We start from the raw sequence: 72,089 nt of genomic DNA, 5'->3' as shown, positions 1-72,089 counted from the left end.
CTTTTCATCCAGAGCACCTTGGCTTCCTATGTAATTAGGATGACAGATTCAAGGTACAAAGATCATGTTCCCTTAAAGTAAGAGGACTCAATACAGATGGAAACTCAAAAGAAAGAGTATCACAACGGAAATACCCCAATTTTGTCTTTTGCATTTTGAGGATGTTTCTTTGAATATTCAAGTGCAGCTGAGGCCAAAATTGGCTTGGGCAGAGCAGTTACACAGCACACATATTTTTACTCTAGTACCTAGCTTTATTGTTCTCATGATAAAAATTCTCAAAAAATACTCTTGACCTACAATACGAAATATTATATTTATAGCAATTGAAGAAGCAAGATTATTTTCTTTTTGCTTAGAAAAAGTCTGTGGGACTACAATTTTTCATAAACATCCAGATTGAAAAATAATACATAAATTTATTTGAAATTCGGCCCTGATGATTTATTCCATGTTCAGTTATTTTTTTTTACTTACTCCTGCTCTACCCTTTTCAGAAGTATCAGTTACCATGGCATTTGGCTGTAGAAATGGAAGAAGGCATTGATGGGCTGCAATAACCAGATTCCATGGGTAGCAAGAGCCTGTAGAGGTTTAAGAAACGTATAACCATCTTACACAGCACTTCTGAATTTAGACTAACATATCTAATTATGCTGCTATTTTAGCTCTTTGATGGGCAGAGCTTGGTCTTGTTACATACGAGACTACATAGCAAGCAGTTATTTCTTAGTGTTTTTCCTGCTGAAAAGGACTGTACTTAATGAAAGCAGTTTTTACTGATCAGTCCAAACAGGTCCCGAGGCAGTGAGCTTACTTCTTCTCCACAGGATCTTTCAAGTTTTCAAGCCCTAAGCTGCTTTCTCATGAAACAGAAATTCTTCTTAGACACATTATATACATACAACTCAAATAGTAAGTGAGCGAGATAGGCAGGCAAGAACAGATCTCCTTTTCCATCTTCAGGTCGACTACTCTGCTTGCATGTTAAATCTGTCAGGAGAGGAATTTTATAAGGACATATCCAAGACAAGAACAGAACTTTTAGCTATTTAACTCAGACAGACATTATGATTTATGGGGAAGAAGGCCTGAGATAAAACTCTACTCTAGCACCATCCTAGAAATATTGATAAATGTGGGTGAAGGGGCAAAGTTCAACTTTTTGCAGAAGGAATTTCTGGTTCAGCCAATAATGGGTGCTTCATCGGGAGCCAGCTGAAAGCAGATAGACTCAAAACTCTGCTGAGAAGGAATAACCTACAAAGCAGAACAGTTACCCATTAGTATTTTTACTCAGTGAGTAAAAATGCAACAGATGAGTTGTGGAACTGTTCTTTGAAGTGTCAAAAGGCACAGAAATGATGCAAGTCAGACAACTGACGAACAACAGAATTTAAACTCTGCGAAAAGCAAACTTACTAAATACAATTATGCGTAAAGCATATGGGTGACGACAACACGCCGTATTAAAGGAGAACAAAAGCTGTGACATTACAGGCATAAAACAGATCACCCTTTACTCAAAGACACTTTCAGTACCACAGAAGGTTCCTAAAGGAGACCTGGAACACAGCTGTTAAGCTGTCATAAGCTCATGAAAAAGCACTTCCATGGTCAAAGCCAGTTGCATTCATCAGATCACAACTCAAAGGCCACCGAAGCCAGCGCCAGTCTGCACAGACTGTTCTGCAGCCTTTGATTTGCTACCACTGTACTTGTACAGCTTTTTTTTCCTGGGCAAAGAGGGCTTCAAGAAAGAGCAAGCACATGCCATTGACAGAGATAACAAGAAACAAAGGGCAGAAGACCACGAAAAATATAGAAGCAAGCCCCTGGATGTGTTATTCGGAAAGAAGAATTCCTATTTATTAAAGAACTGAATTCCACTTCTCTCTCTGGCCATCTTACTTCAGTCAATCCACCTCCCCTTTAATCAGTTTTCAGAAACAGCCCTTCTTCACCCCATCTATTCTGAGCTCTTACTTTCTGCTATTACTTTGTTATTTTAAAGAAAGTGGCAATTATTGAAGTTCACTAGTTGGTTCTTTTGAGGTGTATGTTATCTAGCCTAAGAAACCTGCTGCATCATTGCTAATGGTATTCATCTCATTCTAACACCTGCTCCTTATTTACTGTGATTGACTAGCATTATTATTCAAACATCACATAGCAAGTCTTTTTTTTTTCCAATTAAGTATGCTGACAAGAGCAAGCTGCTGCTCTGTCCTTTTCTAAGCATTAATTGCTTCCCCTATCCCAGATTTCTCAAACACGCTCTCACACAGCCAACACACCAAATTATATAAATATATAATACATGAAACTAAATGTTGTGAACACATTAGACTGACAGAAAAAACTGTTTTTGTTTGCCCTGCCACACCACAAATCTGAAATATGTGGAAGAACACGACAAAATTAAGGAGAGATCTTAAACACTGCTCCATCACACCTGAGGCATTCCTTTGGTCCTTCCCTCACAACAACTGTGAACCCCTTCACTGCTGTGCTGGAGGGTCTCTGGGGATTCATGATGGCCCCTGGTATGCTAGAGGAGGCAGAACATGAAGATGCAGTGGTCAGATCCCGCAAAGACTCACCAGCCTAAAAGCGGCTGAAGGTAGATGAGTGCTTAGCCATAAGTTATCTGCCTTCCACACCAGGGCTGCCTTCTCTTAGGGGCAAGAAATTGTAGGCTAAAACAAATTCTAGTACTCATAAACTGTGCTGTATTAACCTGCTGGTTTCTTAGACATATTTAGAGATTCTGTGTTGTGGCTGTTTTTCAGCTTCTCAGCCATTAACTAAACCACGGCTTATGTTTTAGGTATGGACTTTGGAGTTATGAGATCTGAATTATCTGAAAGCAAGAGAGGCCTTGTGTAACCAAAGAGCAAATTGATGGGGGTGGACCAATTCTATTTTATTCATGAGGCAGGTTGTGTTTTTTTGTAATCTTTAGTGAAAACTAATGGACATCAGCCAACGTAAGGAATCTACAAAAGAAACCAAGAAGACAGAAGGGCGTAGAAAAGAGAGAGTCCGAAAATTAGCAGGTTTTAGGTACAGCGGCCTCAAGAGCCACGTGAAGCAGCAGCGGCCCGACCCCGCGGGTTGCGAGGGGGCCGCCCGCACTCACCTTCCCGCAGCCCGGCGGCCCCCAGAGGATGAGCGAGGGGATTTCGTGGGACTCCAGCAGGGACCGCAGCAGGGTCTGCGCCCCCAGCACCCGCTCCTGCCCCACGTAGTTCCCCAGCGTGTCCGGCCGCAGCCGCTCGGCCAGGGGTTTCCCCTCCAGTTTCTGCGCCAGGCTCTCCCCGCACAGCGCGGCCGCGCATCCATGGCCCGTCGGCACGGCGGCCTCGTCCCGCCCCGCGCCGCTCCTCCCGCCGGCGGCTGCCGGGCTCTGCCCGCCGCCGCGGCCCTTGTGGAAGAGGGAGAAGACGGGGGACCCGGCGGCCGGGCGGGCCTCCTCTGGCTGCCCCTCGGCCTGGCTGCCCGGCGGGGCGGCGGCGAGGCGCGGCCGCTTGCTGGGGGGCTCGGCCTCAGCCACGCCGGCCTGCAGGCAGCGGTCCAGGTGCGCGTTGATGTCGGCGCCCGGCAGCTCCCGCAGGCACACCGGGCACTGCACCACCCGCTCCTCCTCGGCGCCCTCCGTCGGCTCCATGGGCTCCCGCGGCCCCGGCAGGAAGCGGAGCCGCCCGCAGCCCTTCGGGAGCTGTAGTCCGCCCGGGCCCGCTCCCCGCCCCAGCAGCCGGGCTTTGCTGCCCCTCGGCTGCTGAGCGACATCGCCGAGGTCTCTGGACTTGGGATCCCCCTGGTTTCTCATTGAAATATGTGAAAACGTCATTCTCTGTGAAACAAAACCATCAATAAATTACTAATTTTTTAATTAGGTTCAAAACCGAACTCTCGTATTCTGCAGAATGTAGGGCAGGTTGTATTTCAAAGATGGGCACAGTAAGTGGTACCATTTGCATCCTAATTTACGACCCGAACTTGACCCATTGGTAATTCTTTCCACATTACATCTTGTTTTCTTTCTTAAAGTATATGTTTAGGTTTAATTATACACCGTGACATAATAGTTCCCAGCTTGTAAAATTCAGGTCAGTCTAATGTCAGCTGTATTAGGAGGTAAACAAGTCTGGCTACTGGCTAACAGTACCCCCAGGCTTAAAATTTGAAAATGGCCATTTAGAAAGTGGCCAGCAGGTCAGAAATAAAATTTTTATTTGAACTGATGATGGAGACCAAAGGACTGAGTTTGAAGCAAAGTGCTTTACAGCCCATCATGTAAACCTAGTTCTTACTGAAGGGATTACAATCTAAACCCAGATGTTGAAAGTGAAATGAGGTGTTTGTGGGTTCCACTTTTCGGCTAATACCTATTTGCCTGCCCATTTCTATTCCTGATCAGATTTAGAAACAATTGCTATATTGTTTATATTTTTATAATGCAAATATATTGATTTGCTGCTATAGGGTAGAAAAAGCAGCAGGACCATAGGTATGCACTGCCTGTGCTTACAGCTAAGCAATGCTTTTATGGCATTTGTGGTCTCTGAGTGTGCAAATGGTTCATGAAGCAAGATATATTCCTTGGAGTGAGTGATTGGCTTGCTGAAGATGACCCAAAAAGTAGAAGAAAGGATCTCCCAGGCCAGAGCTGGGAAATGTAGATGACTGGGGGAAGGTGTTCACCTTCCTTTAGGGGAAAATGGAGCTTCACACCATGTGAAGGTCATAGTTTCCCATTGCTCAGTGGCACATGACCAGAGTGAGATTTCTTCTCTGGGACTTTGGAGGAGGCACTTGCAAACAAATTTCACATTCTATTGTTCAGCTTTTTGTTTCAGGGATGTATTAAGATAATAATGGTGGAGAACACTCACATTTGGACTCAATCCTAGTCTCTGCTTGGTAATAGAGCCCAGTAAGACATTTGAGTTTGCCATCCCATTAATATTTTCCTAGATAACTAACTCACTGGTCAGCTTGAAGAAACATGTCCTTTAATTAGGACGTGTCATTCTCGTAAGATAGATGGCCACATTTGGTGATCAAGCGTAGAGGATGATGTGCTCTTTGGAGAGCTATGGAGAGCCTGAATCAGCTTTCCTTGGCTGAAGTCTTGTCAGGCCACAAGGTCTTCACAGCCAGGTCACTCTAAATTGCTGTAGGATTTGAGTAGCTGTAGACATGGAGGTAGCAGGAGGGCATCTGGAAACATGTCCTGGTTTTTTCTGACAGCTTTCAATTACATCTTATCATCCCTTGCTGTGGAGTAGATCGGACGATCCGTGGAATAATGGCTCAATGGTCAGACTGAACTGTTGGGTATTTCACCTGCAATGTTCAGAGCCTTTAAGAAAATCCACAAATCTGCTTTTGAGAAATGGGGGAAGAAAATCTCATAAAGTGTTCTTTCAGCTGATGGTGATAGAAAGGGAGGGGAGTCAGAGCTGTGAAAGTTGGTGAGAGATGCTAGATGCAGCAGACTGGATATTTTTATATACTGGATGCACGGCTTCTTCAGTTGACGAACGCCTTTCAGGCTCATGATGGTGTGCCTGCATCTCTCATATTAACAGCACAGTCTACAACAACATGGTAGCAGGCGTCTGTCTGGAAGGCTTATTTGAAAACTACAAGCTTACATGGTTCTTTGCTGTCCCTCACCTTTAAATGTCACCACTATCCAACCATCTCTTGTGTCACATGGGATAGCACGTGGTATGTTTCACATCTGGGAAGCTTGGAGGGCTAACTGTGGACAGAGCAGTTACTTGGTATAGATACACATTTGATCTGCTGCATGTGCACAGATGTGGGGTCAAAACACTGAGGAACATTTTCTGTTGAAAGATGTTTGGGTAAAAATAGCTGATTTAATTGGGTCTTTGATTGTACTCTGAAAGCTGTTTTTCTGTGCTGCCAGTGACTGTAAGGTTGTATATAAGTTCTTAACTGCACCATAAAATTTATGGTGTTTATGCGAGTTAAGTTGAACTATGAGCTGTGTAATGAGATTTAACAGATTCCGCTTTCTAGAGCTAAGGCATTAGCACTGCTCTTTTGTAGCTGGATTTCCAGTACAGTGAAGGAAGGTTTGCAAAAACAGCAATAGAAATGTTTTGGTCCTCAATTTCCTGGGTGTATAAAGAGATGCTAAGTGAAATTTTAGCGTACTCTTTTGAAAAAATTAGTTGTTCAGAAGGACATATATTCCAAGTGTAACCAAGTGCTTACTTGAGGTGAGAACCCACGACCTTGCTGTGGAATAAAAGCCTTTTACAGAGAAGGCTTGACTTGCCTTCCAACCAATCCTACTGTTAGACAAGCCTCAGTGATCCTGTACTTGCCAGACACATCACAAGGGCCTGCAGAGGAGAAGAACCCAGCTGAGGACTGTGCTCTTCTGCAGCCTTCAACAGAGGGCCAGAAATTGCCACCATTTTGGCAACTACCTATTTTTGTGGTACAGGATGGTGGGAAGAGAGAGAAAAGGCCTGTATTCAGGCCTGTACTACTTTGTTTAGTATCTAAAGTCTTTCTGGATTTAATAGCAGGGTCCTTGCATATCAATTTGCCGCAACTGCAACAGAAAGGAGAACATGTTGAGCAGCAGGGAACCACTGAGATGGCTAAAAAGTCAGAAGTGCTCCATAAGCAAGGTATGCAGCAACAGCAGCAGGTGTTGATTTTATAGAGCTAATAAATAGTTTCTGTGAACGAATTCAATTATATTGGTCTTGTAGGCTTCTTGATTTATCTGGTGTTCAGTGTAGAATGGTCTCTATGAACAGGCAGTGCTGTATACTCTGAGTTTTGGTTCAGCAAGTATAAGGAGAGAGAGTTGAAATATAAAGTGCTGCAACATGGTAATTTTCTAAGGTCAAATGCATGAATAACACTAAGGTCTCTTATTTGTCTTTCTTTTGTACAGCCAAGAAAGAGGAGAAATCAGAAGTTACGAGTGTTCACTGGTTTACGAATCTAAGGTGGAGAGGAGAACAGACAGTAAATTAACTGGACATAGTATGAAGCTACTTAAGATTAACAGGCTGGAAGAAATAAATACACAATTCAGCACAAGCAGACTAGAAAAAACAGCCTTTTTTAAGAGTGTGGAGAAAATGAAGATGACTAAAAGCTTTCAGGAAGAAAAATTCAGTGAATCAGATCCTGGAACAGAAGAGAAAAAGGTAACTAACTAACTGCATAATTAATTTTGTTTTCCCAAAAGCACTGTCTCTTTCTTTTTTCAGCTAGTTGAGGAGTTTACTTTGTGTTATTTCCCAGTAAACTTGAATTTTTCATTATCATCTGTGAAAATGTATTGCAGCTGTGAGAGACTGACTGTGTTAAGATCTGATTATTGAGAGATGCCTCTGCCCAAATTAAGGTGCAAATGAGACCACATGCCAAAGTCGATAGTACGGATTTTAGTTAACAATGAATTTGAGGTAGAGAGATAGAAATGGAAAAGAGGAGGCGGAGAGAGAGGCTGAGTAGAAGCTAGTCACCACTTGTGGATCAAATGACATTCCCACCCAAAAGGAAAGGGTGGTCCTTTTTCACCCATGGCTTCTCAGTGGTGGAGGTCTGTAGCAGTCCCTATGGACATAAGCAAGGCTCCTTGGAGGATTTGAATTAGACAGCATTTTTACTTCCTGACCCCCACCCTAGAGCATATCCCTGTAACCCTATAGGTTAGGACTTTAACCCTTTGTCATTGGTTCAAACCCAATCCTTCTAAATCCTATAAAAGGGCATACTTTAGCCCACTTGTCAGAACGAGCGCTGACCAGGACCTCTTCGCATCAGGATCTTGTGGAACCTCTGGTTGCCTCTTCTGCTCTCTCTTGTCCGCTGTGCCTCTCGCCCTGGGCTAACCCTGCCTAGCAAGCAAGCTGAAATCCTGAGCTGAATCTCACTAGAGCTGACAATCACCTATGCTTGCTGGCAGATAGCCCTGCGGCCACGCCTGAGCGACGCCGGGTCCTCGGGGGTTCTGTTCTCAAGAGGAACAGGGCTCCTGAGGTTAGCTAAGGCAACACAGAGGCTTTATTAATAGAGGTCCTGAGGTCATTCAAAACTTTTCTCTATTTATATATCTTAGCAGAGAAAGGAATGAATGTTCATTGACCACACAGTTCTCTTATTCTATTGGTTAAATGATTGTCTCACTTCTAATACTAGTTAGTGCACATGCTGAGTCTTTTCTTATGGGTCGGTGGGTTTCTTGAGTTGTTGGTGGTTTCAATCTCCCCCTGCTGGAATTAATTTTTACCCAGTCAGAGCTGATTTCAGCACAGTTGTTGAGTAAGCTTTCCTCATGGCCCATAAAGTCTGCATTCTTTGTGTCCATTTTCAGTGATACATTCTTCTCCTCTGGCTTTGTTAACCTCCTCCTCAGTTTGAGATAACACCCATTATCTTATTTCAAGTTCTTATCACAGTGGCTTAACTATTTGGAGGAGGGCTTTGGTGATGGCAGATGCCGTCTGTCCCATAACTTGGGGTGACCTTTGACTGGCGATATACATACAAGCAGTAGCTTCTTTACACAGTTTTCCACACTGGGAATTTTTGTCTGGATGAATTACCAAGTGTGTGCTAACCAGATCTTGCCTCCACCAGGTCTGGAGTTAGCACCACACTGTTGCTGTGTTCTGTGCTTATCTTGTGGCAAAGTCCTTCTGTGGCCCTAACAGTATTTGGGACAGGCAGCTGTGATCTTTAGTTCTTACAGAGTGGTTAGCATCTTTCGATCTTTTGTGTTTATGGAAGCAAGCATGTGTTGTTATTCTGGGGTTTAATTACTACTGGACTTAATATTCAGGAATTGTAAAAGGGCTGTGTGGTTCTACCACCCCTCGAAATCAGAAGGTAAACATGGATTTTGTTGGATTCATGTTTTGGAAACATCTGTCCCCTCTAACAGCTCTGGAGTTAGTGGGGACTGAATGAATCCCATGGAAAGAGCAGATTCTCCAGAGGAACTGAGGCAGCTTTGTGCATTGCTCCCCGCTACCTGGCGAGCAGAGCGTGGTTATATGCTGCATGCCACACTTGGAGGGCTGAGTGGTATCAGTGTGGCTCTGTTCTCCACCTGTCTCCAGTAAGAATGGTGTTAGGCATCATGGTATGGGGTCTCTGGTGGGAAAATGGCTCAGTGATCAGCAAAAATATGTTTAGAAATAATAGCACATTTCCTTGTATTATGGGTTTTTTCTATGCAAGAATCTAAAGGAAGCAGTATTTTTACTGACACATCATTTAGATAAGAACTGAGAAAATCCACTTGCGATAGGAGAATGAGAGATTAATTTTACAAAGTAGTTTGTGAAAATACTTGAAAAATTTGTGCTGTGACTGTTTGTGTGCTGATTGTGCTGATATGGCAGAGCAATTTTTAAAGTGTTCTGAATATTTTTGTGTTCAGATGATACCCTGAGGCATTGGTGTAAAGTAAATTTCATGGTGTTACCATTTGTATTATCAAATCAAGAAATGAATTTTTGAAACTTCTTAATCTGTTGAGTCACTTTTGTTCAAAATTATTCCAGTATTCAGGAGGGTACTGCAATTTTTTACTTTGTAGACATAGAAAGAGAACTTTATATGGAAACAAACAAATCATATCTCAGATAAGTATGATGTGTTTATTTTAGAGAGTTTAATTTAGTGCTACATTGAAAATAAGAACTAAAAAACCCCCACAATTGGGTGTTTGGGGTTTGGAAGATGTTATTGGCTCTTTTAAGAGAGTATACTTCCATTGTGAAAATAACAAGTTGCATAAGTGAGAGACAGCAAAAACTGCTGTTCCTGCCAGGTAGCTCTTACAGTGTTCCAAAAGATTATCAAAAGGACTGAGAGCTGCTTTGCCTGTATTAATGTATCTTAGCTTGATGCTGAATTGCAGATAATAACTGAAGGTGGTGGGATTTTTTGCTAGTTTGTGCTGCAGAGTCTCTTAATTCATTGTCTTGATGTTTGCTTCTTTAGTCTGATGGTTGGAACTGGCCCTTTGCGAAGAGTGCTGTAAGAAAGGGTAGGGAGGTTTTGGTGGTGCAGTAGAGGAAAAAGGAATACATTTAGAAGATGAACAGCTGGTGGCTAGTTGCAAGCTGGAGAAATAGCTCTGTATTCCCATTTTAGCTTGTCAGTCTCCTGGGAACAAGACTCCAAAGGTGAAAGACAATCTAATTGAACTCTGGTAATATACCTCACCAGAGTGAGCCTTCCAGATACACAAACATTACTTGTATTTCTCCTAGGCTTTTAAAACTTCACTGTCACACAGCTTGTTTGTTTGTTTGTTTTGGGTTTTTTTTTGGTTTTTTTGGGGTTTTTTTTGGGCATTTCTCAATGGGATAAAAAACTGGGCCCTGTCTGTTAATACTGATAAAAGGAAAATCAAGACCTTGTGTTAAAAGGTCTTAGTGTAGTCTGCTGGCCTGATGAGCAGTTTTATTATATTGATCAGGAAAGGATGGAAAGAAGAGTGTGTTGGCAGGAAACATGGTAAACCTTGCCCAGATGTATGTCCTTGTGAATGTAGTTGCAGTGGGTGAAGGTGAAAGCAATGACAACACATCCATTCACTTAAATGGGAGTGTGTTGGAGCTCAAGAGACTGACAGTGGTCAAGCCTGTACTTGCTGGAAAAAAGAACTCTGTCTGAAACTACTGAATTATAATTAAAGAAGAAAATTATCCACTTCCTCAAAACAACTATTTCTCTGGATTTTTTTTTTAATAAAAGAAACAAACACAGTTTTTGTCTTTTGGTACAGGATGTTTTTGTAAAAAAAGCTCAATCCCAAACACAATGTAGTAGTAGTAGTAGCAGCAGTAGCAGTAGTAGTAGTAATAATAATAATAATAATAATAATTTCATAGCTATTAGAAGACTTCAATGGAAAGTCCCCCTCAATCGTTGACCATCAATGATGAGTGGCAGGTGCTGTCGAGCAGTTCTGCTGTCGGTGCCCCCTAGATGGCACCCTTTGCCACTCCAGCTCCCCATCGGCCGCTTCCCTCTTGGACAGGATGGCAAAGCAGCACTTGACAAAACTGCTCCTTACGTGTTTTACTTGTGCTTTGTTCAGAATGCCCTCTTGTCCCCCATTTGTACTGTTGGCAGCACATGTCTTTGTATCTTGGCTAGGTTCTGTCTTCAGTGAACTTTGTGAAGTTTTGCTTCAGGTTAGACATTACCAAGTAAGAGACATTTTGTTTTCATGTGTGAGGACCAAATTAAAAGAAGACTAAAAATCCAGACCTGTCCTTGACCCATTGCACTGAGCAGACACACGGAGATATCTGAAGGTGCTGGTCCAAGGCACAGGGTAGGAACAAGCAGGTGTGAGAAGGTGAAATAATTCCTTTTGACAGCTTATGCAAATATAACTTGATTGTGAAACTGCCACAGAATTGACCCAGCTGCATTAGATCCCAATGAGCTCCATGTTTTACACCTGGACTGCTTTTGATGGCCCAGCCAAAGCTGTGCGCTGTTGGTCACAAACCTGCTGTCTCTTCCCTCTATTCCTTACTTGGGTAATTGATGTCAGAATGCAATTCAAATTGTTTGATCTTGAATTGTTATCTGCAAAAAGTGGCCATGAAATTATTATCAAGTGTGGGTGAGTTAACTGGGTGAAGAACACCACTAACGTGGAACAATCATGGAGCTGGGGTTTAAACACAAGTCACTGATCCTGAAGAAGATAATTTTACAGCATTTTCTGTGCAAAGCTATATCCTTTTGCTGATATTCTGAAAACAGTTTAAGAACTAATTTATAAATATTTAATTCAGCTAGAGCTGTTGGATACCCTTGGTATTTGATGTTCAGTTAAACTGGGCCTGGGGATAGCTAATTGTCCTCTTAATTCCCTGTATCCTTTGTGCCTTTTGTCACTTCCTTCTCTACCACCATCACCATTTATCTAGCAGTTACTTTCCTTGCAGGTTCTGTGCTGGAAATGACTGTGGTGGTAAGGATACTTTTACAAGTTCCTTTTTCCAGGGGAGGCCAGAGTCATGGCAATATTTTTTACAGAAAAAAAATGATCACTTGTCACACAATGAACTCCAAATAACTCTCCTCTGGTCCCTAACACTGTTCAAGATATCGAGCAAGATATTTCTGGTTTTACAGTTTTAGTCAAGAATGGCTTTTTAACAAAACCCTGTAAGGGACTCAGTACATTTGGAGTAAAACTTCTTAAACCCTCAAGGCTTTCTTTAGCCTTGAAATTGAAGCACCATATTTAAAGCTTGCCTTGGTATGGTCAGGAAATTGGAAGTGGCCTTCAGCCAAGTCTGGGTCCATTTTGTTTTTCCGAGCACCTTTTCAGCTTGCTTGGAATGCTGTCATGAGATACCGCGCTGCCAAGCTCAGCCTGCAGCTTTACGGAATATCCTTTTTGTGGTGCACTCTTCACGTCCCAAGTTCATGGCGCTCTCCTGTCATGTGGCAATGTGTGTGTGATTCTGTGACTTCAGGTAGCTGCGTTTTACCTAGTGCTCCTGGCTCCCATGCTTGTGAGAGTATTTTCCTGTCTTTCTTAGAAAGAAAGAAGGGAATATCAACATTTCCTGACTGAAAAAGCCTCTATCACTACACTGACCCTTCCCAGCATAACAGCTATGTACAAACTCAAAAGTGGCTTGAGAGTGCTCTGGAGTCACAGAAGTCAGAAGCTGACTAAGGAAAGGGCAACAGTCATTAAACTTTTTTAATCTCACAAATTTTTTTCCAAATGATGTCATGATATTTGTAATCATGACAAACGATTTGAGAATTTTTAGCACTTGAGATTTCTGGTGTTTATATATTTTGCTTATTCACCTCTGATCAGGTAAATACCCGAGGAGAGGAGAAATGACACTGTTTCTTCTTACATCTTCAGTGACTCTTAGTGCACTGTAATTATGAGCAGCAGTTGCATGGAATAAGTATAATCCTTATATATAAGGATTCCTTCCATGAATATAGACCTGAGACCTTATGTAATGATTCTCCACAATCTTTACATATATCCTTATATCCTTATTTATTAGATAATAAGCCATAACATGCTTTGTTCCTCAGATTTTCATTGTTTAATCTCTAGAAATAAATCTCTCTGGGTTTACGATGGGCCTGGTAGCAGGACTTTTTTTTTTTTGGTTAAAGTTACTTACCATTTCCAGTTTTAATACCTTCTTTTTGGTTGTTTAGAAATTTCCCAGGTTTAGTCTGCTCAAGCAAATACTTTTCATGCAGAATTTTCATCACCTTGAATTGCTTGGGAAAATTCAACTAAAGCAATCTATCATCTGGGAATTTTAGGGGAAAGAAGATACTTTTATGATAACATTGAGGGTTTCACATCCATGTCGCTGAAATAATTTGGCACCTTCCATCCTTCGGATCAAGGAATTGATGGTCGGCAGGTGAGCAGATGCTGGATATGAAAGGGCAGACAGCTAGGACTCCCTTTCTGCACAGTGTTGGTTTGGATATGGGAGCAATGGAAATACACTGCAAACACAGGAACAGAAGGCACTGAAGGCAGTAAAACTATGGCATTTCAAACTGACCTTTCTATGCACATGCACCATGACACGTGTTAGGTTATTGCCTTGAATTTTTTTTTCCATTTCTTGCCTATTAAAAGGGGGGAAAAAAAAGATTCTCAATTGCCTGAAATGCTAACTGCAAACTGATTGTGCTAAGAGTTTGCTTTCATTGGAGAAGTTCTGGAATGTCAGAGTAATTGCCTCCAAGTGCGTGCAATACACATCCCGTGTAGATCCCTGCACCTGTTTCATGCTTGTCAGTGATCCATCACTTCTTTTCCTTATAGGTTCAGGGAATGCGTTGAAGTGTGAGATGGGATTCTGTGGCGTGTCCAAACCTTGTCTAGCTAGGTGGTACTTAGAGAGCTGGGGAGGGTTTTGAGGGTGCCTGCCAAATTGCATCTACTAGAGCAGGAGAACAAAGTTAATCAGATGATTAAAATTAAAGGGATGGATCTAATCCTGCAAAGAAATGTTGCCTGGATTGTAGATAATTTCTGCCTTTTGGCTTCATATCTCTGGCACACCTTGTGGACTGTGTTAAGCTGTGGAAGAAAGAAAGGGATCCCTGCACCTGGAAATGCACAGGTAGTAGATATACTTTTAATAAATTAGATACCTTTCACTGCTCAGTCTCAGTATTGTTTAACTGGATGAATGCTGCTTGTGTTCGGATGTAACTAGTTAAACCTATTTGTTTTTTTCTGGAGCGGCATCTATTTCTCTCTTTCATACTGGCAGTGTCTAGGTCTGGCCGGCAGTAAATCCTAGGCAGATGGTGTGCTTTTCAGGAATATGCATCTCTTCTTCCCTTGCATTCGGAGGGCTTTGTCTTGCCATTAAAACATCCTCTAGTGACCTCTACTGGGTGTAGTACAAGGGAGTGCCTCAAGGTTACCGTCCGTGGCCATGGTGGGAGCAAGGTTGCCAGCCCTTCTTGCTGCGGGACTCAGAGATCCCTAGTAAGCCCCTTATTTTCCTGTTGTGGTCAAGTGAATGTAGTGTTATATCCCCAAAGAATTGGCATCACTTGTTATTACATCACATTGCAAAGATGGTATGTGTGTTTGCTGTGGTTCCCCAGAAAGTAATGCAGGGATTACCCACCATGTGGTAACTCGAGAGTTTTTAGAATTCCTAACAAGAAACATTACTTAAAAGAAATAGATGAGTTTAGGAAGGCTAAAAGGAAGACACTTTTTTCCTAAAGTATTCCCAAGGATGTAGATTGCCAAAATGCTCAGGATTTTAATTAGTTTGCTACAAATGACATTTTTTTCCTTTCCTTGAAGACAGCCACCCGCAGAATCTCAAAAGTGTTTTCATGACAAAGATTTGAGGTCTGAAAAGTCTGCAACCTTACACTTGTATGTTCTTCTAGTGTTATCAGCCAAAAGAGTCATGACCTATTGTGTGAATTTATAGCAGATTTTTTCACACAATATAAGGACCTCACATAATAGTGATGAGGAGAATAATTGAAATATTTCTACATATATCAGCAAGATTAATATGATTCACAAAGAAATCACCTGGCAAATAAAAAAATCAAATCTGTTGTTCATAGTTTGCATCTTGTCTGAAACTGTTCCTGCACTTGCACCTGGGCTTGAAAAGGATCCACTCTTTTCTTTATGCCTAGCTCATTAAAATTTTGCATTTTCTCTTGAGTGAAGTGTAATTTGAAATTAAAAAGAAATTAATTTCATTCCAATGTCGTTCTTGTTAATTTCCTTCCATTTGTATTACACTTCTGCTGTTTTGCTACTGTCGATCTATTTTTCAGTTTTTAAGACTTAAGGCCAACATAATACATGGTATTTGGTAGCAAGAGAATTGTATCCATTGCACTGTGAAGAAAACAGATTTTAAAATATCCTGTATTAAGACTACCAGAGATTGTTTTCTAGTCCTTATTAGCATGAAAGTGTTTTTTCCTGAATTTTGCATAAGTCAGAGCTCTTTGCCAGTTTTCTTGCACATAATTAACCCACTTTTGAAATTCACAGTGGTAATATCTGTCAGACTTCCCCCTTTTTTTTATTGCTCTGTGTATGTTGTTCGTTCTTTTGAGTTGAAAGGTCCTTCATAAAGTGCAAGTTTCCCAGGCTGTCTCCTAAGTCCTCATACATAGAAAGGTGGCATGGACTCACAAGTATTTCAAGGGCAGGGCAAGTGTCCTCTCCAGGAACTGGCAGTAGGGCTGTGCTCATGCAGGGATTCCTGGGTAATTGGAATCCTTAGCTTTGGGAGCAAATGAGGCAACAGCTACCTGAAACCATGATTGTTGTGTTGTCATCTCAGGACCCCCTGGCATGTCCATTCCAGACTCATCCTTCCCTCTTCCTTTCTAGAGAAGCATTGTTGTCAACTGCAAGAAAGCGGTTCCTCGAGCTCCCTTGTCCCTGTGCATGCTGATATGTGTCCCTTGGCTCTCAGAGCTGTGGAGGCTTGGACTGTGGTTTGGAAGGTTTTTCTGTGATGAGAAAGCCTGATGATCTTCACCAGCATTCATATTTGAGAATGGTTCTTCCTTTAACTCCCAAAATGAGGAAAAATGGGAATTGGACCAAGAGAGCTCTATGGGTCTTGTTCACTTTCCTGCAGTTCTGGTGAAAACATGAGTTTTGGCTTCCTAAGAGACTTTAGGGAACAGTGCTACCCTTTGACCATGATACTCCTTCCCCAAAGAAGTGCTAATTGAGAAAAAATAGGTTTAGAGTTATAACAAGTAACTAGCAGCAAATCCATTTTGTTTCTGTGTATGATACTAAAGCAGAACACTACTGCCAGTGGGAGGTAGCTGGTCTGTTGGTGACCCTGCGTTTGTTCAGCAGGTTGTGAAGGCCTTTGGTAATAATTGCCAAAGTGTGTTATGAGCAAGCAGAGTCCCTAACTGGGACTGTGTGAGGCTTAGTACAGGTTGGATCTACTCCACAGAATTCATTGTCTGAACAGCTGGATAAGGGAGAAGTGAAATGAGAAACAGGTACAGACATGGATGAAGACTGTGCTAAGGTCATGCTCTCAGTCAGTGACATCTGTGCAGAGACATCTGCAATGTGGAAATGAAATTGCCGACTCTCTGTCTAGTGTCCAGTGTCCTCTTTACGTGGCTATATGTTGAGATCTGAGGCGAGGCATGCCTCTGAACTCTCAGCCTGCTGGATCCCAGCCATTTCGTGAGTGCTGATTACTTTGCAAAGCTCCTACACATCATTTGGTCCAGGATCTAACATTTCAAAAATCCATGGCATCTTCTAGATATCTTTATTTTTCTGGTGTTCGTTTACATACAATTCACTTCGTCCTCTCCTTGTTAATTCTACTTGATTTTTATTTCAATCCTATGAATATCATGGTTAAAGTCTTATTTGAACCTTTGGAATACATGACTGTTAAAACATCTGAAAGTCATATCAGTTTCACTACAGCAAAGGCATATATATATTTATTTCTGTGTAAAAGATGTTGCATCTTTTCTATCTTCCCTTGAAAACTTCTTTTTTGACCCTGGGTGCGCAGTTTAGCAAAGAATTCTTTTGGCCGTGATCATTCAGAGGTGTCATGTTACAGATTACCTACCCAACCAATTTGTAATCTACACGGAGAGTAGATTGGGAGAGACATTCAGCCTGTCCCTGTGACCTTTCTCTTCTGGCATTCTTGTGCAATGTCTTGTGGACACATGTAGCAGAAGTCACGGTGCAGTAAAATTGACTTTCCAGCACTGAATGTGGCATGAGAATTCCAGACAAGGGTCCCAGTGTGGGAGAGGCACATTTCTGTTACCTTGAATGGAAACCTCACATGTAAGGAGCATTTTAAGGGGTTCAGTATCTTTAATTTTCCACTTATATGGACAACCTGATGTAATTCCTGGTGTTTTGTCCTTCTGTGTTTGCTAAAAATGTTTTTTTAACTCTCCCAAGTTAAAGAAATTGCTTATATTGAAAACATGCATTGTACACTATGTAAGGGAGGATTTTTTCAAGTACTATGTAGGCAGGTACTTTTAAGTGCTTATTTGCCATTTACAAATTAAATTCTTGAGAGAAATGGAAATGAGGCTTTAAAATATGACTTCATGCTAAAGAAAATGCATGGGATGTGGTTATAACGTAATTTATTTTGTTATTGACGATAAAAAAAGAGTATTAAAGAGTATTTTTCCATCGTTCCCTGTCTTCAAGGGTAACTAAGCAGACATACTGGTACATGAGATCTCCCTAACACCATGCTTGGACTAAACAGTGATAGAGCAGATATGTGGGCACATAGGTTTAGTTTCAGTTATGATCCCACCTAGTTATGACTCTGTCTAGTTTACCTCATATCTTAAATAGGGACTGTAGTTGAAGATGATAGAGAAAATCTCAGCCTTTAAAGTTAACTATTTTGCAGGGAGACCAAAAGTTGAGGGGTGATTTTCTCTTGACCTTTGATGCTGCCATAGCCCTTATTATCATAACTACATTTTAAAGGACATGTTCACTGAAGGAATTATTGCTTTTCTCAAATCAAACATGTTCTGCTGTCTTTCTGAAACTCATAGTAGACCCATATTTGGTAATTCTAAATCTGGAGCAATTGCCTAAAGCCTCTTGGTCCTGCATGTTTTAGACCATAACAGAGGAATCCTATATTCTCCTATTTACACCTACCCTTTGTATTTCTTCCAACTCATATCTTAGCAGGGTTTTATAATGGTTTAAAAAGAAACCTATTCTATAAGAATAGAAATGTAACTCGATGGTGAGAGCTTTTAAAGAGCTTGGGGATCTAAACATAATTTCATATGGCATTACTAAAATGGAAGAATGAACAAAATTGAGAAGATTAGGACAAATGAATAGGAAAAATTGACTAAAATTATTAATTTATTTTCTATTTTAGTTACTTCTAATCCTTTAAGCTGTCCTTTTTTTCAAGACAATATTCTAGCCCCTAAATCGCATCTTTCCAGCACTACATTCAAGATCTGTATCTTTAATCTCCCTTGTGTGTGTGCTTCATTTTTAGTTGTAGAATAATTCACTGTTAAAATAGAGAAACGTGGAAAGGCATGAATTTATCCAAAAACTTGATAAATTATAAAAAACTTGATAAATAAAAATTGAGCAGGTTTTGAAAGCGTTTTCTCTTCCTTTTACTGATTCCACATGCAACTACTGCCTCTCCTGCCATTGTTAGTTATTTGGCTTGTTAAACACAGTATTTGCACCACTTTTCTTACTTAAGGAGAACACCTTGTATACTAAAGGCTGCATAAAAATTGCACTATGATTTTTTCGTCAGGCAGCTACTCCAGAGAATAGGCATGAAAATCTTTAGCCTGGAATTCTATCTGCCGCTGACTGCCAACAGATTGATTCAAAGTGTGTGAGGGCCAGCATGGGACTTGTAAGGAAAGCTTGTGCCATGCACTGTTCCTGGCTCACACTGTGCTTTACAAGGTCCCCCTGCTTTGTTAGCAGTAACTTCATGGATGGTTAGATATTTCAGAAGCCAGCTCAGGTTGAGAATTTCCTCCTTATATCCCCAGACAACACAAAGTTTAAATGTATCAGAGATTATTTATGGACACTGTGAGTGACAGTTGTCACATCAGAGACATGACAGTCTAAGCAGACGGGCTGTTATGAAACTGAGTGGAGAAGCAGGGGCTTAGAAGGATGGAAATAAGCATCCAAGGTCACCCAACAGATCTGTTACAGAGACAGGGCTGAAAGTCAGACTTTCTGACTTCCAGACTGGGGCCCAAGTCATGCTGCTACTGCAGCAGGACCCCCTTGCTATTGCTATAAAGAAATGTCTTATTTATCACACCTGTGTCTTATATCTGGAGCTGTATTCTCTGAGACACATTGTATGAAAGCCTTTGTGTTATCAGCTAGCATTTGCCAAGTATGTGGGAGATTCTTTTTTCCCCCAGGAATTATCCAGTCCTCTCCATTTCAGCATCATGTGACTGCGGTAGAGAGTATTGGCTTCTTAGCTGTCTCTGAGTTCCAAAATCATTGGAATGCATAATTGAAGGAATATGGGTTGGTAATAATGATTTAAACTCTATTTCCATGTCTGCCAATGCTCCTGTGATCATCCTGCATCTGGAATCATAATCTTAATGTATGTAGTGTCTGGAGCTATAAATTTTCCAAAATGTTCAGTAGACACCAAAGAAAAAAATAGACTCTCAAAAATAACCACCACTTGGCATTATCTTTTGATAACATTTGACTTTAGAAACTGCATTTTATCTTTTACCTTGAAAATCATAATAATTTATAAAGACCTGTCAATACCAGGGAAGTCAGGAGGAAGAGAAATGCGATTCTATAGTGTTACAAACAACTTCTATCAGCATGAATTTGGAATGAGAATTAATTTGTCAAAGGAAGCACCGAAGTTTATGCCAAAAAAAAATTTTCTGCAAAAAAAAACCCCTACAAAAATCATTGCTTTGGAGCATCTGTTTATCCATTGTTTAGTATCTGTCCTTGGGTTTTTTTCCCTCAACTTTTAAAAGCATGCTTTGTTTGGTCTTTGCGGCGCTACATGTAGCTTAAAAGATTCCTCCAGTATTAGAAAGAACTAACTGAAATTAAAGGATAGCTTTCTGAGCTACATAAGACATTTAATGTCCTGCTCTCTGTTTGTCAATTATAATTGCAAATAGCAAGTACTGTTTGTTCCAGAGGAAAGATGGGATTTTCTACCTTCCGGTAAGCCAAAATGGCATGCTAAAGGATATAGCCAGAGATGTGGGTGGTCTCAGATTACACATTATTTACAGTGAGCCTCTTCACATACTTGAAGTCAAGCATGTGCTGAAATGCTTTGTTAAATCAGTGTTGTTTGGCATCATGTATTCATGTACATTGAGGTTGTGTGAGCATACATTCAGTGAAAGGCTGCATTTTAAGGAGCTCATATTCTATGTGTAAAGGTAAATGAAAGAAGAATGGCACAACAAAGCAGTAACATTATTGTTCAGTGAACTTGTTTTTGTAGCTAGCCTGTGCTTGACAAGGTGATGCTTTAATCATATCAGAGGATTTTTTCAATCTTCATTCTGTGGGGTTTGGTCTTTGTCAGGATTTTGCTGTACCGTGGATTGTATTGATAAGCCTTCAGCTGCTGATTCCTTGAAATAGGTTAAAGTGCATAAGAATAAAGAGAAAAGTAAAAGATAAATCAGAGGAGTGAAGAAAAGCTGGTCCCTTTTCAATTTATTTTCAATTTTTCAGACACTTATATTACTTGTCTTTTGCAGAAGTTATCAATTTGAATCAAACAGGGCCAAACTCCTTTGGTATTCTGGTTGACACAAGCCAAAAATTGGTCTGATATGTTTCACTGACCAGAAAATACAGAAACCTCCATTGTGATGATTCCCCTTCCATATCAAAAAAACATAACTTCAGTGTATAAAATCTTGTATTTCAGATAAAACTTGCCCAGCTGTCACTGATTCATTGTCAAAATTGTGGTCAAGTGGGAGTTTCAGATGTGTACTTGAAATGTAAATTCTTTAGTTTATGAAGCTGCTAAATTTTTTGTAATACATTGGGAAATAGTTGAGCTCATTTATCTTTATTCTTTTCCAGTGCTTTCATACTTATTTCCCCAGAGTGGCCCACCACAACTGTTTAGTGAGCATTGGCTGTTCCTTCTGATACTCATATCAGTAGGACTCCCACAATATGGGATTTAGGAACTCAGACATACATCTCTCCACTGTCTGAGCGTCAGTTTAAAATCAATGAATATAGTATGTATGCCCTGCTATTTGATTGAGTGTGATGGGCTAGAAAATGTTTGAAAGATTTTTCCCAGTAATGGTTCTCTGAATGCAATGAAGTGTGAGAAGAAAATTACATTCAGATGAGCTGTGATTTATGGATTACATAGGATGTAAACCTTCAAACCTAGAGGCTTTTGTTTTTATTAGGAGCCCTTGCCAAACCTTTGTCTTTTTTAACAGGTTCTAATCCTAATGCAGGTAATCCTACCCTTGTTTTCTTAAAAAACCCTGCGATTTTCATGAGTTGCAGTAATAGGTCTCCCATTGTGTGCTCATCACCATAACTTTTATTAGCTTGCCAGTGCTCAGGGAGTGTCTGCAAGGCCAGTAAGAGAGGAAAGCTGACATGCAAAACGAGGCTCTTGTGTGTAGGCAGGCTCATGTCTAAACTCTCAGCAGTCTGCCAGTTGCTCTGCTTGGAATGAGTTGAAACAAGAGTAAGTTTGTCTCCAGCAAGGACAAGTCCTCACCAATTAGCTATGGGTGTTTTTAAAATACTCTACAAGTGATCTTCCATTTCTATCTCTCCTCAGGTCCTGCATTCTAGATAACTTGTCTGCAGTAATTTTTTTCTTTTGAGAGGCTGATAAAGAGCAACTACAGTTCACAGTGACCTCCAGTGGTGAAAACCCTCTTCTAGAAGAAGAACAGAGCTAATACCCAATTTTGTCGGAAAGTCATTCCTCAGAGGGTTTAGGTGATGCAACTTCTATACAGCATAATACATTCTGATTTACCATGTTTTGTGCTGTGTTTCTGTTGTTGCTTTAAAAAAAATAACCTTGAATTTTTCTTCCTTCTGCTCTTTTTTGTTTCAGAATCTTTTTACTTTTTGGGTTGTCAATTGTTGACAATGGTCCTACTGGAGCCATACTGTATGTGAGCTATGAAGCTTTGCTTGATTAGGTATCTCCTGGTATAATGGCATGAGATCAGTTCTTTTCTTTTTTCCCTCAGAAATCTTGATTTTTTAAATAGTCTTCTCAATGCACATAATTTCTTTAAAGCTTCTTCTACATCTTTCTTTCTGTCTTTTCCATGTATTTACATATGTTATCCATTGAGGACTTTTTCCATTTTGCATAAAGTGTTTTCTTCAGTGGTCTGTTATGAGTTGATTCCGCAAAGGTTTAGTCATCTGGATAGCCTAGACCCTACTAATAGTATGAAGGAATAGATTTTTGGAATTGATGATGCTGGAATGTGCCATTGAGAGTGAAGGGAAAATATTTCCATATTCTTCAAGGCAGATTATACCTTTTTGCTTTAGAGTCCCTCATAGCAATTTTAATAGAGGAATGTTTGTCTTTGCCTACACTGGCTTCTGTACTATGGGCAGCACAGAATAACCTGAATTCTTTGCTTCTGCTTCTCAGCATTACTGACCTTTCCCTGTAGAAAATAGACAGCTATATTCAGGAATGAAAATGGAGCTGGATTCTACAAAGAGCAGTCAAGATTTCAGGTAATTTGTGGTTTTACAGGGGTGGGGAAGAAATTTTTAGAGTTAATATGACACAGAATCACTTGCCTTTCCCAGATGATTTCCATTCTTTTGCACTTTGTATGCCAAGTAAATGTGCTCTGTACTAGACACGCAAGGGATCAGAAATCAGCAGGCCTAAGACAGCTGCAGTGAGTGTAAATCCACCCGTGCATTACTTGGGTGGACATATTCTGAGTTGCCAATATGGTTATACTGGGAGTTGCTTTTTCCTGGGAATTTCTATATAAACAGAATAAAACCCAAACAGACATGAGGATCAGGTTTCAGAATTTGCACAGTCTTTTTTGCTGATTTTCTGAACTAAGTTTTGCTGATTATTATGGATCTTTTATTCTCATGGACTTTCTTCGGAACTCTGAGATGGTATTTGAGATGTTGTTGGAGTTCCTTGTCTTCCTGGGATAGAATTTGGAAAACAAACTGAGCAATAAAACAGCAAAGCAGGTCACTGACAGATAGAGCACAAAATATTCTACTACAAACTGTGCTTGAACTGGGTCTTTTCTAAATCCTTTCCAAACAGATCAGTTGGGTGCTGTTGTATTTCCTTTACAGAGGTTTGCTGTACCTTTGCCACAACCCCAGTGACTGACAGTGAAAGATCCTGTTGTTATTGTAAAAGAAAAGGGTGTGTTGACCACATTTCTGCACTCCTTACTCCAGGCTGCAAGGGGGCAACTATGCTTGTACATGGGAATATTTAAATCCTGTAGGGCAGGAGGTTGCGTGTCATGCTGGCAAGGTGCTTCCTAACTTCCTGGGAATCTCCCTGTAGCCTGCTCCTCATGTGCCCTGTAAATGCCTAGAATTGGAGTGCACACTTTGTAAACATGTATAAAAATAGTCCATTCATCTTATTGTCCAGGCCAGCAAAAAAGCAAGGTTCAGATTGGAGTTGAGATGAAGAATTGGTGATAGACATAATCATGGACAGTTCTGCTGTGGCAGGCATGTGCTGCTCTCCCTGTAAGGTTTCACTGGTAATCTCTGGGCAGTGGAACACAGACATGAGGTTTCATGCCTTTCTGAGGGACCATGGACTGCTGAAGAGATGCTGATGGTGTCACAGCAGCTTGAAAAGTTAGAAGACTGTAGTTGTCAGCAGAACAGCAGGTGTTGTAGTGACAAAGGTTCAGACCTATGTCATGAAATGTGGTGGTGCAATGGCTGTAGCTGGCTCTGCTCTTCTGGTTTATGTCATTTTACATCAAAGGAAATTGGGAACTAAAGTACCTGCAGATGGTGATGAATCCCATGGCCTTATGAGACTTTCTAATTGTGGTGTTCAGTGCTATGAATGTTAACTATAATGAGTCCACCTCTCCTCAATTGTTTCTGTTCCTTAAATGGTTCCAGTCATATTTCTTTATCCCTGCTAATAATAGATGGGATTTACAGATGGCTCATATGCCCAGGACTTAATACTGAGCACTTTGAAAATGTGTCATAGCTTCAAACCATACTTTTGGATATTCTCCATGAACCTACTTGTGCCAGTACTTTCCAGAAGTGCTTCCTGAGGACAATGGTGTTTCCTCTTTTGGTTCAGCAGCGGTAGGCATCTTGACAATGAATTGTTTTCTGAGTGATTCTTGAGAATCACAAGATAATCTTTAGGAACTAATGCAAACTAATTAGAATACATAATTATAAGCTGCCCATCGTATCTTAAAATCTACACATCTGTGGCTTTGTATATTAGCTTAAGAAAAAAAAAGGTAAAGCTGCTTGCATGCACCAGTGTTACTTCCCAGCTCAAGATGAAGCAGGGCAGAAATAAGATTTGTGCTTCCAGATAAGGAATGAACGATATCACTCTGAACAGAATTTCTGATGTCTTCCTTAGAAACTTGTATCTGTCCCACCTTGGATAAAGAAAAGCTGGGATGCAAGCCACTGAAGCTCTTTGCCATGTGAAGGCATTAGCATGGTTTCATGTTTCAAATGACAATTACATTTACCCTTAGTTTGGGGAGGTGAGGTGGGGAGAGAGTAAAGAGGGAATAGATTAAATTTTTTTAAATTTTATTTTTCATTCTACCTGTCTTTCTTCTTTGCACATTGTTGCCTCAGATTCTTTTGCTAAGTGTTTAAAAAACCAAACTAAATTTTAAAACAATTGTACTCAAATAGTCTGTCCTGAACTTAGGCAGACTAACTTACAGTGCTGTGGGAGGGACTGCAGAACTAATTAAACATCTGAAACTTTTACTTTGCTACCAGGTTTAACTCTGTCTCTCCAATTTCTAATGAGTTCTGAAACCCCAAGGAACAAATTGCATTGTTTATTCATATTAAAATACACCTCTAAGTCTCTGTTTGGGACATATAAATTATTGTACCTCACAGTGGAGTAGAGTTTTCAAGGTTCATGTGAATTGCTTCTTGCATGCTCCCTCAGTGCCCCTGCCCAGTGAAATTTTTCCTTGATTTGGATTAGTGTGTTCAAGCGGGTGAACATATGTTAGTGTGCTGAAATGATGTGGATTTAGAAACCTACTAGGATCTCCCTACTTAATCTTCACATATTTAGTATTAACACATGGATTAAGGCAATGATTCTTTGAATATTTCCGCATACTTTGAGAGCCTAAGAGTTGCTGTGCATGGAGTTAGTGAGAGGCAGGGAGCATGCTGCTGGTGGTTGTTCTGTCATGTCCAAACACATGTCCAGGTTACAAGATTCAACAGGTTTGCACAAAATGCTTCTAAACAGCAACATGAACACAGTGACAATATGTTTGAGAGGGGCAGATGGCTGATTGGTCCTTGATTTTCAAGTTAGAGTCATGTCTTGAAATTTCAAAGAATCACATCTCTTCATCTGTTACTTACTGCTTTGTGTCCACAGTAGTAGGCAATCATATGAGCACTTCTTCAGGAAATTAAAAGGTTAAAAGAGGTTGCTTACTTTAGCTATCACTACTCAAAAGAGGCATAATTATTCATTCTGTTGGTGTGGTGCTTATCCACTCCACTCCAGCTCTAATTGTGTCCATGACAGTTAAAGTTGCTCCTGTAGAGAACTTTCAGAGTAACAGTCTGTGCATTTTCGTGGCTGGATGCTCCTTCCAATCTCAAAGCTCTCAACATGTTATGAGTCCCTGAATGACATTTCTGTATTATTATCTCTGTTTGAAAAAAAAGGAGAAACTGAGTCAGAAAGAAAGGTATTACACAACTTTCTTAGGGAGATGCAAGCAAGTAAGTATTGACTGATTTTAGTTTCCTGTTATTTTCTCTTGATCTCAAAAATCTGAACCTGAAACATAATACAAATGAGAGGAAATATTTTATTTTTTTAAAAAGTCCTAGGTTTTTTTCCTTCCTATTTTTCTTTTTTATTTCATGTTCTACTACAGTTTTGGCTAAGTCCTACAGCACTGGGCATACTGATAATATGTTCAAGAGGAGTTGAGGGCACTGACAGGTCTTTGAGATTGAAAATGGACCTTTTCAAGAAATTGTGCCTCTTCAGCTCCCTTCAGGTGCACTGCTGTGCTAGTTTGGGATGTTCCCCTGCCAGTACATGCATTCAGGGTGTATTCCTTAAGAAAACATACAAGGATTGAGCGTACAAAGAGCAGTGTCTGAAAAGACTAACTGCATACACAGAATTGCAGGTGCTGCCTGCCCAGAGACACACCTGCATGAACAAATCAATGCTTGGCAAAGAAGCATTGGGTTCCCCTCGGAGGACAAACATTTAATCTCCCTTGTCTTTGCTGCCTTAGTTCTCAACTCCCACTGGTGAAGCTTTGGAGACACAGCCTCCCCACTGAGGTCTAGGGTGGGATCTGCTCTCTGCTCTGCCACACGTGACTCTTCATTCCTGGCAGTTACAGTCCTGATCCCTGACACTTGATTCTGGATGGTGGCAATGCAGACATCTGAGCCTTCATGCTTGATCTCTGACACTGGGTCTCTATTAGGAAAATTACTGGTACCTGATCTGCCTGATTACAGCTACTTGATATATGGTGATGTTCCCCATTGTGGCATGTTTACCACTGAAAGTAAACTCAAAACAGCAAGTACAGCAGAACCAAAGAATTGAAGAATTTTGCTGTGCTCTGCAGATACTATGGATGAAACTTGATGTTAAGAAATGCCATCTTTTAAGGAAAATAGCAGGAAATAGTGATGCAGGTTAAAAGAAGAAAATGAAGAGGAAATATTAAAAAATCAGTGCTGATCCCAGCACTTCTACCTGTTGTCAGAGCTTCATGCTCTGTCTTTGTATGTTGTGTTCAGACTAGCAGCATCTAAAACCAAAATTAGCTTCCTTCAGGTTTGTGTAAAATTGTCTTTTTATGTCAAGTTTAGTTGAGTTTATTTCACAGTAAGTACATTTCAGTTCAGTCAGTGGTCTCCAGAAGATAGAAAAAGCCTTTGACTAAGCAAACTGACTGAAATTAGTTTGCAAAGAAATTTATAATCTGGCTCATTTCATAAGGTTTTGAATTTCATTGTAATAATTTCACACCCTTGAAGAGAGGGCTGCAAAAGAAAAACTGTGCTGAAATGAAAAATAGATATGCTTCATTCCAGCAGGGTTCCAAGTATTGCTCTACCTTCTTCCCTAGTTAATTTTACTTAGCACATTATGTGTTGATCAGTCTTCTGTTTTCATGAGCCATCATTTTCCAACACATTCCAGTGTTTTGTTTCAAAACTCTTTGCTTAGCTCCAGTGACAACTATTTTTAATTCTCAGATTGGATATATGAATTGGTCAGGGAATAGAGGCTTTTGCTCTGGGTAATCACAGTTCATTTTCCATAGCGTCAGATGAAAAATTTAGGTAAAAACAAATGCAGTAGTCACAAAATTGAATCCCAGAGGCAGAAAGGTGGGTGAGGTCATGGCAAGGCTTCCAAATGTTTCCAGGTGCAAGCACTATGTTCTAGTGGCAGAAAGAAAGGCTTGCAAGCAATAAAGCAGGGGTTTTCATGTGAGTATTTTTGAGTTAGAAGTTGGCTAGCATCCCAGCTGCAGGTGACTAGTAGCAGTGTCTAAAACTGGGGAGCATAAGATGAAATTCTTACCTCAGGAGACGTTCTGAGCTTCAGTCAGACATCAGACCATGGCCAGAAGTTAATCTTTGCTATTGCCCCTAATGCAACTGTCCTCCATAATTTTGTTCAATTCCTTTTTATCTGCCCTTATTCCACCATCCTGCGTCAGTAAGCTGCTCCACAAGTAATTAGTGTGGGAATCTGTTGTTTCTGATTTGAAACTGATGTGCAGTACTTGTTTTGAGTGTCTGTATCCTCTTGCACTGGGAGAAATGGCATTCAGTCATTCCCTATTCATCTTGTCACAAAAATAATGATTTTTCTAGAGCTATGGTACTTCTAACAGGTGGATGTATGACTCTTCAGTGAGAACTGAGGTGAAAGCATAAGGATTAGTTAGAAACCGTGTATTTGTTAATAAAAAAGGGGGGAAGAAGGAGCAACTGAGAGAAGAATGAACTATTTTATGAAACCACTAAACCAGCTAAGCAGACTAATAAAAAAATGAACAACATAGTCTAACTGTGAAGTGAGATTGCTCTGTGAAATTTCCCCACCTTTCCAAAGACTGTGGGTTTTTTCCAGCTTGTAAAAATTGCCTTTCCAAAGAGTGAAAATCAGGCATTTTGAGAAGAACAATCCCTTTGCAGTGCTATTTTTTATTGTGTAGGCAGAGTGATGAATTAATGTTTGGTTTCTGATCAGTTCTTATGTATTTCCTACACTTAGGACAAGATTTAAACCATGATTCCCCCCAATGCCATTTTTCCAAGCAACACTCAGGAGTTACATGATAGAAGTCATGATAAAAATACCATCTGCCCCATCTTCTCACTAAATCAAACACCCACTATTTGATGTTCTAACATGAGAACTCAGAATGACTGTTCTGTTTCTTTGTGCTCTCTCATTAAAGACTAACACAACGTGCAGTAGAAGGAAGATTACAAGGTTGGCTCTTGCCCAAGATAGGGAGAGACAAAACTTAAACAATGCTGAAAGCCATTATTCAAGTTCCTGTGATGACAGACATTTTTCTAAGCTTTGTGGAAGTGAGGACAAAAAAGGAGATTAGTCTTCTCTGCCCCTAGTCCTTGAAACAGTAGCAGGTCTCCTCCTTTAGTCAGGAAGGAGAGCAATACCACCTAGGACATTTTCTGTTTGTCCTCCATCGTAATCTGGGGTTGAACTGTCCTTAGACATTGCTCACTTTTTCTCTGCCTTGACTATACAAAATGCTAAACATAGGCTAAACATCTTTTAGATGACTAGAGTTATATTATGGGGTTTAGAGGTTCTGTAACTTCATTTTCCTTGTGTTTATACTCAGCTTTAACCTGTGTAATGGCTGGCTATCCTGTTGAGGAGAAGAGGAAAGCCACAGAAGCTTTATCTATCTCTGCTTTCCCTTCAAATAGGAGAGAGAAAAAGGATGCTACTTGTATCTGTGATCCCAAAAATGTCACAGAGTTTAACAGGTAAAAAGGCCCATAATGTAGGCTTTCATCAGTTGCATGAAATGAGAAAGGACCATTTTTATCTTTCAGTCTGCCCTTCCATGGTGTAGAGGCCATGGAAATTGGCCAGGGAGTTTCTGTATGGAACCCAAAAACTTGTGATCAAATTAGAGTGTGTAACGTTAATGGAGTTCTTTAAATAGAAGCAAGGAACAGATGAGGATAGGTCAGGAGAAGAGAGGAAAGTGACTTTGAGGTAAGAGGAGAGTTTGTTTCATAACATGACTGCTCTTCTCATGTTTCCCTGTCCCAGAAGCAGTCACTAGACACTCAGGAATCCAGATCTGATCTTTCATTAACATAAATACAACAAACCTATTCTGAGCAATATTATGTTTCTTTTTTTCAATACAAAAAATACGTAACAAATTAGCCTGAAAACACTTCAGTAAATGCAATAGGTCTGGCTCCTAGGAAATGTTAGTTTTCTTGTATTGCATAGGTATGATATTTCTTACTCCTGCTGTATTTTCAAGTCAGAGTTTCGTATTTGTGAGGTTTATTAACTGTTATACTCCTACATAACATTGGATGTTCACTGTGGTCAATTGTGCAATGCAGTAAGAGCCCTAACTTTTCTGGTTGCTGTTTCTTTGCATTTTATCCATTCAAACTGGGAGAGCACATAGCCCCTCTTATGCAGAAATGGTGAAGTTACAGGTGCAAGAAAACTGCGCTGTCTAAACATCATCACATCCTTTTGTGTTCTCAGCATAAGAAATCCAGATATTTGGGCCAACTATGTGGAGCAAATGGGGAAAAATAAGGGTACAAACTCCTCACCTGTCTTTCTTTTATCTGGACAAGTTTCTAGGGGAGCACTGCTCTGACCATCTGCTTCACTAAGAAGCCAGGTCTGTTTACCAGTGCAGTGGGGGGGGGTGTCCTGCACGAATTGTTCAGAATACTCTTTTCTTCAGCTTCTGAAGGGTTTCCACTCATATCACACAGCAGCACAGTTGTTTCCACCTAAACACTCCAGAAGGCTTTAGAATTCAGAAGTTCATACAAGTGAGTATGAACAGCGAGCACAGCTTCTCCCCAAAGGCTTTTTAAAGAGCAGCCAGAAATGCTTCTGGATGCACCTGATGACATCAGATGGTGAAACACTGAAACATGGCTGCTGTCAGCAAAGGTTACCTTGCACCTGTTCTGACCACCTGCATAGATGGGCCCTCCTAAATGATTCGTACTTCAGTTCTGGTGTCTGTAGCTTAAAATTGTCCTCATAAAACTAATTCTAAATCCCACAGCAAGGACCAAGCAAAGGCTTAAAGTCTCCACTTTGGTGGCCTGCAGGTGTGCACTGTAACAGAGTTTTAATTTGGAGCAGGTGTCAACAGGAAAGCACAATGTGTGCATTTTGGCAAAGAAGCGATACAACTGCTGAGCTTCGGTAGACAGAGTGAGTTCATTGGCTTGGTTCTTCTGAACTCACTGAGAGAAAATATCTGGCCCTCAGCACTTGTGGTCTAACTTAAGCCATTCTGTTAACACAAGGCTTTCGTTTTGACTCTAGCTTAATAATCTGACTACTGAACTCTTGAAAATCTAATGAAAGACTGCATTGGACTTTCTGGAAGAAAAAAGACTAAACTCTGATAGTTGCATGAAATCAGGGATTTAAGAGGTAGGACTGTAAGCGTGGAAGTGATACAATGTGCTAGGAAGATGAGGCTTCTCATCAGGCAGCATAGAACTAATAAAATATTTTTTTCCTAAAAAGAAAAAAACCACAGTATTTCCTCAGTATTCACAGGCTGAAACACATTAATATTCAGGAACATTAATAAATGAGTAATACCATCCTCTGTTTAATTAGCCAGCTTCTGTAGCACTGGTGTACTTTATTATTTACTTGAACTGCAGACTTATCCAGCGTTACACGTTGATAAAACTTCTGTGAAAAGAAGCTTCTGTCTGGGAAAAGCTACAGCTGGCCAAAGGAAGTGCTGTTTTTTGCTTAGCTAGTTGGCCCAAAGACCAAGCACTTTAATTCTTACATGATTTTACTTAACCTGTACATTAAGGTGGGGAAATAGCATTTCAGTTGTGAGCACTGTGATCCAGCTCTGTTTGCTTTGGGTCACTGTGCTCATCAGATGTCCAAACTGACCTTTGAAAGCAGTTTTCCTGCAGCATCACCACAAATTAAAACCTTAGCTCTTCTTTCCTGAATGACACAGCTGTTATTTTATTTCTGGCCTGCCTTAGGGATCACTGCTTCCTAAGAAAAGCACTTGAAGTTGAAAAATGGCAAATGTGCAGCCTCAGAGTTTCTCCCCCAATTCTTAGGGACTGTCTTAACATCTGGATGCATACTATTTTTTTTGGGACCTTCCTGGATGGTAAACAGAAGCCTGTTTACAACAGCTTGACTTTCAGAACTTTTGTTTCTTCTTATTTAGTGCATCCTTCCTTGTGATACTCACTCTTCTCCATTTAAACAGGTTCTTTGCTTAGCCTAGAATGCCTGAAGAGTGTGGTAGACAGAAGTGAAAGCATGGGAAGAAAAAATATGAGTGTTCAGGAGTGCAATGATATCAGTGCCAAGGCCACTGTGGGTTCTTGAATGTGAAAGAAGCATCTTCAAGTTAAATCCTGCTCAAACTCCCTGCATCTGCCAGGACAGTCCTCATCTGTTAGCAAAGGCAAACACTTGGCAGTGAGAGTCCTCTCTCAAGATTTTGAGTAAGTGATCATAAGAATATATTTAGTACACACAAAACATCTTTTAAGTTTTTTTTTCTTGGAAATAATTTAATTTGAAACTTCTCAGAACAATAAGGCCAAGACTGATATTCTTCTTTGGAAGTTTTCAAGCTGAACAAAACCTGACTAATTAAAATCAAAAAGCTTTATTATATAAGATATTTGGTGAATCTCAGCTTGTTTTGTATATCAGTGTCCTACCAGCCACCAGAGAACCTTTTAGAACTCACCACAAATTGCAAAATTGAAGAAGTGACACACAGGGTCTCTATAGCAGCTGTTGATATTCTTAATTTGCTGAATGTCTGGTTGGGCACTGAATGTGGCTAATCTTTGCAGCCAGGTGGCCAGTCATCTGGAATGATCATTTAGTTTAAATATGTGGGGTTTAAAGGAGACAAAAATAGGTGATGATTTTGATGGCTTTCAAAGTTCAGCTGTAAGGCTGGGAACTTGCCATGTTTCATTTTGGAATTAACAATTTAGGGGTGAAAATAGCTAAAAAAGAAGACATGTAGCTAAAAGGCATTTCTGTTGCTGAAAATGTCCACTAGTGAAAAATGGTATTAGCATGTGCACCCTGGGCAGGACAGAAAGACAAGGCAAAAAATTTCTGTGACCTTTATTTACCTCATGTCCAATCAGTCTGTCATGAAATTGAGCGGAATGGGCAATTTGTATGGATATAAAACAAATAGATCAAAGGGGAGAAATAATTTAATACTTAGCTTCCTGGATTTTAGGGCTTTTTAATATAGATCAGAAGTTAAATTTTAGGTAACACCCTTCTGTTGAATTCTTCATCCCTCAAGCATAAAAAGTAATGCTATGGAAACTTGCCAGGGTCAGGTTACAATCTGTTCAAATATCAACATTGACCAGAATTAACCATCCCTAGAGAAAAAGTAAGTTCAAATTGCCCCTTTCCTGAAAACACTGATCACCACTATATGCATCTTATGGTGCTTTTTCTTTTTTCTTCTCCACAGTCTTGGATTCTGAAATCCATGCCTAATATGAATGTGCCATTTATTTCACTTTTTCTGATACTAGATTTTCAAGAGATAATTCAAGGCATTTTCTGCATGCAACTTTTTATGCTGATTTACTTAGTTAAAGTCTGTTTAATTCCAAATCTGGTTGCAGTCACACTGGTAAAAAAATGTTTGCTTCAGCAGAGTCTGCTTGGATAAATGACCAGTGCCCTGGCTTGCTTACAGAGTGAGTGAATTCCTGTTTTTTGGTGCAGTAAGTGTATGATATAGAATTGAGCTAATAGTAGTTGTGGGTAGTGTTTAGTGTTATGTTAAAGAAACAAAAAAGCAAAAATCCATAAAATTTCCTGCCCAGTTCTGCACTGCCATGGCTGGTCTCACAGGAGAAGGCAGCAGGGAACAAACCACCACGAGTGAAAATGCATCAGTAGTCATTCATCAGAAGAGCACTATGTTCCCCTCTTTGCCACACTGGGATCTCCACTAGGCTGGGGGTGTTATCTTTTGGAGTGTCCTTATAGTGGAGAATATGGGTTAATTCTGAGAGAATCGGAAGATGATTGCCTCTGCATTGTAAGGGTTAGCTTGTGAAGCCAGCTGACCACAGAGTGACAGCCCAAGGCACACATGGGACTCTTCTCTGCAGCTCTTTTAAAGATCTTTTAATCATTACAGTTTCCCTTTCTCACTGAAATTGCATTCACTGTATTTTTAGTATGTTCTGATGAAGCAGAAGGTGTTACTTACATCCAATTTTCCATATAACCACTTCTGATGACTGTCCCTTTCAAGTCTTTTCAGCCTATCCATCCTGAATTAACTTTTTTGTAAGAAAAGGCCTTTTGTAGTTTATAAATTTTAATACAGGATGCTAGCTGCCAGAAAGTTTTGGACTGAAACCAAAGATTTTAACCAGTCTACCCAGCAGATGAAATGAGGTATAGCTCCTGCTGCACCTGGAGACAGTACTTCTTTCATTGCTCTGTTTCAGAGTTACGACACCTCTGCTTTAGCCTCAGAAAGTCAGGAATTTTCCTTTAAACAGGCTTCCTGGAAATAGAGTTTTAGGCTATTAATGGGTAATTTATCACACAGTATTTTTCAGCCTTAAGAAACTCTGGGTTTTGAGGTTTGTTTTGTTTTTAGTGTAGTTAATTGGGGACAGCTAAGCAAAGGTGAGACTCTTGATGTGATATCTTGACAGCGGGAGATGATAGTGGAGACCAAGCCTCAGCGAAAGAACACTGTGCACTTTGATGGTGAAGTGCTTTGAACTTCTGCTGTTAAGCAGACAAATGCTGATTTTGGTGGCATTTTTTCTGTGCTGTGCAGTTTTTATTCATCCAAAGAAACCCATTAACACTGGGATGCCATGTATGAGTTGGTTGTTCTTCACCTGGATAAATGTTTCATGCTGCACCATGCAACTTGCAGTTACACTACGTTTCCTGTGAAAATGCTTTTCCACATGAAGGAGATCTTCAGAGTTACAGGGTACAAGAGATTTCACCCCAAGAACATGCATTGTGCCTTCTTGTTATCATTTTCATCTTCAGAGATATTTTCTACAGAAGGATATACAGGTCAATTAACACTTATTTTTCTGCAAAAGTAGGTCACATAAATGCTTACAGAGAGGCTCAAAATTTGAAGGTGGTAGGGTATCTGAAAGACCAGTACCAGACATCTGCAGATTGATCACTGAACTGTGTTGGGATCTCTGTAGTTTGTTTCAGGGGCTTGCTCTCATCATTTATCCCTAGGATATTCCAGGGTACTTAGTTACCTGAGTCATTACAGCAAAGGAAGTCAGAATTCATAATTAATTAACAGGTCGTAGAATAGTTGCATGCAGAGAGCCCTGTGGAGCAGTAAATTCCCTAGTCCTACCTCATGAAGTTCAGTGCCAGACTTTTCTTGCTGTGTGCTCCTGCACTGTATGTAGCTGTTTCCTTTTCTGACCCTGAGCAGAGCTGCAGACAAGTGTTTTGGGCAGGCCTCAGAGGAGCCATAAAGGTATATCACTTATGATACAGTATGTAATTTAATCTTAGGCATGCAGTTATTTCAGCCCCCATGGTGAAGGAGTCCAACATGACTGCCGATTGTAGAAATACATCCTTTTGGATAAATTTCCTAATCTATCTTGATGGATCTTTTTTGATTGGGAAGGGTGGGAGAAATGGGGACAGAGGGAAGAGAATGGTTTTTCTGTTCTACCATCAGGGGCATCTGTGAACTTTCAGTAAACAGCATGACTTTCTGAATCTGGTTCATAGCTTTCATGCTTGCTTTCTAATCTGTTTCAGAGCTGGGCAGCTGTAAGTTTATACTGTTTCTCAGGGAGATGTTTTTGTGCACTAGAGAAAGAGCAGACGTGCTTTGGCTCTCACGTGCATTACTGTGTACAGACATTCTCAGTTTTGTGACTAGCACATAGAAATCTTTGAGTATTTGGGACAGTGGCTTTCCTGTTCCCCAAAGTCTCAAGTTGTTCCTTCTTTGAGACTTATTGAGATATGGATCTTACTGAGACTTCTGCACAAATATTCTGTGCATGATATAAGGGTCTTCTTCAAAACACCTTATTTGCGAATGATTAAAGGAGACAGACTTTTTTGCTAGGGATGTCTACAATTTATGACCACTATCACAATAGGGAAAAATACAAAGATATGATTTATCTCTAAAACACAATTGGGGATTCAGATATAAAAGATACTATTGGAAATCCTCTGCTATGTGCTGCAGCCAGTCCAGCCACACACTGTGCATTGCTGGGGAAAATCTGAGAACAAAGTCTGCACTTCTCTTGATCAGAGTTTCAGAAAAAGGAGTGGTTAATTGGTTGTGTTTGGTATTTGTTTTTAAAATTTGTAGAAGATAGATCATTAGAATAGTTAATTTGAACTAGAACTTCATAAAAGTAGCATAATGAATAGTCCCTGACCTTTACTAATTTATGAATGGGTTTTCATCAAGTGGATTCAGATCAACCATAGGATAAATGCTGAAGATGAAACAGTGGTCAGGATGGCAGAAGATAATTAATTTTAAGGAGGGAAGAAGAATATGGAAATTCCAGATATGTAGGGCAGGGATATATAAGGCATGAACTAGACATTTAAAAGAATAAAAATAAATGAGAAATCAGCAGAAAAGTAAGATAATTGTAGATAATCTTACAAGGGTCTTATTTTAGCTCACTGAAATGTAAAACAATGGGTAATAATTTTTTTATGTAGGGTCCTGAAGAGCATCCTGCTGTATGTTTATGAAGTTTTTCTTTTCTCTGTCCTGAGGTTTTATTTTAAAGCTTTAAGCAAATATTTTTTTTAATAGAGAAGAAGATTCATATCTTCTAAGGAAAGCAAAATCTTACATTGCATTCTGGGAGATACAGCATAACATGTTAGCTTGTACCATTTTCACAAATGAATTTATTAAAAATCCAGAAACACAGAATATCTTGGATTTCTTTTCATCTAGGAAGGCAACTTCTCCAGAAAAGTATTCAAGAAAAAGAGAACACTGGGAAGGAGGTGTAATAATAAACTTCAAATACATTTAATGTATTTGCAAAAGGGAGGAGAAGAGATTATTCAAGTCATGCATGGATGGCACAGGAAGAAATCAACTTCAGTTGCACCAAGGGAAATTTAGATAATATTTTTGGAAAACTCAGAAAGTCAGTCAGAGCTAATTGTTCACATACCTGCATCCCACTGCCCTTAATATATTCCCTGTGTAAACCCAATCCTTGCCAGGACACAGATACAGAAATGTCAGGAGAACATGAGTGAGGAATGGCTGGAATGTGGAGCATGCATCACACACATGCTGCAAATTCATGCATGGCAGGTGGCCCCATGTTATTTTTGAGGGAAGAACACCCCAATCCTCCATTGCAATAAAATATTAAACTGGACATGGGAGTTTTGGAGATACCTTGTTTAGAACAAGTCAAGATTTTTGAAGACATACCGTGTTCTCCAGATGAAGTGCAGTTGTAGCAGTCTTCCATAAAATAAGGCATATCCTGATACATGGCTTACAGCCCAAAAAAGTTGGAATAAGACTCTACAAGTAAAACATTTCCACTTGTGTTTTTGTTTATAATGTTTGATGCCAGCAGACGTAAATTTATGAGGTGCACTGTCTGGACCTTTAATTGTTAGGAAAAATGAAGAACTGAACTGAATTAAGTTGAGAAGACTCAGTCTGAAAAGCATGGAGGGAGAGGGTAACTTCTGGCAACATGGGTCCAGTAGAACAAGATAAGGTAAGGCCGGGTAGATAACAGTTCAGCTGTATGATCAGAGGACTAAGAATTGATCAAAATTTAGTGAACAACTTTGTTAGACAGAAAGCAGATTTTCTTTGGACTGATAGATTGTCATGTGAAATTAAAAGAATCACAAATATTACATTTTTTTTGGGCTATGATTTTTTTTCAAATGTTTTATTCTTCAATGCCTATGAGTCTAAGATCCGAACACTGTGGAACTGAGGTCCTCCTGTATAGTGGATATTTTCGCCCCTGATGAAGGAGGAATAATGTATCTAACTCCATCTGGTTAGAAGGCTAATTAATTACTTTATTATACTATATTATTTTATACAATATTACACTATATTACATTACATCTAAACTGAATCTGCTAAGCACTTAACTGCACACAACTGCACAGCATCTTGTGACTGTCAGCTGACAGTCCCGATACACACACACACTTGGCCCTGATAGGCCAAGGAAACAAAACACCATCACTTTGGGTAAACAGTCTCCATATTGCATTCTACTTTGGCACAAACATAGGCACAGCAAATAAGATAAGAATTGTTTTTTCTTTCTCTGAGGTTCAGAGAATGTGAAACACAGAAATATTCTTGGGACAAATTGTGCCTTGCTTTTCTCTGTGAAGAGAAATGTGGCTACACTCCTGCCTTTTACAGGCTTTGGGGCAGAATGTGCTAAAATATTGGTCTGGGCATCTCTGTACTAGAGGATCACTGTTCAAAAGGAGACAGCTAATAGAGCTTGGGAGCAAATAGCTATGCTGGGATAACTTCCTAATGCTAGCCAGCTTTCCACATTTGTGTGTGCAGAGAAAGAAACACTGGCTGAAATTTGAGTTCAAGAGAGAAATCAGAAGGAAAAATTTACTTCTCTGGTCTGTCCAATCTTCACCTATAGCCTGTTTAACTATGTCTCTATAAGGTACAGAATTTTATGGCATCTCTTACAGGCTCACTGTATCATGTCTGCAGACATGTTAAAAATGTGAAAGTCACGGTAGCATCAATGTATCCATTGGTACTTCTTTGATATTTCTTCCAAATTTTCAGTGCCACGACACTTGGAAAGCTGTATATGCTGCTTTAAGGCCTTTTCCAACTGACCTTGAAGTAAAAGAGAGCTACAAGTTAATTTTCTTTTATGTAAAAGCCACTCAAAAGAATTAATCATCAACAGGGCAGCAATTGTATAGAAAAAATTAATCTGTATGGCAGATTTATTAAAATAAAACCATACATTTTCTCATTTGACTTACAGGTGTTTGTTACACCTGTGTGCAAAAATTCCCAGGGTTCAATGTCAGCCTTTGAGCTGACATTGTCACTGCCATGGTGAAGTGACCTAGTATTAATATTCTGAATTGTAGTATTATGCAATATTGGGAACATGGGGAATCATGTTATCTTTAAAAGTAGTGGAATTGCTTTCTTTCTAATGTATTTCAATCAGCTGTGTTTCTTTGTTTTCAATTCACAAAAAATTTTTCGGTTACAGAAAAATAAATATTCCTGCAGCTCATACTCTTAATTTCAAACAGACTTTTAAGCATCTTTGATGCTGTGCAAATGCAGTAATCAGTCATCACTAGAACTTGTGAGATAAAAATAAGAATGCTGTTATATGGGCTTAATTTGTGCATTAATGATAGGTACAGGTGCTAAGAGATTGTCTTAGTTACTAGGAAAACTAAATTCAGCTATTTATTATAAATGGCTCCAATTATTTGCATATAGTATTATTGAATTTCATAACGTAGCAGTAATAATTCACAGCACTAAGAAAGAAATATTCAAATACTTTAGATCACACTATTTTTTTACGGAACATTTTCCCTTAAGTAATTAATTCTTACTGAACTCTTGAAAAGCATCTGGATGTGTAAGGTTGTTTGCAGTTTACAGACCAAGAGGCAGGGATCACAGATTCCCACCTATGAAGAAGCTTTCTGAGCAAGAGCTTTCTGAGCTTAGAAAGCAAGCTGATGTTAGTTTTCTTTAATTTATTCCTATTTTCAAGACTCTACACAGGAGTTCTCTCTTCCAGTTCGCTTCAGACAGAAGTGCTAACATACTGATGAGCTTTTAATGAAGCATTTTTATAGTTTGCTTTCTACCCTTTCAGTGTATGTCATGGTAAAATATTAAATCAGTAGGACTTTACAGATGATACTTGATAATAGGATCTTACCTCACAGAGCTTAAAATTTTTATTAGTGTTTATAGTACTGGTTTGAGGTATTTCACATAGTATTTCCCTGGGCAACTGTTAGGAGAGATTTTAATGTTTAACATATGTGTCTGCACACAGTAATGTAACACATGATTTTACCATTGTTATCTGTATGTCCTTTTCTTTTTTCTTTTAATAATTTCTTGCTTTAACAAAGTGTTCCTTTTGAATAGGATCCTTGTGCCTGACAGCCTTTGCCTATGAAATTCCCCAGACCAGGAGTCCTAGCTGAATGGGTGGCAAGGTCTAATAAACCTTTAACCTTTTTTTTGTGTGTGCAGGGAGGGCAGGGGCCAGGGACAAACTGACCATTAACTCCTGCAGGGATGTTTCATCCAAGATAAATGGCTTTTCAAACCTGGCCAGTTAACCAGCATGCAAATGCCTCTTCTGGAAGTTTGTGTCCAGCAGGGGCTTCTGCAGATATGAAAATATCAGGAGAGTTTAGTTCATGTTTTTAGCAGGGATGAAGAGACTAAGAAAAAGGGCTTCAAACATAACTACTTTGCTTGTACTGATGTGATGTTCTTTGTTTTGTTATTACTTCCTCTTTTTTTAACTGATGTCCTGTATTATTCTTTTCATGAAATAGAGATATTTAAACTCTTTTTTTTTTTTAATCCTGTTTCCTATTTTAAAAATAGTTAACCTTCTCAGTGAATATGCTGTGCACAGAAACACATGATCATCACTTCTTGGTAATGTCTGTTATTTAAAGAAGAGATTTCAGTCCATATTTTAGGGTCATGCATGAACACATTTCACTTTCACTTTCAGTAACATGCTGATCCCAGAAGGTGACAAATGTGCTTATGAACCTGCAGTAACCAGAGAACAAGCTCCTGAATTAGCTTATCCTTATCAACACTGACTAAATGTTGAATCACAAATGGTTGTGGGAGAATGCCTTTGGAAGCTTTTGGAAATTGCAGCTGTGATTGACTCTAAAAGACATGTTTGCCACCTAAAATTGAAGGGAAGACCATGCAATTTTGAAAGACTATCTAGTGTGTTAGGTATTCAGAACTCACTATGTCCCTTACCTAATTATCCCTCATGCTCCCTGTTTAAAGGATGGAGAAACTGAGGTTGGCAAAAGAAATAGTTCACAGGGATCACAAAAGAAGCTCTTGATCCTTTGAGCAGAGCAACAATCTGGCTAACTTCATGCATTTATTTCTATAAAAGATGTGGCAACAATGCAGACTGACCTATGTGTGGTCAATCTATGATAGTCATTTGTCCAAGGTAGCTATTTCTTTGTGTTTCAGAGGCAGCCTGTCTCCATCAAGCTGATCCATATTGATTTACTTCTTGCTCCTGTGGAGTATAGCTGACTTGAGAAATTCTGGTTTTATACTTTTTTTAAATTCTGTTTTTATTTTTCTAACCAACATGAAAGATGTTCAACAATTCTGACCTACCCTTAGGGGAAACCTGTTCCCAGTAATGAAATTTCTTTTTTGTTCAATGTTGTCTTTCTGAAAGAAACAAAGGTTTTTTGCAAAAGCAAAACTTAAATATACTATTTGAGCTAGGAATATTAATCACTGATCATGAGACATTTACTGTCAGGCAAACAAAGAAAAGAGCTGAGTCTCTATCAAATGTTCTATTTTTGTATTTGGATGACCAGATGATAGTAAAACATAAGCCTCTTAATTTGTGACAAATTAGAACAGCCTTGATAAATACAGAACTAAATACAGAACTAAATGAAGATATTAGCTATGGAGCTAATTGTGCCTATGATGGCTATGTGGTAGCTGAGACATAGGATAGGGGTCTATTCTTATTTTCAGAATATTTGCATCCCAGCATCTCCCTGTTTTATTTTCTTTAATGTATTTGTTTTTTAACCACTCTAGTGACTTCCTGCCTGGTGTAACAGGCTTTTCAAGGAATAGAAATTTTCATCTGAAAAGTTTACCTCAAAACAGCAATTTCAAGAAGCCACATTTAAGTTCCCTGTAGGGACCCTTATTCTTTTCAGAGCAGGGATCACATTACATACTAGGCTTTTGAAAAGCAACAACACCACTGCCAAAGCGTCACTACCCTTAATGACTTCTCACATATCGCGTAGCCTTTTTGCTGTCAAATGCCATTGGAGTGCAAGTAGTTTGGTCCTTGATAGGGCTGATGTCACTGAACTGAGTGCATTTAGGATCTGCATCTCCATATTCAATTCATTTGAAATAGATAGATAAATATATATGTAAAGAAAAGAATGGATGAAAGGCTTTTTTCTGCTAAATAATTTGGGTGTCTCTTCTCTCTGTTTTAGTCAAATATATGAGAGTAGTTTATAAATTAGTTGAGCTGGAGTTGCCAAACTTGGCTGTATATCTGAGCAGCCTGGATGGAAAGCCTTTGCAACTGATATTGTCCTCAAGCAGCTGATCATCAGAGCATTTCCTTCCCATACCCAAGCCAGCAAAATGACCACATCCAGCAGGCAGAGCTCTTCTACATCTATGGTCAACAACTTGGCCAAAAGATTTGATCCAAACACTTTGCAAAACCAAGGGCCAGGTAATGGAATGGAACCTCCTCAAATTCTTCATGTTGAGAGAAGTGATGTCAGCACATCTGAAAGTTTCAACATCATGGATGTGAAGTTTGCCTCCCTTGAAGAGAAAATTGATAAACTGTTGACTCTGCAAGACAGTGTCCTTAAGAAGCTTAACAGTTTTTCCCAAGAAATCTGTTGCATTGAAAAAGACATGGAGATAGTAAAGGCGGAAACATCTGAACCTGGATCAAGGACAGAAAGAAACAAAAAAATGAGAAATAATGAAGTGAAGAGGCTTTGCCTTAAAATGAAAAAATCTCTTTCTGATATAAACAAGAAAGCTGAGCAGCAGGTTAAAAGGCTAGATGGACTTGAACAAAGTGTTTCTGGACTACAGAAACTTGTAGGACCTCTGGTAGAAAAGGTGAAAACATTAATAATTCATAATTCAAGTGTAAAACATCATGTTAAAAAACGTAAAGTTTGCAAGGCAGGAGCTGGACATCCCTTTAGGATGCACATTTTCTCGGAGACAACAGCTGGTGATCTGCTCAAGAAGAAAAATGAAAAGGTGAGCCCAGGTTTGTGTTTCATCTTGGCAGGAATCATTGCAAGCTACAGATATGTTCTGCTACATACTCAGCTTTTTCATTTTGTTGACATTTAAGAAAGAACAACCAATGTGCTCTAAAAGTGAAAAGTACAAGCTGAGCAAATTATGTGGAAAAAATATAGAAAAATCTACTTGTTATACAGACATTCATTTTTTTTGCTAATTTTTCCTTCGCAGCTGTAAAACATAACAACAAAGAACATAAAAAAGATTGACAGACTTTAGGAGTCTTGGGTCCTGGCCATGAATTTTATAACGATCTTTTCTGGATTTATAATTATCTGGGGGAATCAAGTTGCAGCAGTCGTGATATGGGCACTGGGGTCTAGAGATTAGTGGAACTGGTAAAAAGCCTCCTTGGGTCAGGGCATGTACATATGTTTGTTCTTTATTTCAAGGAACATCTTAAGTGTGCTCTTCCTATCTGGTATTTCTCTCCATTGGTGAGGACTAGGGGACTTCTAAACTGGGCTCTGAGGTAGGGTTACTGTAACTGGAGCTGTGGCTTGTGTAAACTTCCCTGGGTAAAAAATGCCTCTGTTACCATAATGAGAGTTTCATCATGTTCTTTAAAGTTCAGATTAAAAGACACCAAAATCTCTTGAAGGACTCTCTTGACTCTAATAAGTTTTTGTAAGGTAGTTTGAATATTCATTTTTGGGGAAGAAAATTAAGGCATTTCTTCTGACAAAGTATGTTGGTATTTAATTAACCACAGTGAACCAAAAAGGTTGCTTTTCATATTTTGTTCTATTTTGCTTGATTTTTTTTCTCTCAAAAAGTCACATGCAGGCTTTACTCTTTGATTCATTTAAAGACTAGTTCTTGAGTTTGTTTTTCTAAAGTTTTTGAGCAGGAAAAACATCGTTTGAAGGTGTTAGTGGAAACAGCATATCTTGAAGAAAAGGAGCACTGCAGCCAATATTACTCAGAATGGCCTGGTCAGCAAACCATATGCTTTTCAGCTTGGTTACCCTAAGGCAACCCCACTTCATAGATAGACAAGAAGCATTTGAGCCTTCAAACGAAGCTATAAAAATATCAGTCTGTGCTGAGTAGCAGCAGAGGAGCATCTTGTAAAGCTCAGTCAGCTGAACTGACCGATCTGTCACTGTGTGAGGATATAAATTGTGCAACCTTGTTTCCAGAGCATCATTAACTGAAGAGAAAAATAGCTTCCTTGCCAGAGAAGACTGATAACAAAAATGGTCATTACAGGCTCTTCTTATACATCAGGCTGGACAGGTTTAAAAAAAGGAGTTTCAACAGGAGAGAAGTTTTCTTGTTTTATACAATTCCTTTGATAAGAAAAGATTATTTATTTTGAGCATCTGAGTTAAGGGCTTTTTTTACTTTTCAAAACATCAATGAAATCATCTGTTGTAAAAGCCCCATTGGAGTGAGAGCCACAGGTCATCTCTGGAATGCTGCTGTCACTGCAGTTTGTGGTAGAGACCTACTTATCCCAGTGAAAGTACATACTCATCTAAACTATTTATAAATGTAAACTGAATCAGCCCTGGCATGTTAATGAACTGGCACCTCCTGGAGACCGGAGTAGGTGCAAGGCTCTCTGCAGTAGAAACACGGGGTTGGAGAAAGGAGAGGACCTTGCAAGCTTTGCTAATGAGTTTGTGGGAACCAATGGGTATAGCTGAACAGGAGGAGCTTGTGCTCCTGACAGGTCAGAGGGGAGACAGGATGGCAGAGATGCAAGTGCCCCCCATGGAGAGTTCAGGGCTATAAAATACCTGGAAGCAGAGGCAAGGGGCCTTGAACATGATGGAAACACAGGTAGCCTACTGACAAAGACCAAATAAAGAGAGGGCCAAGTGGAGTCTCTGTCTTTTTTCCAACAGCAGCTACATTTGTAATTCCCTCACTGATTCATTTTCATTTAGGCAGACTCTTGGCGATGTTGAGTGGCCTTGGTAGGAACTTGCCTAGCATGTGGGCTTAGGAAAGGCAGCATGAGCATGTCTGGAATCATGCTGATGATATTATTATGTTGTTTATATTTTGTTTGTATTATGAGATAGCATACATATGTTAGCTTGTCATTACCTCCTCTCTCTGTGATTTATTAGAAAAGGGCCATCATAAAATTACCAAGCTATCCTATGAACAACAGCTGGCTTTCGTAAACACTTAGTCATCTTAGGTTTAAGTAAAAACAGATTTGAAGTCAGCCCTGCATTAGGAGTAACAGAACATGGAATGATAACCTTCAGCAGAGACTGCTGGGCTTGGCTGTCAGCTTAGTAAGAGACAGTGTGTACCAGCATTTAGGGCAAACAGACTCTCCTCTGGGTGAGAGGGAGGGAACAGGATCTCTGAGCAAGTTCATCAAAGTACTGGTCCATGAGACGCTGCGAAGCTGGTTGCTTGTGCCTCCATATTTGAATTAGATCTACATATTTATCTGTTTATCTATCTGTTTTATGTAGTTGTGGTTAAAGATAAAAGAAAAGCAAAGTAATAAAAAAGAGGAGATTTCACCCTTGCAGAGTTTTACACCTGAAATGCACCACTATCTGGTGACATAGCAATGAACACATTTACCCAAATGTGGAGATACCAATCCTTGTTTCTCTCAACAGGATCTTTGTTCCCATCTCTAGTCCCACACAATGATAGTTTTAAACAGTACTGACCTTGTAGAAGTGCAAGCTGCCAGGCAGCAAGAACATCATCTCTTGTATCACAGATGGAATTTTTGTGGCAACACTGAGCAACCCTTCAATCCCATTAGACATGCACAGTCCTATTCTGTTTCTGTACAGCCATGAACAAGGCAATCCATTCACTGCAGTTAGCTCAGAAGGACAGAACCCGCTTCTATGCACTAGTGGAGATGATCAGATATTTTGGATTATGTTCCTATTAGTCATCCACCCTACTGCAGCTATGAGTAAATGCCATCTCTTTGTTCTAATAGCTGAGCTGTCTGCAAAATGTTTGTCTGTCCCCAGCCTGGTTCTGCAAAATAATCCAACAATAACTTATGAATGAATTACTGAAGGTGGTGCAGTAGGTGCCCATGGGCACAACTGGATAAGGCAGTGAATGGTGTTGACCTGCTGCTCACCTGCCTTTCCATCCTTCCTTCTCTAGAGAGGTGCTGCTCTTTGCCTAATGTGGTACTGTTTTTTAAATTTTTCCTAACCGCCTCTTTTTACAGAACCATATTATGTAGAGAGCTGTGAAAGAGGCAGAACAGAGAGGGAAGAGGGGGAATGAGAGAGAGATAAAGAAGGGGTATGAGCAGCTGGGGTGTGTAATTGCTCTCCCAGCATCAGCAGCAGATGTAACAGTTTGCTAATCATAGGCTCCACAGGCACATTTTGTGCTCTTGCAAAATGTAGGGATTGCTCTTTTCTGAAGCAAATTTCTGCTTTCCTGCCTTTTATTGCCATCCTGAAATACCTCCACTGCTTCATACAGAAGCTTGGTTTATTTCTGGTTTGGGTTGAAGTTGTAATATGGTGTAGCTTGGAGACACTTCATGCTTTGTCAATGCTGCCAAATGTCTCCCAGCCGTTTTCCACCGAGGGCAGCATGACCTTATCACCACATGGCTGAGAGGAGTCGTGTGTATTACTTGTCACAAGTAATTACAAGTTATTTTGTTGCTATTGCTGCTCAGGGAAATCAGCAGTTCTACAGTAAGCGCCTTTAAAAGCCTTGAGGTTTTCCTCAAATTCACCTTTTTAAGTAGTCTGTGATAATCCTGTTGAAAATGTTCCTGTCTATAACTCCATTTTCAGTCCTACTTCTTCCACTTATAAAGAAAGAGGGTAAAATAATACTTCACTGATTTCCTCCAAATTAAAGACTTTAGAGATTCTATACTATTAACCCGCAAATACTCATCTGGAGAGTCAGAAAGTCCATTTTGTTGCCATCATAAAGTAGTGTTGAACTTCCTGCAGCTGCCTGCAGGTGACTGTAGCTTTGGTTTCCTGATATTTCTACAGGCTTTGCTGTAGGAATAACAACTTTCAGCAGTTTGGGGCTCTTTCCCACACTAAAGACATGCCAGTGGTGGGAGCTGTGTTTTCTGCTTGAACCCTCTGTACCTCCTGTGCAGGTATCACACTGCAATTGCAGGTCACTGGCTGCTCTAGTAGGAGCCCACAATGAAACTGCTGTTTGCCACATGTGTTTTAAAATCCATTCAGCCTCAGTCTATAACTGTTCTGATTCCTTCATTTTGCCTGCAAATGCTAACAGGTCCCTTATGTATTATTTAAATTCTCTCCAAAATGGCCATGTTCTGTGTATTTTTCATCTTTCAGCCAAATCAGCCAAATATGTGGGAAATGTTTCTTTTTTCTTTTTTTTTTTTTTTTTTTTTTAACCTCTATTTGCAAGAGTTTCTGCTGGGCTGGTGGTTTCAAGGGTAGAGATTTCTGCAGAATCTCAACAGATGGGTTCTCTGTTACTTGGGCAATGCAGCTGGTCAGCACCCACAGGTGCCATTATGCTTGGGAATGCTCTTCTTTCCCTCACGACTGATGCCTTTACTTAAATATGTTCTTGGTAGAAGAATTTCAGCTTTTGAGTGAGTGAACTGCAGTGTATCAGAGTTAAAATTCTCTCTCTGACTGTGAACCAGTCATAAAACTGATATGTTTTCTTAGGACAATGTTTTCATCTTGTTTTGCCCTGTTCTCTCCCTTGCTGACAGCCACAGGAATTGTTTCATGCCTTTTCAATTCATAATGCTGTTTAGCTTTGTTTCCATTTACCCTCAGAACTTGGTATCTGCTGTACAATGTTCCCTGCATAGGATCCCTTCCTGAACACTGTTGGGATTTTGCTGTCTCTACAACCCTGAAAATGTGTGAAATCAAAGTAGACACAGCTAATTTCTAAATAACTACATACCACATTGGATAGCTTTTGGAGCATTACATGAATGCCTACGTGTTATAGTGACCATTGTAGGAATCCATTACAATTCCTTCGCAAAACTAGGGAGACCTCGTGATGAAGATAAAGAGATAACTGATAGGTGCAGGGAAGAAAAGCAAGGCAGTTCATCAGAGAGCAGTCCTGGAACAACAGAAATTTCCTCAAAGAGGTGAGACAGTGGTAGGAGGGGTTGCTCAGGGAGGAATTCTTTTTCCACTGCAGCCATCTAAAATTCACCTTTTGTCATCAGATATCCTAGACATTTGAGCAGCTTTCTGGTAATGACTCATCTCAGCCCCTATCAGAAGGTGTAGGGGTACCATGCCTGACTATTTCCTCTGGCGGGAGAGTGCCATTGCAACTAAATGAGGCGTCTGCACCACACTGAGTTTTAATTACAAGGATGACTGCTCTGAAACACAACTAATTTGGTGCCATCCTGGCAGCATCCTGGGTTTTGCATACACATGCAGCAGTGAGAAGGAATGGAGATGGGTGGACCCAGCAGAGCCTGGAATGAGCCCCACCCCATTCCAGTAGTGGGGTTCTGCATGGTGAGGTGCCACAGAACCATGGTCTGTCTATAAAGGGAAAATTTAAAAAGCCCCAAGCAGGTCTTTCCCCACAACCCAAACCCCCTTCCTGTTAAATGAATTTTTAGGAAACCTCATTTCTGGAGTCAAATTCAAAGTGAGTCATCAAAGCTGTTGGAGATGATTTCTTAAGTCTATAACCCTTTGGATGGAACTCTCCCCACTGTGTGATTTTGGAGAAAAGCTTAGGATGGGCAGTTCATGGAGTCTGAAGGTGTTTGCCATCCATACCATTGCCTGCTTAGATCAGCTGGGTTAGTTAAATTGAGAAATACTCTCTTTACAGTAAGGCTACTTAACTGATACTGTAATTAAAAAAAATTGCCTGAGAATTTTGACAAGTGTGTGATTTATCCCCACAGTTAAAAAGATCGGCCAGTGATTTTGCTTTCGAGATGGATTTTTTTTCTCCTGTGTCACGTTGTGACAATTGTGGAACCCACTTAGGAGGGTGTCCTATTTAATAGTAACGGTAAAAATGTAAAGAGTAGCACGTGGAAGACTTTTAGGGTTATGGCACAGGTGCATTTGAGGCACACGTGCACCCTGTCAGTCAACACACAGGTGAGGAAATTGAGCAGTATATGGAAAGGATAGATGTGAGACTGTCCAATGTGTTGGTAAGAAAAGCAGCTGAATTCTCCAGTACTTGTGCTTGCCTGATGTTGCCCCTTATTTGTTCAGATGAAAAACTCAAAACCAGCAGCGACTGGTTGATTTTATTTCCCAAAGGCAGTGAGAGGACATGTCAAAGCCAGGTAACGCTGAGTGGTCTGGTCCTAGTGGGTGTCTTGGTAGCCTCAGATTTGTCGGTGATTATTACAGGCCTCCGTACATTCCAGAAACATTAAAAGTAAACCAGTCAATTGGAGTTAAACAATCTACCTCCAAAGGCCTTCTTAGGTCTGATAATCCTCTGTTAAGTGACAGTGACTGGACCTCAAGACAAAAGTGAAGATGTTTAGAATCAACCTGTCACTGTTAGTGCAACCTGTTGCATCTTCGCTGAGGCCACAGGCTCTGTTGGGAGTCTGGCTGCATGACATGAAAGCCTTTTCTACTCCACAGGGTAAGATCCCCTCTTTTGACAAGAATGGCGTGGTAGAAGTAAGCATCCATTTGAAACAGGATAGCCACAGCTTCTCCAGCACAGCAAACTTCAGTGGGGAACGGACAATGCTTTGTCTTGACTGATTTTCAGCTTCTTCCCTCTCTAGGATGATGCTGTTCTGAGGGATTTTTTCATGCAAAGGTTGTTGCCTCATTACCTATGTATTTTCAAAGCAGCAGGTCACATAAAACTTCTCTTGTATTTCATATTGAGGTAATCATGGTTCTCATGGTTCGAAGCTTATTTTTTGTGTGTGATTAGAAGATGCTTGTAGAGTGAGTTTAGATTTCATAGAAGAATGATTTCTTTATCTAGTTCAAGGAGCTCTATAAAAATCATAAAGGAGTCAAAAATCTTTGCCTGAAGGTAGCAGCAGTTGTTATAGTGTACCAAAAAAATAATGATATGTAAGCAGATGTACCACCTTCCAACAGAAGCAGAATTCCCATGTGTGTGGTGTTTAGCATTTATAAGTTTGTTTCAAAAATACTCTCACTGAATATTTTACACTGCTGAGAGGAGAGGAAGGTCTGTGTATTGAAGAGGAACACGAAAGGGCAGGTGGGGATGGATTCCAGCTTTGGTGGATGGCACAGGAGGCATCACCACGCACGTGGTTTTCCCAAGGTCTCTGCGTTGTGTTCTACACTCTCCTGGGAACTACTGAGGAGATACTGGGAACGCCCTCAGCGATACTGGGAGCACCTTTAGAGGTAAAACCCATGGCTGAGTTCTGGCTGTGAGGGAAACTGATTAATTGCAAACCTCACGTAACTTAATAATTTTGATAAATAAATGGTGATCAGATCTTACACCAAACCAGGTTATCTTGCCATAATACAGCTCTGCAAACTATCAAGAATATGAGAAGGTGACACAGCTAAAGTGTGGTTTAGGCACATGCAAACCTAGGTTTGTGTCTTTGTACTGGGAGATGGAAGCTGAGGATAATGTCTTGGTATAAAATGAAATGTGGTGGGGTGATAAAGGACCTCTAACTGAATGCTTGAGGTTGCTTCATGAGGCCATTCATTACAAAAATTTTTGCAGTAGGAAAAAAAGAATCAAAGAGTTTTATTAGGTGAATAAAAAAATCTGAAAGTTAGCTAAAAAAACATTCCAAAGGCGGGACTGCTGCAGTATAAAGAAGGAATTTAACCATGTAGGACTCATTAAAAAGGAGTCAGATGTCTATAAAAGACATTAATTTCTTGCTGCATTTGAAATTTCAATTAGAATATATTATATTTATATATTACTGCTTTTTCTTGATTTCTGCAGGTTTCTAAAGTCAATTTAAATAATTTCCAAATTTCCAAATGCTTTTTTTTTTTTCATTGGTCTGTACTGAAATTTCAGCCTCTGGACTATCTCACATTGTTCTTTATCTTCACCTGGGCTTTTATTCTGTTTCTCTTACTTAGGGTCTGGCACTACTCTATGAAATAATATGTTTAAGTCTAGAAAACATATTTTTGAAGACACAATACAAAATTTTGTAGATACAGACACATTTTTGCTGTGGTATACTTTACAGGGTCACGACACTAACTTTGATGTTTAAGCTTTTGTGAAATAAAAGCTTATCCCCTTACCCCCCAAGAACAAAAAAAGCGTACTTCACAAAGCTTTTCTTGAAGCTTTTGGCTTCTACGACTTGGAAAAATTACTGTAGTGCCATTTACCTGATTTTACATATTCAAGTCACTAAAGAAAGGGAAAAAATGTTTTCTACTAAGAAATATTGATTACTGTAATTTCAGAAATTACAGACTGGAAAAAGTCATGTTACATAAGTTTGCGAAGAATAATGCATAAATAAATATTATATTATTAGGGATTAAGTTATAAAGACCCTTAAGAAAGTTCTAACAGACTGAGGGAAGAGGGGTGGTATGAAGAGTAATTAGGTGGGATAGATGTCTTTAACACGCCACCACACCTTTCAGATGAGATTTTCAAAGAGTGTGATGGCTTTTGGGAATTGTGGGCTCTCAGAGCAGCTGCTCAGCTGCCTGGGGCTGGACGTCACACATGCTCCTGACAAACCACAAGGAGGTCTTTGTACAGCCTGTGGCTGGGATAGGAAGGATACATTGACTTCTGGCAAGTCCAGAGAACTTGGTGAGCCCCCACCCTTTAGAGGGAAGAAATAATGGGCAAAAGGTCTTGTTTTTATTGCCAGGTCAAGATTTGACAAGTTGAAGTCACATGTTTCTACAAACAGCAAAATGTGTAGAAAACTGGGTTGTTCATGTATAGACTGCTCATGTATTTACAGTTATTTCAATATCTAGTCCTTATAGCTGTATTTCTTACTCTAGAGCACTCTTGCCCCTATATTTATTGCAAATTGATTCTGATGGATATCAGTAAATATTTAATTTGTATTATTTTTTTAAAATTCAAATTTGTATGAAGTCCCCATCTGCTTTTGAAATGTCAGAGATCAAAAATGATGGTTGAGTAAACAGAGTAGTAATTTATGTAATGGCCTGGCAGTCTCAGGTATTCAGCACTGTCCAGTGTTCCTTCCACTAGATGGATTTTCAAAAGCTGGCTTCTGTATTTCACACCTGCAAACTACAGCAATATTTAGTTGGAAGTACTGTGTGTCTGCAATTAATTCTGAATGCAGAAGTGAAATCTGGCCTCATGCTTCAAAGAGCTTGAAGGCCATTTCTCTGGTTATTTGCTCAGCTGACTGTGTTTGATCAGAGCTGATGTTCTCAGTGGCACAGAGAGGCTGACATACTTACAGGAATGCGAGTGCATTACTAATTGCCAACACAGTGCAGAATAAATAAGTCTGCGGCTTTTCCCTATTTTTTTTTTTAGTGCTTTTTACGGCATTGGTTGATTCCCTGTGTTCTGTCTGGCAACATTACATTATATTTAAGTTCTGTGGGAACAAGGGTCCGATTTATATTTCAAAGGTATTTACCTTGTTGGTTGTATTGTGGCCTTTCTCGTTTTATGGCCTGCAACTTCCTGGGACAAACTGCATCCAAAATAATTGTCAGTCTCAGGTCTTATGCTTGTATTACATTTTCCTTGTCCCTTGTGGATCAAGATTTTCTGAACAATCCCTGTTGAAATCCATCCATGCAGTTACATCCAGTTTGTCTCAACTCTTTTGGCTTCTCGTGGAATTTCCTTTCCCTTGAACTCTGTTTATAGCGGATACACTTTGCTTTGATTTTGTGCCTATTTTCTCTAAAGCCTGATGAAATTAAAATAAAAAAATAAAGCATAAAAAAATGTGGAGGACCTACCAGAACAAATGTCTCGTAAAGGACTGGTTGGTGCCCAGGGCTGTGGGACTGATCACGTGGTTAAGTCACTCAAAATTAAGTGCCTGAGCTTGTACAATATTAAGTGCCTGATATGTACAATAATGCTTTAGCTGGTAGCCCCTCTGGAAAATATTTTGAGGTGAAAGCATTTTTCACACCATGTGGATCTAATAATAGTAATAATGGTGCCAGTTTCATAGCATTGTGAGAGGAAGAAGGTGAAAAAAGGAGCACCGAACCATGTTGTACTGTGGTCACCTTCTGGCAAGTCTCTGAGTGACCAGGAAAAAACACACGGAGCACATAGCATAGAAACAGGAGTTAATATCCACAAAGGTAACAGGAATTCCGGGGGTTTTATGAGGACCCGGATTGGTATGAAGCACCTCTAGATGTCACTGCAACATTGTAAAATGTAAGTAAAAGAAGGACGCAAGCTGAAGTTATGGCTTTTATGCTCCGATTCCTGGTCATGTCTCAGTCAGCCCTTAATAAATTGTTGCATCATTAAAGAAGTCATTACCAAATACTGATTAAACAGCAAGGAACTTTTTGATAAGTGCCAGTAAGATTGTTACCGAACATTTTCCTAGAATATTAAATTTTCCGAGATTTGGTTTAACCTAATTTTTTAACAGCAAAAGCTAGGGCAGATGATGCCTGAAGCATCCAGCTGATTCCTGGATGCTTCTCTGGTTTATTCTCTGAGGTTCAGTCCTAATCTTTTTTAGGCTGTTTTTATGGCAACAGTGATGCTGATTACAACCAAGACAATTTCTCTTGCTTTGCACTGCTATCAATTCAATTGGCTTGTAGTGATTAAAATAAAGACTATCATTTATAGGAAATGTGTGAGTTAGAACACAGAGTATTTGCATTTGATAAAAAAAAAATCAGGCTGTGATTTCATGAGGACCGATACAACATGTGCACTGTATAAATTCACTAATATGTCAATTGCCTTCTTCACAGGTCATCAAAGAAAAGTCACATTTCAGTGAAACAGAAACAAAAGAAAAGAAGCCGCCAGATTCAACAGGTTAGACTACTTTTTTCTCTGATCAATTTCTAGCTCCTAAGAAATAACACAGAAAAAGCCATGACTTTTCTGAGCAACTCCAGTGAAGTTGCTTGAGTTACATGTGTGTTCATCAGCATGAGTGAGCACCGGGTATCCAACTGCTCAATAAAGTCTTTTGCATCAGGAGTTGAATTGTCAACCTTGACTTCGCTGACAATAACTTCGAGTGAGAGAAACATTTTCTAGTGCTGTATCTCAAAGAAAACATTTGGGACCCATGAAATCCCAGTTTTAAATAAGTCTTCTCTTGGCCAGGAGACACTTGTACTGACCTTGAAGGTGGGAGAGGAAAACAAATACCTAGCACAAAATTCAACAGATGTTATGCTAAGTGTGCAGCCCTACTTTAATACTGTTGCTGACTATCAGAAAACCACTGACAGATTACTTTGCAATCTCTTATAGATGGGGACATCCAGCAGAGTCAATCCTGCTCTCAGGAAGAGGAAGTTGATAAGCTTAACAAGGAAAATGCCAAGAGGGAAAGCTCCCTTCTGCTTGAAGTGGATCCTCCCGAGTTTCATACTGAAGATTTAGAGGAGAAACAAGAAAGTCTGTCTTTAGAAAGCCATTATGAATATAGGAGAAACTCTTTTCAGGAGTCCTTCACTCCAGAAAAGCAGCAGGAAGAAGATGCTGTTGATGATGCTTGTCAAAAACTAACTGTGCAGGAGATAGAGAGTGAGTCCCCAGCAACTGAGGAGAAGAAGGAACATCAAGTGCCTGAAGATGCACTTGAGGAACAACAAGAGGAGAAAGAGAGTGAAGGGAAGGAAAATGCTGATAAGAGTGAAAAAGGTGCTGAGGAAGCACCAGCTCCTTCCCAAAAGGAAGATGAGGCAGAACAAAGTTATGATGAAGAGGTATCAGAGGGAAGGTAAGGTCTGAAACTGAAACTACACATTCTGAAGAGACCTTTGCTTCAGAAAAATGTGTAGTTCAAGTTTCAAGTCAAAGTGGCTGATTAATACAAATATTGGTGAAAATTTAGCCTAATACAAAAGTGAAAAATATGTTTATATCTCTGATCTAAGTGAAATTATACTCTTAAAAAAGACAGGCAAACAATCCATCACACATGGTATTAGCAGTGTGCTGTGGTTGTTTACTTGGGAGATATGTTAGGAACATGGGAATTACGTTATGCTATTCTTTATCTCTGAGGAGAATTCCCCAATGGTTCTGTTTATATACTTCAATGTCATATAACATCAGCAAAATAGATTAGGCCATCTTCCAACTGGGAATTAACTTACTGCAACTGTAGTAATTTAAAAGACAACATGAAAATGTTTAAATAAAATAATAACAATTAATAAAAAATAATAATTAAAAAAATTAAAATTTACCCAGGCAATTGACCTAATTAATTTGTGTACTGCAATTCTATCTTTGCTGGGTTTAATATATAGCCTTTCAGGGAAAAACAGGTTTAAGCCCTCAGGAACCTGTATGAACAAAGGGGAATTTCGGTGCTCTCCCTTTCCTTTAAAGGCGAGATTGATAGCCTAATGTCAAGTTTAGAAGACCTCAGGTGAGGTTTTCAGTAACTGAGAAACATTTTGCTGTCATGATTCATTTAAGGGCCATTTTTATTTCTCAATGTGAATATTAAACCAGTTAATTTTACACCATGAAACAAAGTAGCTTAATGTTATTTGAATGCAGTATCTGTGTAGGCATTTTTCACCTATGTTTCTAAAGTTGCTCTGCTTTAAGTGTATTCTGCACTAATACCATGTTTTGTCCTTGCAGGTGTAAACGCTGTGAAAAAGGTACAGGAAATTCTAGTTCAATCCCTGGGCAGACCTGCCAGTTTGAGCATAGTAGTAGAAGTGAGCATTAAGTGCATGATGAAAGTCTTGTCAAGGATGACAACAAAAAGAGCAGAGTAGTTGCAGAAAGTGCTGATGGCATATGTAAAACTATAAAAAGCTCTTAAAGGAAGTATCTTAAAGGCAAAGCATTTGATTCCCCTGGTATTACGGTGATGAACAGAGACAGAGATCTGTAGAAGAGAAGGATTTTGTGATTCTAATGGGTAGGGGAAAATATGTGCATGGTAGCTCAGATGAGAAACAGTTTTTCATGGGCTGCATCTTAAGCTGATGAGAAGTAACATGATTCTGCTTGCTTTCATATTAGAGGCTTCTGCTCTGTCAGAAATTATTCAAAATTAATTTGCTTCTGCCACAACTACTCCACTAACACTATTGTCTCTCCCTCTTCTTTTAACAAAAGAGCTAAAATCCCTAAGTGTAGAGTGGAGGGAGAAATTATATCAGGTGTGGCAAACTTGGTCACCCTAAGGAAGTGTTAAGAATGTGTGTTAACAGGGAATCTGCAGTGCTGTGGACATAGCCTGAAAAACCAGCTTGCTCATATTCATACTATTGTAATCTGAAGTGAGAACAACTGCAGGCTATAAAGTAAAGAAATACAGACTTTTGTGTGTAAGCCTGAATTATGCTGTTAAACAGTCAGATAAATGGTGCTCACACACTAAACTTTGAAGCAGTGTTCACCATGGTGCGGCAGAGATTTCTAATATTAGACCTCCATCTTGAGAATTTCAGTGGCTATTCCTGTAAATGAAATTATGGCATGTGAGTAGGTGTCCTGAAAGGCTTGGAAATATATGAGTGTGCATGTGCATACACAAGACTCAAGATGAATTTATCTGCTTTGGGAAAGGGGGGAGAGTGTGGGAGGGAAACATTTATTACAGGTTTGTGCTAGGTTTTTGTAGCAGCAAACAGGAGATAATACACTAAAACTTTAAAATCCATAAACTGTTGTGAGCTCTGGGAGATTTTTATGAATGATGTTAAGGTTATAGTGTCTCTGTTGGAGCATCTTTCATCTGCAATAGGAAATTGTTCTTGAACAGGGAAACATCTCTGGTTTGCAGGAAAAGAAAAATAGAGGGTCTGTCAAGGGGAACATCTTGAAGGCAAAAACTTAAACATAGTTTGGAAAAGAAGTCTGGCGTCTTTAAAAGAATATTTCCTTGCCCAAAGTTTGGTAATGTTTTTAGCTGAGCTTTCAGAAATACATTTTCTTCTGTCACTTACATGCTGGTGCTGATGGAGTTTCTGTTAGAGTCAAATTTTGCCTTAGGTTAGAGGTTTTCTTGGCATTTTTTGGGTCTCAGTAACGTGCAAAGACCCATACTTACAGTAGTGCAATTCAAACTCTGCAGAATCCCAAGTAGGTGGCAAACTTCCAGAAGCCCCAGCTTTTCACAATTCCTTGACCATGAACTAACTTCCTGACCATGTAAGTTATTAACACTGTCAAGAAAAAATCTAGGTACACAGCTGGTGTCCTGGAAAAATGGACATTCACTGTGAATAAGGACAATCTACTGCCACATTAATGACCAAAGTGTTCCTGCCAGCTACATGCTGTCGTGGGGTTTCTTGTTTGTGTTTTTGATCATTTTCACTGGAGTAATGAATGGTTTTAAAATTGCTCAACAAACCTCACACAAAAAGGAGCTGGCATTCCAAACCAGAGAGCTCATATTGAAACACTGGGGCTGTAGCCCTCCCAGATGGTTGAAGAAGTATTTGTCACCTTGGTCAGCCAAAGGTCACTCTCAGGAGTATCAATCAAATGAAAAACAACTTGGGTATGAAATTGAAGCCACAACTGCCTGCAAAAAGTCCAAATTAGGCATGGAGGGCTGGTCTCCAGCAGGGATTTTGACATCAGGATGGCAGAAAGGTCCAGCATGTGGAGGTCCAGAGAGTAACACCCGAGACCTGCCAAAACTCCATAGCTGCTGCAGTGCAATGTTGGGAACCATCCCTCCTCTGTGCCCCTCTTTACCTTCTATCTGCCATCTTTTTTTAAGGACAGAAATTCTTCAGAGCAACATATGAGAGTTTCCTTGTGTCCTGAGGCATACTGGAAACCCCAAGTGCTGTCTGCCAAGGTGAAACTCCCTCATGTGCACAAGCTCTAAATGTGATCTTTAAAGGTGATGACCACACTGTGGAGAAGGACAAGTTTTGTCAGTCAGTTGAGAAGGGGATTCTTCACTGTCAACACCAAAAGCTAGGAAATAGCCTCTCTTAGCTGGGCCTGCAGGAGAGTTGTTTCTCTTCCTACCCCATCGGGGAGTTACAGTACATACTCGCCTACTAACAGCCCCTGAGGAGGAAAAAATATTTTTAAAAATCAGAGATTAGGCTGAATTGCAGAGGCCCCTTGTGAGTATGAAGCTACATTGGCGTAGTCCAGTGGTCTTCACTTTGCCTCTCCCAACTGTTGTATGAAAGACAATAACTTAAAAAAAGGAGTCCTTGTCTCAGTAGTGTAGCTCCCCAACAACAACCTCTTTTTCTGAGCCAGAGCTTCTGGAATAAAACCCTTGTTCAATAATAGAGAAAGACCTGTCTATAAAGCTTACAGTAAGTGTATTCAGTTCTTAAATGAACTTATCCGGGGAAAAGAGGAACTAAAATATGGGATAGACAAGCACTGCATGTGACCGCTCATATGCTCTCTGTTGGTTTTGTCTTTTTTAGATGATATTCCTACTCCACCAGCACCATTTGATCACCGGATTGTCTCAGCCAAAAGGGTGGGGATCAGCAATTATTATAATGTCAACAAGGATGAAATTCTGGGAGGGTAAGTCTGCTGTAGTAAATCAACTTGGAAAGCAAGGCACAAATTTACAGCCAAGCACCCTGGGAGGTGAATGGAGGCAACATGCCCCACTAGAGCTGAAGTCATGAAAGCCTAAGCTCTTAAAGTGCTTTATAGAGGGACGAAAAGAGGAGGCTGGTTTTATAGTGAGGGTGAATTTTGGCTTGCTATTTGGCACCAGCAGTATTGGCCTGTGTTTGGCATTGTTCTAGGCCAGCCAGATGCCCTCAGGCTTTATGACAGGGCTCCTAGGATGCTGAAATACTTTACCTCAAATTACAGTCAGCAGTATGTAGGCACATATTGTAGTCTTCTTCCTCTCAGTGAGTCTCACCCCTGAAAACACATTCTTATTTTCAGATAGATTAACAGGCTGATCTGATAGGCCATGGAGTTACTTATCTCTCGTGCTGTCATTGTTTAGGAGAGTGGGATATTGTAATTTTCATGGCAGCATATTCTTGGATAAGGCTTTGTATCATCAAGAAAACACAACCCTCCCATGGAGGAGAATGATGTGATGGAGAGGGGCAGATGGTGCACAGAAGTAAGCCATTATCCTTACAGTATATCCTTGCCTTTCCTGGGATTAGTCATTGCAGGTTATGAGGTGAGTATAGTGAATCATACAAGTGGGATAGTACCGGATAGAGCACTGTGTGATGCTGATGTGTCTAAATGAGTAGTAGCAAGTACAATCTACACAACAAAATAGCAACAACAGAGGAATTGAAATGAAAGCCAGTAGGGAGAGGATAATTTATCGTTATTCATAGTGTAGTTTACACTCAGAGTTGACACCTGTACCACTGGATGATTGTTTCTCCTTTTTCCTAGAGGGCGTTTTGGGCAAGTGCACAAATGTGAAGAGAAAGCAACAGGTCTCAAGCTGGCAGCCAAAATTATAAAAGCACAAGGTCCAAAACAGAAGGTTGGTGGAAAATTATATTAGTCTTTTGTTCCCCAGTGGATCACACACTGTTCTTCAGCTACGCAGCAGACCATGACCAAGTGTCTCACAAGCCATCACACTCACAGGACCTGCTGCAATACCATTAGTTACAGTTCTATTTCCCTTCTCCTCCAAAACTTCCAATAGCTCATCAAAGTACTATTTTTTGGGGTGTTTTCTGTTTCTTTTAAATGTTATATTATTTTTTCCTTTGTGTTGCTAATTCTAGTCGTGTTTTCTTTAATGGTAAAAACATTTGTCAGGCCTGTGACATAGCGTATTCCCTCCCAAGCACACTGTAGCCTTTGCTGCAATGACTTGATGTCAGTGGGGGCTATGCTGATAGCAGACGTGATCTGGGCACCTGACATCAACACAAATGCAGATGAGAGGAATTAGTCTGGGCTGTTCTGCAACCTCTCAGCCATCTGGGACTGGATTTCACTAGAAAGACATGCATGACATCCTTTGTGCGACATGGGTGTCATTAAGGGCATTCAAGAGTGGGATTTGTCTCAGGTAACTTGGGTTGCTAAGGTATAGCTGTGGCCAAGCTGATCTCTAAGAACCCTTTTATGGTGAATGGAGAGAGACTGACATCATCATTCAGCATGTCTAAAATAGTTGGGTTGAATGGAGGTACTAGTCTCCCTCCTCTGACTGCCAAGTTAGGTTTTGAAGACTGTCCTGGACTTCTCTCAACTTGATTTTGTACACCTACAGCTGTTTGAACAAAATCCCCTTCTGTTTATCTTTTTTCCTTTACATCCCTGGGACCCTGCCTCTTGTCCATGAGGGCTCTCCCCTTCCTTTTCCAGTAAATACCTTATCACTGAAACAACCCCACTCAGGCTCTGAGTTCAGCCCATTAGTTCCTATAGCTTTGACATCTACTGCAGCAGGAGCCCTGAGTTTGGTTACCACGAGAGAAAACATGAAGATTATGTAGATTTGCTTCAAACATACCCTCCCCAGGAAAAAAGTATCTGAAGCAATATTCATGGCTCTTTACAGGATGAAGTAAAAAATGAAATCAATGTCATGAACCAGCTGAATCACGTCAACCTCATCCAGCTATATGATGCTTTTGAATCTAAAAATGATATTGTACTCGTCATGGAATAGTAAGTGTGTTCTTGTCTTTTCCTTTCTGTGTTTATTGCTTTTGCTAGAATTGTCAATTTCCTTCTTGCTTTCTTCTGAAATGAGAAATAGAGCTTCTTACAGGTAGAAAACACATATATGTTCTCATGAACAACAGGAAAAAAAGGGATTTTAAGAGAAAAGTTTTCCCATGCAGCCATTTTTGCATTTTTTCCAGTAGTCTGCCACACTCCTGATGCTGTAAAGCAACTGCTTGTCATGGTTTGACACTGGCACAATGCCAGTGCCCCATGAAAATATACTTCCCTGGTGTTCGCTGTGAGATGTGACCAGGAAATAAGCAAACAGGCCTCTACCTTAGAAAAAAAGTTTATTAACTAAACTACAAAAAAAAAAAACCACACACACACACACACACACACACCTGGAAAATGAAAACTCCACAAAAGCATTTCCTCTCCCCCCACATTTCCAATACATCTCCAAATTTCAAATCTCCATCCATACCCTGTAAATACCAATCCAGTCATCAAGAGGAAGGAGCCTCTTGGGGCATGGGACCTCTTCCTTGCATGCCCAGCGCCCCACCACGGACAAGGACAGACGCTTCAAGGGTCTTTTAGGGCTTGACCAGTAGCACAGTCTACCCGGGACCCGTCCCCCCATACTTGTACCCCGCCAAAACGAACCCTCTAGTTCTGAGCCATTGCCCCCCGCAGCACTGTGGTGAGAGCATGGTCTGTCCAGGCTGTACCAAAACACAACCTACTAATCTCCTTTTTATTCAGCTCACTACACGACGTTTACTTGCTCTTTTTTTATATCACTATGGAAGCAAAGCCTGTGAGGTTTTGTCCAGAAGGGGTTAACAAACTCTGCACTCGGCAGGCTTTTGCTGCACTTCACAGGCTGCACCATCCGTTTGGCTGGGGGGAAGGGGGCGCCCAAATTGCCTCTTTTTTTTTGGGGGGGGGGGGGGGTTTTTGGTTCCCCCACACCCTCTCCTGAGGGGTCAGGCTACCTCTGCGGGCTGCAGGTTTCCCTCCCCTGCCCAGCTGGCCGGGCAGGGGAGGCCTTGCCTCTTTGCTGGCCGGAAAGAGGGAGCCCAAGTGGAGTGCTCTTTCTAACCCCTGTGTTCTCAGAGGCGCATCCACCCTCAGTGGCCAAGCCTGGTGTCAATTTAGAATCTGAACACCTATTGGCCTCTGGCCACTCCATTCCCAGAAAACCTGCTTCCTGTAAACCCACGACGCTGCTCCAATTGAAGATAGAGTTGTGTTACATATCTTTAATTTAATACTTTAATTTGTGTCAGCCAAGAAACAAACCTCTTAGAATATCTCCTATTCTGGGAGGCAAACAAGAAGACATCTTACACCAAAGGAGCCAGATGTGGGTGTTGTCCCTAATCCTTATATTGGGTGCCTGAAAGGACAAACCTGCTTTGTATGCCGGGTTATCGGGCTAATTAGGCACAAAATACCTGCCTTAAGCTCAAGTTAAGCAGATGCTGTCTTAAGGAAGCCAAAAAGACCAAAACTAAAACATTGAAATGTGTGGCAGAAGGGTTCAAAGTTAGGTGAATTTGACTATTCTGGACATTCTCAGATAGTCCTCTGAATTTGGTCTATATGATTAACATATTGCAAAAGAAAAATATCTGTGCACCTATGAGCAGATAAGCTAGAGGCATACTGAAATGTGAAGAGAAATTAAGTAAATTTTGTTGACTTTAGATAGTTTGAGATTGACCTTTTGGATCCTGTCCCTCTTAAACTCAGAGGGAAGAGACCACAGATTTAAATGCAGATTCTCCATCATGTTGTCTTGGTTTTCCATGGAACATCATTAATTTCACTGGTCCAAAATGAGAACTCAAGACAGCATAATATTAAATTTCAAGATGTTCATGGTTTTCAATGGATGAGAGACTGGACTCTTAGGCCTTGAAGAGGTTCAGGCCAGTATGCATCAGAACTCAGATTTCACAAAGTTCAGATTAAAGTACAAGCTCATCTTACTGAACTTGACTGTGAATGATAAAAATAGTCAATAGTGTATTTTCTGCATTAGTGTTACTGTATGGGATGGGATTTGAACTTGGTCATTGCTTTATTGTCTTTTTCTCCTCAGTGTGGAAGGAGGAGAGTTATTTGACCGAATTATTGACGAAAACTACAATTTGACAGAGATGGATACAATCTCGTTCATAAAACAGATCTGCAAGGGAATTCAGTACATGCACCAAATGTACATTCTTCATTTGGATCTCAAGGTAGAGTTTTAAGATATATGTTTTGTGCAATGACAGATGTGGAAATTCCATTCTTAATGGTAGGCCATAAAGCTTAGCAGATTCCTGTGGCAGAAACAACAAAGAGCCTTATTCTGCTTTTCTTATTTCAATGCATATTTACTTTAACCACATTGAGATCAGTTAAATTACTACAGGACTAAGTAAATTAGATGAAAATTGTGGTCATATGTCATCAAGCTTCATAGTGCTTAAATTTTCCACAGAGTGATTTCATAGAAAGCCAGCAGTTGACTACAAATACGTTGCTATTTTTAATTTCAATACTTAGATCCCAAGATATTGTGCAAATATTATTTAATTCAACTGCACAAGATGCATGCTTTACCCCACATCAGCTGTGGGGTGGCAATTGTCCCTGTGTTTTACTATGCAGAAAGGCATGAGTGAGTAGAACTAAATTCAAGGGTCATTCAGGATCAATGTAAGCCCACACAATTTTCTGAGGACTACACTCAAATGCTGTTGTCATGAAAAGGCACTGATAGATAGCCACATTAAGGGAAAGTATATTAAAGAGTACTTTCTGAATGAAAGGAATAAAAATAGTCAGTGGTTAATGTAACAAATACGGCTAGTGTAGCTGAAAGCCCAGAGAAAGGTGGCAGATTCTCTACCATGGACAAGTATCTCTACCATGTACTTGCATATTCTCACTCTGGTCAACAGCAAATGGTCAAGTGACAATCCTTAGAAAACATTTGTTATTATTTTTATTAAACTGTACACTTGAGCTGGCTCTTTTTCCCTCAGCCCATTTTTTATTAAATAATGGACTTGTTTCTTATCTCTGTTTAGTGCAGGAATAAAATGGGATGATGTCTTTAGTTTTATGACTGGCTAGAAAGCTTCCTAGTGATCCCTGAGCTTTACAATACAATAAAAAGAAACGAGTGCACAAGATGGTTTTCTCTTTGGTGAGATTTTTATAACAGCTGCTGGTTTTGGCTTGTAATAACTGAGTTAATATAGTACATCTTTAATGTTGTTAGCATACGTATTATTGCAGTGGTTAAGGAAATGAGCAGATGCTTGTTGGGACCTGCTTCTGTAGCCGATCGATGACCAGACTTACTTTTCTCTTTCCCTATAAACATCCAGTTACCTAGAAACCTGTCAAACAGAAGTTCACACAGTTCTTTGGGACACATTAATTATGATCTTGAGATGGCACAGTTTTAATATGAGGTCCAACTGCTGACAAAAAGATACATATACAATCCAAGAAATTAATCCCAGAGATCTCTTTTCATGTGTTCGCCAGCTATGGCTTCTCCCTTCTGTTTTGCTTGTTCATAGATTGCTGTCAGTAACAAATGAGTTTGGGAAAGAAAGCTTGAAAGTGAAAGAAAATCATCTTGACCATAATCATCCAGGACCTCAGAAACTATGGACAGATGGTGTTTAAAAGTCCTACATGTAAAATGAATTAGTAATGGTGACAAAGGTTAACTAATGTTTTAAGTGTTGAGGGCTGTTTTGTTTCAAAGAAGACTCACTGAGCAACAAGACAGAGTAGCTATAAAAGTGCTGGCAGTGAATATGGGACTGTGCTTTAGGTATTTACATTTCAAAGACAATTGGCCAAATCCTTCTCTCAGTTCCTTCTGTAAGAATTTGGAGTAATTCTTGGAAGTTAATGGATTCCTGCCAGGAAAGTGAAGAGTAACATTTGGCCCTACGAAAATCCAGAGACATTTAACCTGTGAATCCTATTTTTTGCTAAAACACCTGAAAAAAACCATAAAGTTGATGTGACTGGCTTAATATATTAATGTTCAATCTGACAGAGCATTTGAGCACTCAGAAATGTAAAGCTATAAGATAAATTTCAAAGCCCAAAACATTTAATTTTTTAAAAAAATCTATGTGAGCTTATTAAAGTCTGTAAAGTCAGTGAAAGCATCCTGAAACCCCTTCTTGGAAGTCTGTGTTCCCTGTCCCCCTCCCCCTAATGAGTTCTTTATCTGAACTGCTGCCTTATGTCAAATTGAAAAGCTGTGGAGTAGAAAAAGCAGTTGGAAGGCACAAAATGCATGGCTCTGATTTCTGAGTGACAGCAAGGGGGGGGGGGGCATCCATGCAGAGAGATCTGAACAAGGAGGAAAGCAAAAGGTGCTTATGAGATACTTACACTGTTATCAGTGTTTTTCTCCCTACAGTTTACTAAAAGTCCAGTTTTTCATACTTGTTTCTCATTCAAGTTTTTTTCTTTTTTTTTTCTCTTGGCAGCCTGAGAATATCCTGTGTGTGAACCGAGAGGCAAATCAAATAAAAATTATTGATTTTGGATTGGCAAGAAGGTACATGCATGTGTTCTCACTAATCATAAATGAATTAGGAAACCATGAAAAGAGTATTGCATCCCTTCAATGATGTATTTGATACATAATGGTCTTCTGGGGAAATTAGGACAAATTCTGTTCTTAGGACAAATTTGTTTCTTTTAACCAGGGATATCTTTTAATATGGAATGTTTGGAGCTGAGTGAAAAAGATTTGTCCCGAAACCTTCTTTTCAGGTAGATGGTTGAAAGAGGGCTGATTTTCACTAAGAATGCATATAAGTATCTTGGAACAGCTAAAATGGACAAACCTCGTGTTGCATCTTTTCTAGTCTCTTGTCTCCAGTATTAAGAGATTCTTCAAAAGAGAGTGTAAGATACTATTGAGGGCTCTTACAATATATCCCATGCTATATCCCTTTCTAGTTTAATTAGGTGCTATAACCTCAGTGAAGGATTTACTGGTTAAAAATTTCATGCCTATGATATGGAGAAATCCCAAAAGAATGGTAAGACCTGCTCTGAGAAGTCCTCAAATTACGAATTTCTTCCTTTTTGTAGCACTTGCATTTTGTCCTAGTATGATACAAATCTTGAAAATACTTTTCATTCTATTTGGGGGTATATTTGTTTTTAGTTTGAGCCTCTGTCTGTCCTTGTTTTCCTACTGAATTTTCTGTATGCTTCTGGAATTCCTCTAAGGGCTAGACAATTGATGATGCAACTTTAATAAGAACTGTAATTGATGTCCTTTATTAATGTTTTCATTTCCTAGATATAAACCCAGGGAAAAACTTCGAGTTAACTTTGGGACTCCAGAATTTCTTGCTCCTGAAGTTGTGAATTATGAGTTTGTCTCTTTTCCTACAGACATGTGGAGTTTAGGAGTCATTGCTTATATGCTGTAAGTAGGATTCAGTATCTGCTTTCTAAGCTGTTTTCGGGTTGAACTGTATCAGTCATCCAAGTTTGTTGTTATACTGGAAGAGTGAAAAACTGTGTACCCAAAATAGGAAATTTAGACTTCTTTCCAAGTTCCATATTGAAAAATCTCTCCTCTTTTCCAATTGCCATGAACTTTTTGTCTTTGTTTTTTTGCATATATCTCAGGAGTGTTTGGGCATCACACTTCCAGAATAATTTGCTTGGTATATTCCCAGTGGTTAGTACAAGACTGGTCAGAGGTCTAGAAAATATGAAAGACAGTAATGCTTGGTGTGTTAGAGAAGAGGGGTGATTAAACATGTAAATAGATGAGAAAATGGGAATGGTCTGGAGACCTTCTAAGAGAGTAGTATTTTGTAAGTTAGGCCAGAGTGACAGATCAATCTTAGCTGGCATATTGGGGCCCATGTACAGGAAGAGGGAAAGACAGGAGGACTCAACATATTCCTTTTTACTTCAGCCTCACTGGATTGTCTCCTTTTTTGGGTGATGATGACAATGAGACCCTCAACAACATCCTGGCCTGTAACTGGGATTTTGAAGATGAGGAATTTCGAGATGTTTCTGATGAAGCCAAAGATTTCATATCAAAACTTCTCATCAAGGAAAAATGGTATATAATTCTGTATCTTTGAAATGTGTATTTCATGCCATCATGACACATTTGTGTCACTTGTGCTGCTCCACTGCAGAACTAATATGACTTTTAAGTTTTTTATGCCCACATACAGTATTATAATGACCCTTCATTGATGTTGCTCATTGTAGCCATCAAATGCTCTGAAATTATCTGAATACATTTTTGCTGTGAAACAAAACTTAATTAATCTGCTGTCTGTCATACTGTTCTGAAATGACAGTGTTGCAAGATGGCAGAACACATGACCTGTAGCAGATAATTGCTGAATTGTAAGATTCTGGGAAAAAGTCTTAATAGCATTCTGGTTTTCCTCTAGCTGGAGATTAAGTGCAACTGCTGCCTTAAAACACCCATGGTTAACAGACCACAGGCTCCACTGCAGACTCCAGGTCCCTACATTTAAATATCCTTGTGCATCTACTGTTGCCCTCTTGTGCTGCCACATTACTTTGCTTTGACATTTTTCTTAACTTCATTTGAGTCTTTGTTGCTGATTCATTTCTTGCCACTGTGAGCCACGTGTGTCCCTTTGCTTTGTTTTAGCTGTTAGAATTTGCATGCTCACGTTTGCTCATCAGTTCTTGCATGTCTGGGAGGAAATAAAAGATCCTGCAATGCTGTGTGTTGCTGAATGCATCAATTTTTTATCAAAATGAAAGTATTTACAAAATGAGCACTGAATTACCATATGAAAAGAATTTTCCAGCTAGGGATGATTCTTGTTCCTACTTTGAAAACCCTTTCAGGCTCTCCTGAAGATCCCCTGAGTGCTGTTTCATCCTACCTCTTCCAAAGAGATACCTTTCCCAACAGAGCTTGGAACTTCACCTGGTGCATACCTTGGTATTTAACACCTTCTTGCCCTTTCAGTGGTAGCCAGTTTAGTGGCCAACACAGAAGTAGTTGTTTGCTCAAGCAAACAATTCAGTTGGGCTGAGTTGGAGGAGCAACAAGATTTTAAATCACTTTGGTTATTCCTGTGTCAGTAATTTTTGGAGATTCACGCTGTTGCTGACACCTCTGTTGGCTGTTTCTAAGTGAGTCCACTCCGTGGTTCAGTGGTTCACAAGGGAATAATTTTAAGCAGTTTTCAGAATTTTTACATCAGTTAAAGTGCAATATTCACTTCTTCCTTTGCAGGCAAAGCACTTCTGTGTTAAATAAAATGACTGCTGTATTGCCTAGGATGTATATGTCAAGGTGCATTTTTGTATACAGCCATCATTAAGAATTAATAGATTATACTATTAATTACCAAAATAATGTTATTAAAATAAAATAATTATGATGATAATCAAGCAGAGGTAGCCCTACTGGTAAGGCAGTGGGATGGACTGAACAGCATCTTGTCAGCTCTGTCCTTGCAAGATGTTCCCGCTATAGACTAAGGATAAAAAGAATTACTATAAAATAGGATATAAAAAATAAAATAAATTACTCTAATTTTCACTTAAATTTATTTTTTGTTGTAATCTCCCAGAACAGCAATGCCCATGAGATTATTAGAAGATTTGTAAGTTAGTGGGCACAGTAAAAATAGGAGAGTTTGTCATGGTTAATATATCTTCAAAGGTTTTTGTAGGATATAATTTGACTCCTTTAGCTGGGCTCCAGTGAGGCTCTGATTTCTGCAATCTTGGGAACAGACAGTCTTTTCCAAATGCTGCAAAAACACAAACTGCTATCCTTCCTATCACCATTTTTTTTTCTCAAGAAACCCTACGCTAATGCAAACCTTACAGCTCATGTTGTCCTTTGCATCTTCTCCCCCAATATATTTTATTCATACTCGTGCTTTGCAAAATAGCTTCACTAAACATGCTGATGTTGCAGTGTTCTTCTGCCATTACCTTAAGTAGAAGTAAGATGTGATTGATCTTCAATTAGTGCTCCAATAACGGTGTCTTTTCTTTTTTTCCCCTTAGAGGAAGGCTAAAGGTGACTGTGTGTCTCAAGCACCCCTGGCTAAATAACCTCTCTGAAAGAGCTGCCAAACAGAAGGTTTGTTTCAGGTCCCAAATGTTCCTTCAGATGTAAAAGCTGTAGCCTCTGTGGAAGGGATCAGTGGACAGCTGAAAGCCTTGGGTAGCACAAAGTGCACGATCCAAACTGTATTCACCACCACCATCCCTGCTGCTGTCTGGAAAGCATTCAAAATGTAAACTGTTTCTATTACTTATACCAAGTAACAGCTATGTGCAAAATAATTAATGGGTATGGAGCCATATGTGCTGCAAACCCTGGCTGTTTTAGAGGGAATGGTTATGCTCCCACTGGCTCTCATGGGGCAGGGATTTCACCCAATAATTTTTTAGTGCTGAAAGCTTTCGGGTTTTCATGCTGTGGTTATAAGTACAATTTAAAAAAGGCTAGAAATATGAAAAATAATAACTTTTTAGCAGAGGCATGGGCCAGACCCTCAGGGCAGCTTGACTAACTGCAGCGAAATCAAAGCAAGGTGACCCCTAAAAGAAGCTGCTCCACAAGTCTGAGGACCCAGTTCTGACACGGCACTTACCACCCCTTTTAGCAACCCAAATGAGTTTGACAGAGCGTCTCTCTGTCCTTTCTCCCTGGCTCCTTGTCTTTGCCCTTTCATTAACAAACAGTTCATTAGTGGTTCTCAGGCTGGCTTGGTTGCCTCCCCTGGGGATGAGGCACACTCAAGTCTGCTCTCTTTTTCTGTCCCTGGTCTTTGACTCACTTGGCCATTTTGAAATCGCGCTGCTTCAGGCGCTGCAGTGTCTTCATAAACCAATACTCCAATTCCCACCGCCACTTTCACCAATTACCACAAAAATTGGTGCCTCTGTTCAGGGACCAGGGGAACTGCTCAAAGGTTCTGGAGGCCATGTCTGGGCAAAACTCAGTGGAGGTTCAAGATGTGAATTAGGCTGAGAACACACACATACATTGTAAAACCACTTCCTTTTAGTAGTGTGTCATGAGTAACAACAGGATGCCAAAATAAAAGTAGTCCACCTTTCACCACTTGCCAAAAGGCGAGTTTTTAATGGTGCCATCATCCATCATCTGCTTAGTAGGACAAGTGATATACTGGCTTTTTTTTGCAACAAGTTTTTTTTCAGGAACATGTGGAAAACAGAGTATTGTGAGAGGTTGAAATTTTTGTTCTAAATAAGATTAGAGCAGATTTTATACAGTGAAGTGGAATAACACAGAAGGTAATCTTTACATGAGCTATTTCAGAGACATGAAGATGCCTTTCAGTGCATACAGTGGAAGCCAGTAAGGACTAAGGTACCATTATTACAGCCCACTTACTCTCTGAAGCCGTGCAACTTCCTGGTATGGTAATATCTGAACATCAGCTTCTGGAGTAGAAATCCAGTGGGAATTTATACCTCTTTGTGATTCTCAGTGTTCACCCTGTTGCTGAGACAGATTCCATGAAGTTTTGGTCCACTCACCTGTGTGCTTCTACACAGTAGATTTCTAAACAAATTTTCCAGCCCAGTTGCAAGATTAGTGTTTGTATCTGGGTTTCCTATTTCAAGCCACTAACTTGTGGCAACAAACACAACAACAAAATGGTGAAAATTCTCCCTCTGTAATGCAGGAAGCACTGTATTACACAATTTTCTGTTACAACCAAAGTCAACTTTAAGATAAATTGACTGTCCAACAGCAGTCAAAATTATTTTAAAATAAACTTTTAATAGCTTTGTAACATAGTAACCTACCCATGATCTAACTTGCAGGAAAATCTGGTTTTGGCTTTTGCAGTGTTATTTCCTCTGTGTGTGTTTTTCTTTTTGGAGTTTATTTGAGTTTACTTAATGAGTGGATCTAAAGTCATAGCTGTGCTTTATTTTTAAAGAATCCCTTTAGCTATTTTTATCAGGCAAGTAGTACGGTTACCACATTTAACCCAAAATAATGCACTCAAGTGCCAGTTTACTTAAACCTGGCATTATAAATGCTTGCAGTGGTAACAAATAAATGGAGAGGTTTGCAGCATGCCTTTGCATACTGTGATCTGTATGATAAGAGAGGTAAAAAAAGCAGAGTAGCTGCATTTAAAGAGATAGAGATACCTTCAGGATCAATTCACCACTTAACAAATAAGCCTTGTCTTTTTAATATTGTATAAAACATTTCACAGAAAAGGTGGCTGTGAGAATCCTTTGCAAGCAAGAGACTTCAGTGCTGCTTTTTTGCACAAAGAAACCACCATGTGGTCATCCCAGAACACTTAACCAAATGAAAAAAATATACTGCTGAATTAACTGGATTCTTGTTTTGTTTATTTTGCAGAAAAGCTGCTGTGTGGTTACTGCTGCTAAGAGATTTGAAAATATCAGTGGTCTCGGTGCTTTAACCCCCTGCCATGACTAAGACTTCTACTAAATGGACCAACAGCACTTTAGTTGCAGGACAAGTCCCAGCATTGTGGAGCTGCTTCTTCTCTACTCAGCTGTTAAAAGAAGGAAAGTATTTCTCCGGGTTGCAGGAACATGTTTCTTCTGAAGCAGCATGTTCTCCATGCTTGCAAGTGCTACATTAGCTTGGTTTCATAATGAACTTTCTCTATCTAGTCTTATGTCCTCATTTACTTATCAAAGGCTCCTTATAGTTTAAATTATCATGTAAAATTAACTGTTTCTCATCTGAGCCCAGAAGGCAATCTGTCACTATGTTATATCTCTAGCCAATGTTCATTTGACACTAGAGTCAAATAATTAAAAAAAAAACCAAAACCCCAAAAAAGTGCAGCAAATTGAAAGCTGCCTTTGGTAGAAGATTTGAAGTTTGTTTTTCCTGTCACACTAAAATGAGTTAAGGATTAGCTCAACCCATGTTAAAGCCATGTTAATGTAACACCAGTGGAAGGGAGAAATGAGGCTTTCCTTGTCTACAGGTGAATTTGCTGTAACTGTGGTATGGTACATTTCAGGATTTTTCAGCCTGATTAATTACTGCTCACTGTAAATACACTTGGATTAATTAAACAAGAAAGAGAACAAAGCACTATTCACTTGTACCCCTGCAGACCCTGTTCTCCAAAATGCATGTATAATTCAGAGTTATTTTAACAGAGAGTGATTTTATATCAGCTAATCTGTTTAATGCTAATTTAACTGATTAGGACCACTAGCAAAGAGGAGAGTCAGTGCTTTGCTCATTATAACCTCTGAGTACAGGCTCAAGCAAAAATCCTCTGTATTTCTAGTTTTCTTATGTTGCTCCCAAGCCTTTCTGATTCTTAACTAGGTAAAAAAATAGGAGTCAGAACAGTTGAATTCTTCCCCTGAAATTTTTTGATTATGGCTCATCATTGAGTGAATCTAAGTTGCCAAGGCTCTGAAGTTAAAATAATGAGACTTTCTGCTGTATATGGCTTTCTTACTGCTTGGTTTCAGAACTACATAAA

The 72,089-nt window shown here is 39.7% G+C and overlaps 2 protein-coding genes across 2 annotated transcripts in view; one reads left to right on the top strand and one right to left on the bottom strand.

The window, feature by feature from the left end:
* Positions 1 to 3,673, bottom strand: part of WRNIP1 (WRN helicase interacting protein 1) — a 25,251-nt gene extending 21,578 nt beyond the window's left edge. The window contains 1 exon segment of the mRNA XM_030943123.1: positions 3,143 to 3,673. Within this exon segment, the coding sequence (XP_030798983.1) occupies positions 3,143 to 3,670 (528 nt within the window). The 5' untranslated portion in view covers positions 3,671 to 3,673.
* A 38,474-nt stretch (positions 3,674 to 42,147) lies between these two features.
* MYLK4 (myosin light chain kinase family member 4) lies at positions 42,148 to 71,155 on the top strand. Its single transcript, XM_030964114.1, has 14 exons — positions 42,148 to 42,756; positions 53,688 to 53,754; positions 54,202 to 54,673; positions 55,552 to 55,571; positions 58,332 to 58,437; positions 59,293 to 59,386; positions 60,422 to 60,531; positions 62,645 to 62,786; positions 65,058 to 65,128; positions 65,885 to 66,013; positions 66,515 to 66,667; positions 67,011 to 67,083; positions 68,620 to 68,695; positions 70,973 to 71,155. The coding sequence occupies exons 1-13, from the start codon at positions 42,148 to 42,150 to the stop codon at positions 68,665 to 68,667; spliced, it is 2,094 nt and encodes a 697-aa protein (XP_030819974.1). The 3' UTR covers positions 68,668 to 68,695; positions 70,973 to 71,155.
* Positions 71,156 to 72,089: the final 934 nt, after the last annotated feature.

This window comes from Camarhynchus parvulus, chromosome 2 (assembly GCF_901933205.1).
Source record: "Camarhynchus parvulus chromosome 2, STF_HiC, whole genome shotgun sequence".
NCBI classification, from domain to species: domain Eukaryota; kingdom Metazoa; phylum Chordata; class Aves; order Passeriformes; family Thraupidae; genus Camarhynchus; species Camarhynchus parvulus.
Note: the sequence above shows the minus strand (reverse complement) of the source record. Positions and strands in the feature narration are given on the sequence as shown.

Coding starts and splice junctions, on each gene's coding strand:
- MYLK4 (XM_030964114.1), top strand. CDS start 42,148: ATGGTCAACAACTTGGCCAAAAGATTTGATCCAAACACTTTGCAAAAC. Junction 55,572..58,331: donor GTGTAAACGCTGTGAAAAAG/GTACAGGAAATT, acceptor TGTCTTTTTTAG/ATGATATTCCTACTCCACCA. Junction 67,084..68,619: donor GGCTCCACTGCAGACTCCAG/GTCCCTACATTT, acceptor TTTTCCCCTTAG/AGGAAGGCTAAAGGTGACTG.